Raw genomic sequence first — 71,575 nt, 5'->3', positions numbered from 1 at the left:
AACTTGTCTAACTATTTTATTATAATATTATATTTCAAAAAATCCATTCTGTGATTCCCCTATCCCCAGGTTCTCTCTCAGAAAATATAAGAATAATTTTAAGGGTTGGGGATTTAGCTCAGTGGTAGAGTGCCTGTCTAGAAAGCGCAAGGCCCTGGGTTTGGTCCTCAGCTCCTCGGAGGGTGAGGGGGGGAGTAATTTTAAATGCAAAACCAATAGCACAAAGCTTTCATTTATTTATTTTAGTTTCAGTTTGGGAAGGTACAAATCAGGGAGTTGGATGCCATAGGACCAAACATATCCAAGAAACGATCCCTAGTGAAGATTATTAACGAACTCAACAGAAAGCACGGGAAGTTGCTCTAGTGAGGATCATAATCTTTTTTTTTTTTTTTTAATACTCGTACTCACTAAGCATAGCTAGGCTTCATTTGGTCTCTGAGTAAAAGATTTCTAAACTGACTTAATATATTTTTTTTTATTAACTTGAGTATTTCTTTTTTTTTTTTTTTATTAACTTGAGTATTTCTTATATACATTTCGAGTGTTATTCCCTTTCCCGGTATCCGGGCAAACATCCCCCTCCCCCCTCCCCTTCCTTATGGGTGTTCCCCTCCCGACCCTCCCCCCATTGCCGCCCTCCCCCCACCAGTCTAGTTCACTGGGGGTTCAGACTTAGCAGGACCCAGGGCTTCTCCTTCCACTGGTGCTCTTACTAGGATATTCATTGCTACCTATGGGGTCAGAGTCCAGGGTCAGTCCATGTATAGTCTTTAGGTAGTGGCTTAGTCCCTGGAAGCTCTGGTTGCTTAGCATTGTTGTACATATGGGGTCTCGAGCCCCTTCAAGATCTTCCAGTTCTTTCTCTGATTCCTTCAACGGGGGTCCTATTCTCAGTTCAGTGGTTTGCTGCTGGCATTCGCCTCTGTATTTGCTGTATTCTGGCTGTGTCTCTCAGGAGCGATCTACATCCGGCTCCTGTCGGTCTGCACTTCTTTGCTTCATCCATCTTGTCTAATTGGGTGGCTGTATATGTATGGGCCACATGTGGGGCAGGCTCTGAATGGGTGTTCCTTCAGTCTCTGTTTTAATCTTTGCCTCTCTCTTCCCTGCCAAGGGTATTCTTGTTCCCCTTTTAAAGAAGGAGTGAAGCATTCACATTTTGCATATAGCATTCTGCCTGCATATGTGACTGCAGGCCAGAAGAGGGCACCAGATCTCATTACAGATGGTTGTGAGCCACCATGTGGTTGTTGGGAATTGAACTCATGACCTCTGGAAGAGCAGTCAGTGCTCTTAACCGCTGAGCCATCTCTCCAGCCCCTCACATTTTGATCATCCGTCTTGAGTTTCATTTGTTCTAGGCACCTAGGGTAATTCAAGCATTTGGGCTAATACCACTTATCAATGAGTGCATACCATGTATGTCTTTCTGTGATTGGGTTAGCTCACTCAGGATGATGTTTTCCAGTTCCAACCATTTGCCTACGAATTTCATAAAGTCGTTGTTTTTGATAGCTGAGTAATATTCCATTGTATAGATGTACCACATTTTCTGTATCCATTCCTCTGTTGAAGGGCATCTGGGTTCTTTCCAGCTTCTGGCTATTATAAATAAGGCTGCAATGAACATAGTGGAGCACGTGTCTTTTTTATATGTTGGGGCATCTTTTGGGTATATGCCCAAGAGAGGTATAGCTGTATCCTCAGGCAGTTCAATGTCCAATTTTCTGAGGATCCTCCAGACTGATTTCCAGAATGGTTGTACCAGTTTGCAATCCCACCAACAATGGAGGAGTGTTCCTCTTTCTCCACATCCTCGCCAGCATCTGTTGTCCCCTGAGTTTTTGATCTTAGCCATTCTCACTGGTGTGAGGTGAAATCTCAGGGTTGTTTTGATTTGCATTTCCCTTATGACTAAAGATGTTGAACATTTCTTTAGGTGTTTCTCAGCCATTCGGCATTCCTCAGCTGTGAATTGTTTGTTTAGCTCTGAACCCCATTTTTTAATAGGGTTATTTGTTTCCCTGAGGTCTAACTTCTTGAGTTCTTTGTATATTTTGGATATAAGGCCTCTATCTGTTGTAGGATTGGTAAAGATCTTTTCCCAATCTGTTGGTTGCCGTTTTGTCCTAACCACAGTGTCCTTTGCCTTACAGAAGCTTTGCAGTTTTATGAGATCCCATTTGTCGATTCTTGATCTTAGAGCATAAGCCATTGGGGTTTTCTTTAGGAAATTTTTTCCAGTGCCCATGTGTTCCAGATGCTTCCCTAGTTTTTCTTCTATTAGTTTGAGTGTGTCTGGTTTGATGTGGAGGTCCTTGATCCACTTGGACTTAAGCTTTGTACAGGGTGATAAGCATGGATCGATCTGCATTCTTCTACATGTTGACCTCCAGTTGAACCAGCACCATTTGCTGAAAATGCTATCTTTTTTCCATTTGATGGTTTTGGCTCCTTTGTCAAAAATCAAGTGACCATAGGTGTGTGGGTTCATTTCTGGGTCTTCAATTCTATTCCATTGGTCTATCTGTCTGTCTCTGTACCAATACCATGCAGTTTTTATCACTATTGCTCTGTAATACTGCTTGAGTTCAGGGATAGTGATTCCCCCTGACGTCCTTTTATTGTTGAGGATAGCTTTAGCTATCCTGGGTTTTTTTGTTATTCCAGATGAATTTGCAAATTGTTCTGTCTAACTCTTTGAAGAATTGGATTGGTATTTTGATGGGGATTGCATTGAATCTGTAGATTGCTTTTGGTAAAATGGCCATTTTTACTATATTAATCCTGCCAATCCATGAGCATGGGAGATCTTTCCATCTTCTGAGGTCTTCTTCAATTTCCTTCTTCAGTGTCTTGAAATTCTTATTGTACAGATCTTTTACTTGCTTGGTTAAAGTCACACCGAGGTACTTTATATTATTTGGGTCTATTATGAAGGGTGTCGTTTCCCTAATTTCTTTCTCGGCTCGTTTCTCTTTTGTACACAGGAAGGCAACTGATTTATTTGAGTTAATTTTATACCCAGCCACTTTGCTGAAGTTGTCTATCAGCTTTAGTAGTTCTCTGGTGGAACTTTTGGGATCACTTAAATACACTATCATATCATCTGCAAACAGTGATATTTTGACTTCTTCTTTTCCGATCTGTATCCCCTTGACCTCCTTTTGTTGTCTGATTGCTCTGGCTAGAACTTTAAGAACTATATTGAATAAGTAGGGAGAGAGTGGGCAGCCTTGTCTAGTCCCTGATTTTAGTGGGATTGCTTCGAGTTTCTCTCCATTTATTTTAATGTTAGCAACTGGTTTGCTGTATATGGCTTTTACTATGTTCAGGTATGGGCCTTGAATTCCTATTCTCTCCAGGACTTTTATCATGAAGGGGTGTTGAATTTTGTCAAATGCTTTCTCAGCGTCTAATGAAATGATCATGTGGTTTTGTTCTTTCAGTTTGTTTATATAATGGATCACGTTGATGGTTTTCCGTATATTAAACCATCCCTGCATGCCTGGGATGAAGCCTACTTGGTCATGGTGGATGATTGTTTTGATGTGCTCTTGGATTCGGTTTGCCAGAATTTTATTGAGTATTTTTGCGTCGATATTCATAAGGGAAATTGGTCTGACGTTCTCTTTCTTTGTTGTGTCTTTGTGTGGTTTAGGTATAAGAGTAATTGTGGCTTCATAGAAGGAATTCGGTAGTGCTCCATCTGTTTCAATTTTGTGGAATAGTTTGGATAATATTGGTATGAGGTCTTCTATGAAGGTCTGATAGAATTCTGCACTAAACCCGTCTGGACCTGGGCTCTTTTTGGTTGGGAGACCTTTAATGACTGCTTCTATTTCCTTAGGAGTTATGGGGTTGTTTAACTGGTTTATCTGTTCCTGATTTAACTTTGGTACCTGGTATCTGTCTAGGAAATTGTCCATTTCCTGAAGATTTTCAAGTTTTGTTGAATATAGGTTTTTATAGTAAGATCTGATGATTTTTTGAATCTCCTCTGAATCTGTTGTTATGTTTCCCTTTTCATTTCTGGTTTTGTTAATTTGGACGCACTCTCTGTGTCCTCTTGTTAGTCTGGCTAAGGGTTTATCTATCTTGTTGATTTTCTCAAAGAACCAACTTTTGTTTCTGTTGATTCTTTCTATGGTCCTTTTTGTTTCTACTTGGTTGATTTCCGCTCTGAGTTTGATTATTTCCTGCCTTCTACTCCTCCTGGGTGTATTTGCTTCTTTTTGTTCTAGAGCTTTTAGGTGTGCTGTCAAGCTGCTGACATATGCTCTTTCCTGTTTCTTTCTGCAGGCACTCAGCGCTATGAGTTTTCCTCTTAGCACAGCTTTCATTGTGTCCCATAAGTTTGGGTATGTTGTACCTTCATTTTCATTAAATTCTAAAAAGTTTTTAATTTCTTTCTTTATTTCTTCCTTGACCAGGTTATCATTGAGTAGAGCATTGTTCAATTTCCAAGTATATGTGGGCATTCTTCCTTGATTGTTATTGAAGACCAGTTTTAGGCCATGGTGGTCCGAGAGCACGCATGGGATTATTTCTATCCTTCTGTACCTGTTGAGGCCCGTTTTATGACCAATTATATGGTCAATTTTGGAGAAAGTACCATGAGGAGCTGAGAAGAAGGTATATCCTTTTGCTTTAGGATAGAATGTTCTATAAATATCTGTTAAGTCCATTTGGCTCATGACTTCTCTTAGTCTGTCTATGTCTCTCTTTAATTTCTGTTTCCATGATCTGTCCATTGATGAGAGTGGGGTGTTGAAATCTCCCACTATTATTGTGTGAGGTGTAATGTGTGTTTTGAGCTTTAGTAAGGTTTCTTTTACATATGTAGGTGCCCTTGTATTTGGGGCATAGATATTTAGGATTGAGAGTTCATCTTGGTGGATTTTTCCTTTGATGAATATGAAGTGTCCTTCCTTATCTTTTTTGATGACTTTTAATTGAAAATTGATTTTATTTGATATTAGAATGGCTACTTCAGCTTGCTTCTTCTGACCATTTGCTTGGAAAATTTTTTTTCCAGCCTTTCACTCTGAGGTAATGTCTGTCTTTGTCTCTGAGGTGTGTTTCCTGTAGGCAGCAGAATGCAGGGTCCTCGTTGTGTATCCAGTTTGTTAATCTATGTCTTTTTATTGGGGAGTTGAGGCCATTGATGTTGAGAGATATTAAGGAATAGTGATTATTGCTTCCCGTTGTATTCATATTTGGATGTGAGGTTATGTTTGTGGGCTTTCATTCTCTTTGTTTTGTTGCCAAGACGATTAGTTTCTTGCTTCTTCTAGGGTATAGCTTGCCTCCTTATGTTGGGCTTTACCATTTATTATCCTTTGTAGTGCTGGATTTGTAGAAAGATATTGTGTAAATTTGGTTTTGTCATGGAATATCTTGGTTTCTCCATCTATGTTAATTGAGAGTTTTGCAGGATACAGTAACCTGGGCTGGCATTTGTGTTCTCTTAGGGTCTGTATGACATCTGTCCAGGATCTTCTGGCCTTCATAGTTTCTGGCGAGAAGTCTGGTGTGATTCTAATAGGTCTGCCTTTATATGTTACTTGACCTTTTTCCCTTACTGCTTTTAATATTCTTTCTTTATTTTGTGCGTTTGGTGTTTTGACTATTATGTGATGGGAGGTGTTTCTTTTCTGGTCCAATCTATTTGGAGTTCTGTATGCTCCTTGTATGCCTATGGGTATCTCTTTTTTTAGGTTAGGGAAGTTTTCTTCTATGATTTTGTTGAAGATATTTACTGGTCCTTTGAGCTGGGAGTCTTCACTCTCTTCTATACCTATTATCCTTAGGTTTGATCTTCTCATTGAGTCCTGGATTTCCTGTATGTTTTGGACCAGTAGCTTTTTCTGCTTTACATTATCTTTGACAGTTGAGTCAATGATTTCTATGGAATCTTCTGCTCCTGAGATTCTCTCTTCCATCTCCTGTATTCTGTTGGTGAAGCTTGTATCTACAGCTACTTGTCTCTTCTTTTGGTTTTCTATATCCAGGGTTGTTTCCATGTGTTCTTTCTTGATTGCTTCTATTTCCATTTTTAATTCCTTCAACTGTTTGATTGTGTTTTCCTGGAATTCTTTCAGGGATTTTTGTGACTCCTCTCTATGGGCTTCTACTTGTTTATTTATGATTTCCTGGAATTCTTTCAGGGATTTTTGTGACTCCTCTCTATTGGCTTCTACTTGTTTAATTATGTTTTCCTGGAATTCTTTCAGGCATTTTTGTGATTCCTCTCTGTAGGCTTCTACTTGTTCTCTAAGGGAGTTCTTCACGTCTTTCTTGAAGTCCTCCAGCATCATGATCAAATATGATTTTGAAACTAGATCTTGCTTTTCTGGTGTGTTTGGATATTCCATGTTTGTTTTGGTGGGGGAATTGGGCTCCGATGATGCCATGTAGTCTTGGTTTCTGTTGCTTGGGTTCCTGCGCTTGCCTCTCGCCATCAGATTATCTCTAGTGTTACTTTGTTCTGCTATTTCTGACAGTGGCTAGACTGTCCTATAAGCCTGTGTGTCAGGAGTGCTGTAGACCTGTTTTCCTCTCTTTCAGTCAGTTATCGGGACAGAGTGTTCTGCTTTCGGGCATGTAGTTTTTCCTCTCTGCAGGTCTTCAGCTGTTCCTGTGGGCCTGTGTCTTGAGTTCACCAGGTGGGGTGCTGCCCAAGGTCTCTCTGTGGCGGCAGCAACCAGGAAGACCTGTGCCGCCCCTTCCAGGAGCTTCAGTGCACCAGGGTTCCAGATGGCCTTTGGTGTTTTCCTCTGGCGTCCGAGATGTATGTACAGAGAGCAGTCTCTTCTGGTTTCCCAGGCTTGTCTGCCTCTCTGAAGGTTCAGCTCTCCCTCCCACGGGATTTGGGTGCAGAGAACTGTTTATCCGGTCTGTTTCCTTCAGGTTCCGGCAGTGTCTCAGGCAGGGGTCCTGCTGCTCCTGGGCCCTCCCCCACGGGAGCCCAGTGGCCTTATACAGTTTCCTCTTGGGCCAGGGATGTGGGCAGGGGTGGGCAGTGTTGGTGGTCTCTTCCACTCTGCAGCCTCAGGAGTGCCCACCTGACCAGGCGGTGAGGTCTCTTTCCCTTGGGTTCTGGGAGCAGAGAGCTGCTGCAGGCCGGGATCCGGGGGCGTGGGACCTCCGGCAAACACAGGACGTGCCCGGTCCTAGATGAACTCTGCCTCTGTGTGTCCCGATCTCACCAGGCAGCTCTCTTGCAGCAGACAAGTTGGTCTTACCTGTGGTCCCGAGGCTCAAGTTTGCTCTCGGGGTGCTGCCCAAGGGCTCTCTGTGGCGGCAGCAACCAGGAAGACCTGTGCCGCCCCTTCCGGGAGCTTCAGTGACTGCTTCTATTCCTTTAGGAGTTTCGGGATTGTTTAAATGGTTTATCTGTTCCTGATTTAAGTTCGTTACCTGGAATCTGTCTAGGAAATTGTCCATTTCCTGCAGATTTTCAAGTTTTGTTGAATACAGGCTTTTGTAGTAGGATCTGATGATTTTTTGAATTTCTTCTGATTCTGTAGTTATGTCTCCCTTTTCATTTCTGATTTTGTTAATTTGGACACACTCTCTGCGTCCTCTCGTTAGTCTGGCCAAGGGTTTATTTATCTTGTTGATTTACTCAAAGAACCAACTTTTGGTTCTGTTGATTCTTTGCATGGCCCTTTTTGTTTCTACTTGGTTGATTTCAGCTCTGAGTTTGATTATTTCCTGTCTTCTACTCCTCTTGGGTGTATTTGCTTCTTTTTGTTCTAGAGCTCTGAGGTGTGCTGTCAAGCTGCTTATATATGCTCTCTCCTTTTTCTTTCTGCAGGCACTCAACGCTATGAGTTTTCCTCTTAGCACAGCTTTCATTGTGTCCCATAAATTTGGGTATGTTGTACCTTCATTTTCATTAAGTTCTAAGAAGTCTTTAATTTCTTTCTTTATTTCTTCCTTGACCAGGTTATCGTTGAGTAGAGCATTGTTCAATTTCCATGTATATGTGGCATTGTTCCCTTATTGTTATTGAAGACCAGCTTTAGTCCGCGGTGGTCTGATAGGACACATGGGATTATTTCTATCTTTCTGTATCTGTTGAGGCCTGTTTTATGACCAATTATATGGTCAATTTTGGAGAAAGTACCATGAGGTGGTGAGAAGAAGGTATATCCTTTTGCTTTAGGATAGAATGTTCTATAAATATCTGTTAAGTCCATTTGGTTCATGACTTCTCTTAGTCTGTCTATGTCTCTGTTTAATTTCTGTTTCCATGACCTGTCCATTGATGAGAGTGGGATGTTGAAATCTCCTACTGTTATTGTGTGAGGTGCAATGTGTCCTTTGAGCTTTAGTAATGTTTCTTTTATGTATGTAGGTGCCCTGGTATTTGGAGGATAGATATTTAGGATTGAGAGTTTGTCTCAATTGTGGATTTTTCCTTTGATGAATATAAGTGTCCTTCCTTATCTTTTTTGATGACTTTTAGTTGAAAATTGATTTTATTTGATATTAGAATGGCTACTCCAGCTTGCTTCTTCCAACCATTTGCTTGGAAAGTTGTATTCCAGCCTTTCACTCTGAGGTAGTGTATGTCTTTGCCTCTGAGGTGTGTTTTCTGTAAGCAGCAGAATGCAGGGTCCTCACTGCATATCCAGTTTGTTAATCTGTGTCTTTCTGTTGGCGATTTGAGGCCATTGATATTGTGAGATATTAAGGAATAGTGATTATTGCTTCCGGTTATATACAGCTAGCTGTGCAACCCTTGTGGGTCTCACAGCAAAGATTTGCTGATCTTCCCCTCCCTGAGAGAAGCATAGCCAAAAACTTCTGGTGTTCTGGTTGGTTCCTCCTGCTGACTTGATCTGAGGCTGAGGCCTGGCTGTCTCTGCTAGGTTGTATCATCAGTGTTGCTAATTCGACTCTACCAAACTGGACTTCTGGTATATCCATGAAGTATTTGCTAATGAAACGAGCTGCTGCTGCCAACCTGTGAACTGAACTGCCAATTTCTGGGACTTGCTCTAAAGAACCTTTCTAAACAGGTCCACCCTCTCATCCCCCAACCCCTGTACCTCTGGTGGATGGTGGACTATAAGGAGGTTAAAGCAGTTAAGAACCATCATTTGAGATTTGAAAAAGTTAAAGTTACAGGCAGATCCTCATTGAACTGCCTTTGCTGGTTCATGAATGCTCTTTGTGAGTGGATCGAGTTGCCGCTATTGATACATGTGAATTGAACTGCCAATATCCCGACAACACAGATTGGATTTGCTCCAAAAAACTCTTTCTAAATAGGTCCACATTCTCTTTTGCCCTATTAACCTTTCCATTCTGGTGGGTGGTGTCCTAGGAGGGAAGAAAAAGTGTTTATACTTATTAAAGTAAGGTTTTGAAAAATGCAAGCCAACTCACCTAGCACACTGTCGTCTAGGTTTGTTGGCTAGTATTTTGTGTTTGTGGTCTTGGGGAATTGAACCCATGATAGGATTCAATTATACCTGCTAGGAAAACCCCCTGCTGATATCTCTATCCCCTGCTCTCTTTAATTGAGACAAGTTCTCTGTCACTAAATTGCCCACACTGGTCTGGAATTCTCTCTGCAGACCATGTAGGAGTTGAACACTAACCCCACTCCCTCATTCTTTCTAGTACCTGGGATCACATACTTGCACGATGGCCCTGGATAAGGGAGGTTTTGTGAGGCTAGGTTAGTGGGGTGACAAGGAGAAGGCTCTGCAGAGGGAAGAGGGACACAAAGTTTCTTTACAGCCTTTCCCTTTCCAGGTTCCATCATCTTTTGTCTCCACCCCCTCTAGGTTCATGACCTCTCTGTAACTTCTTCCCATAAGCAGTGAGTCAGGAAGGGACGGACCTGAACAAAGAAAATCTGTAAGTAAAAGAGAACAGGAGAAAGAGCATCCCAGGACACAGGCAGCAAGAGCAAGCCTTAGAGAACGGAAGAGGGTGTGGGCTCAAAAGCTAAAAGACATTAGGGGGTGGAGGTAGGGTATGAAGACATGAGAGAGGGAGGGAGAGAAATGAAGCTGTCACAAATAATTGTTGAGGATATAGCTCAGTTGTCAGAGTGCTGGTCTAGCATGTACAACCTGAGTTCCATCCCCAGACCCACATACATGGGGCATAGTAGCAGCACCTCAAACTCTGGGTGGTAGAGGCAAGGAAATCAGAAGTTGAAGATCATTTGATAGCTGGAGAGTTCAAGGCTAGCCTAGTATGTACGTCAAAGGAAGGAAACAGGGAGGGAAGGAGGGAGACACAAAGCATAGAGAACACACAGAGATGAAACAAAAGGTAGAGACAGGAAGAGATACAGAGCTAAAGACAGAGAGACTTGGAGCCATGGAAAGACCCAATGAGGAAGACACAGAGATTCAATCATCTGAGGACTAGTATGTGAGCTACCGGCCAGGGAAAATGATGAAGACCCCAGAAAGGAGAAAGAATGCAATTGGGCAGAAGTAGGGTGGTGGCAGGGAGAGGGTATAGTCCATCCAGATTGGGGAGCCCTGTGCCAACCAGAGCTCTGAGTCCCATGCCAGCTTGGCTTAAGAAGCCTGGGGAGCGGCCAGCACCAGTCATTTCTCTGTTTAGTGCCAGGACGAGCAAATCAAAGTTCACTTAACCTCAGCAACAGGTTTCAACCCTAATGGGTACAGCCAGTTCTTCAGCTCACTGGCTGGATCCCAGAAACGTGCGAGCATTTGTACATAGCAAAGCCAATCCCACCAGCAGCTTTTCCACAGAGTAAGCACTGGTATCTTCACGGCCTTACAAATGCATGGGTAAGGCAGAGGTGGGGATAAACCACATCTCAAAGTCACCTAGTAGCTCAGATTTAACACTGAGATTTGAGTAGAACCCGCCATCATGGCTCCTGTGCTGAGGGAAAGCAGAGAAGGTTAGAGATGCTGTTTCTAATTCAGTAGACATGGGGCATAGCCTAGGATCCAAAGATCTTCCAGGGAGATCTATGAGCTTGTCCACCTGAAAATGTGATGCCCAAGTATACTCACATCCCTTGAACATCGGACTAATATTTACTTCTCGAATATGTATTGTGAACCCCACAGTGTGCTGGCTACATGTGAGGGGTCTTTATAAGCAAACGAGAGGAAGTGGGCAACAGAAAATTAGTGATTTGAGCCAGGCACACTGCTGTATATATATATGCATATATATGCACACATGCGCACATACACACAAACACATCTGTTTTTAGGCTTAGGGAGATAGTTCAGGCTGTAAAATATATGGCACAAAAATATAAGGATCTGAATTTAATTCTCAGAATAGACATTAGAAAAAAAGAAAAAAGGAAGGAAGGAAAAGAAAAAAAGAAAGAAAGAAAGAAAGGCAGGATGGAAGGAAGGAAGGAAGGAAGAAGGAAGGAAGAAGGAACAGTGTTTTAATCTCAGAGCTGGGGAAGCAGAGGCAGGTAGATTCCTGTGGTTTGCTGTCTATCTGCCCAGTCTAGTAAGCAGCCTCAGAGCTGAGTGAGGTATCCTATCTCAAAAGTCATAGTATGAAGACACTTGGGAGATGCTCAGAGACTGAGAGTGTTTGCTGGATAAATATGAGGACTTCAGTTCATATTCCAGAGACCACGTATAAAAGCTGAGCATGGCTCTGGGTTACCTGCAGTGTCTGCATTGCGTAATAAAGACAAATGGACCCCCGAGAGCTCACAGACCAGGTGGCCTAGACAGAAAAAGCAAGAGACCTTCTCAAGGCAGAGGGCAGAGAGGAGTAGAGAAAGACACTGTGTTGGCTCTGGCCTCTGCATACTTACACAAGAGTATGTGCACTCATGTTTCACATACATGCACTATGAACACACATGTGCATGCACACGCACATGCATAGAGGGGTAGGGAGAGGGTACTCTTCTCTTGTGAACCTTTTTTTCAGGTGACCCTGTCAGATACTATTTGATTGATCCTGGAAGTTGCCAAACCTGATCTCACCTCAAGGTCTTTGCCTTTGTGGCTCCCTATAAAAAGGAATGGGTTGTTTTTTTTCCCTCACACCCCTTCCAAAACCCTCCCACTATTCAGTCTTAAAAGACTATGACCAGACAATACACATCTGTCATTGTTCAATTTCCTTCATGGTTCATAACAACTGAGCTCTCCTTATGACCTGCTTGTCATTTTGTTTCAGCTGTTATTCAGATACAGAATGGGGTGGGGGATGGTTTTCTTATTCTTCCACCTCCCATTGAAGGACCCTAGTGGCTTTCACCCACCTTACACCCACCTGCCTCAGGTCAAGGCTAGGCCAGGTTCCAGCTTCCCACCTCAGGTCGAGGCTAGGCCAAGTTCCATTCCCACCCACAGTAACATTCTTGAGTAGAATATTTTCAGAATGTACTGACTGATGCTTGCTAGCCAATAGATTTAAGGGTCAATATGGTTAACCAATAAGTTTGAACTGTAGCCTTGCTGATGTAACCTGTGACCCTAAAAAGTATAAAAACTGCCTGTTATAGACATTCAGCATCACCTTCTAGTCATTCGCCTTGAGGGACTAATTGAAGGTCGACCCTGATGTGCTGCAAAATAAACCTCTTGCTTTCACATTGATCTGAGTCTTGGTGTCTCACTTGGGGGCTCTTGAAGTAAGTACCACTGGCTGAAGGTTGGAGTCTTACGCCATCATCATACCTAGGATGTTACATAGTATGGGCTTACTTACTGAACGTTGGCTGATAGTAACAAGCATAATATTCCTTACAAAGGATCAAGCCTCCCCCACTCTTTGCAGGGACTCAAGCCAGCCTGAGAGTGGCAAGCATGACTCTGGCAGGTTTTTCCTTCTTCCCCTACTCTCTGCCTTACTAAAAACCATTCTATTACATTCCAATAGCTAGTCACCAAGTCTATTCTCTTATTTGGTCACTTCCTTCTCCAGAGACTATCAAGATTCAGCTATCAAAGTATTGAAGTTTAGCAATTAAAAGTCCCCTTTGGCTGTCCTAATTAACCTGCCCAACTAGAATTAACCCCTCATCTTAACAGGTGGCTCCCCTTTTTACCATTATAGTTTGTCATTTGCCTATGGGTCACCTCTGTCTCCTCTGTACCCACTGGCACTCTTTTGTTTCTCTGGGACAAACACCCCTCCTCCCTCTCCCTCATTCCCTTTCCCTTCTCTCATTCTTAATCTCCTGTCTTTGTCTCCTTATCCCTCCTCTGCCTCCCCCCCTTTGTATATCTCCTTTGTGCTGAGAACTTGGTCTTGAATTGACCAGAGCAGATACTGAGCTTTTCACACTTCCCACGTGTAATATCCAATAATATCTTGTTAAGGAAAAATCTAAGGTGAGCTAAACAAAATGCTTTTGTATGGAAGTTTAAGAATTTTTTTCAATTTCATGAATAATTTATTGAAAAATTGACAGCAATTTTATTAAATCTGTAAATTGCTTTTGATACAATTGCTATTTTAACAATACTAATTCAAAGACTGTGAGAATCTGAACTGGTAGATGACTAGAAGGAGGTGAAATTTTCCAGACACAACAGGGCAGTTACACATGTGAACTTGCAGAGACTGTGACAGCATGCCCTGGAGCTGCACAGTCTGTACATGCCCAGGCGCAGGACCTGTACAAGCTCAAACTAGACCCAACCTGCAGGGAGGGCGGGAGTGGGCACAAAGCCCCATCCACTCTAAACAGCTCTTCACAAGAGAACCTGATGGCAGAGGGTAAAATAGAATGTTTTCTTTAAGGGAGTGACACTGGGTTGATCAATCGCACTCTAGCATGGTTCCCATGCTCAGGAGAAGTTGGCCAACTCAAATCAAACTCCATGGTTTTTAGTGACATTTTTAGTGGAGAGAAAGAAAATGAAGTTAGCCAGGAAGGGAAGAGGATTTGTGAGAGGTTGAGGGGACAGGAAAGAATATGATTTTAAAAGTAGTCTACAACATTCTCAAATTATATATATATATATTTTTTTCCGGAAACAGATTCATTAGCTGTAGTTTGTCCCCTGTGGAAATGGTCTAGTCAATTGTGAGCTTATGATTGGCTGAAGCCCAAATGCTGTGAGTGGCTGAGACTCAGTTGCTTGGTTACCCCAGAGTATGTTCTTAGGTTACTTTTTGTTTGCCCACAAAGCAGGGTAAGGTTCACTGTATACAGAGACCATTTTGAATCAGTATTTATCACCTTGGTATATATGGACATAGGCCCAATTTATCTATCTAGCCCTCTCACCAACTATTGATGGTAGAGAATAATTATAGGTTTGGAAGGTAGAGGTACTGGTTTTTAAACTTGCTCAAATTGAACGCAATAGAAAATGTCAAATTTGAATTCTTGGCTTCCAAGATGCCTCTTCTTTGCCCCTCTGTTGGATATGCAAAACCATGTTTCTATCCTAGTTCTAGCTTGGCATGATGGGGTCACACAACACTGTAACAAGATCTGACTCACAAGTCTCTAAAGCTGTGTGTGGATATTTTAATGTACAGACAGGATGACAGAAAGAGGTGACCAGTGGGCTAGAAGGATGGCTCAGTAGCTAAGGGCATTTGTTGTTCTTGCAGAGGACCATGGTTTGATCACCAGTATCCACATGATAGCTCACAAATACCTATACCCCAGTTCCAGGGCAATCAATATACACACATGTGGGGCACATGCATGCATGTATGCAGGCAAAAATTCATATACATAAAGTAAGATAAATAAATCTAAAATGATATTTTATGATGAGTACCATCGAAGTATAGATTCTCCTAGAAGTTACAATGTGGCATGCAGCACATGAAAGACCATTGAAGATAATATAAATGAGCAAAGATTTTCAAGGATGGGAATGGAGTCATTAGCAGGGCACTTGCCTAGAATCCACTAGTGAGGGGCTGGGTCCATATTTCATTTGCAGAGTGCTTAACATTCTCATGGCCCTGGGTTCATTCCACACACAGTTCCACAAATGAAAAAGAGATGTATTTATTGGGGTTTCCACAGAAAAGCAAGGCAGGACAGCACCAACAGGCTAGGGTAACAATTGTGTGTGTGTGTGTGTGTGTGTGTGTGTGTGTGTCCGTGCCCATGCACAGAAGTTGTGAGTTGTCATCTTTCATTCTCCACCTTATTCACTTCAAACTTGTTCTCTCATAGAGTCTGAAGTGCATTAATTTGTTCAGCAGCCAAGAAGCCCAAGCAATACTCATTTCTCTGCTGCCCCTGCCAGTGATATTGGTACAGCCATACATGGCCATGCCCCTAGTTTTACATGAATGAAGGCGATTTGAACTAGGGTTCTCATGCTTGCACAGCAGGCACATGTAACCTAGAGAGAGACACCTTTCCAGTCCAGTTTTGACTTTCGTTAGTTTCCAATGCCTTCCCCAAAGCTGACTGAGGGAAGGAGAAATAGAATCTCAGTGTGTGAGTGTTAGGTTTTGTAAGTTGGGGGAAGATGTATGTCCCCCGTAGGTCTATATGGTCATTCGATCCTCAGGATGGCCCTATTAGGATATGGTGAAACTTTTCAGAGGTAAGAACTTGTGAGATGTCCTTAGTCTTGGAGGTATGACTAAAGAGGCTTAGGGGGACCCCTACCTCTTCTTTTTTCCCCCTTTCCTTCCCCTTTCCTTTCCTCCTTTTTCCTTTTCTTCCTTTCCTTTCCTTTCCTTTCCTTTTCTCTCTCTCTTTCTTTCTCTCTTTCTTCTTTCTTTCTTTCTTTCTTTCTTTCTTTCTTTCTTTCTTTCTTTCTTTCTTCCTTTCTTTCCTCTGTTCTTGAAGTAAGAGTAACTTGTTGCACCAAACGTTTCCTAACACTGCTATACAACATGCCCACCAGATGGCCCACAGCAACAGGACCTCCTGCTTACAGTGGACCCTTCAAAACTTTGTGCCAAAAGGAACTTTTTCTCTGTGAAATTAGTTGCCATTGCTGTCATTAGAGCAATGAAAAACAGGGAATGGTGGTCTGATCTCCTGGGACTGGTGCTCCCCCTGTAGGGCAAATACTGGAACAAGAGTGACATGGCAGTAAAGGATTCTGGAGATTTCAACATAGGTTCTTAGGCTGAGAGAATGTGACCTGCAGTGCCAGTGTCTTACCTATTCTGTAAAGTCCAAGGTTGCACCAAGCCCAGGTCACGCTAGCACACAGTGGGTTGACGCAATAGCATCTGAGGACAACAGCCTAGGTTACACAGTATAACCCTGACTCTACATTTTCATTCTCAAAATGTCAGAGACCAAGGGATGTGGTATGCTTGTTTGTTTGTTTGAATTTTGTTTCATGACAGGGTCTTACTAGGTAGAATCACTTGGGAAGAAAGTCTCAGTGAGGCATAGTCTACATTGGGTTGTTCCGTGGGCATGTCTGTGGGTGTTTGTGTTGATTGTTAATTGACCCAACCAACTGTGGGTGGCACCATTCCCTGCTTTGGGGACCTGAATATAGTAGAGTAGAGAAAATTAGCTAAGTAAATGCAAGGGTGCATTCGTTCTTTCTGCTACTGACTGTGGATGTGATGTGAACCTGTTTTAAGTTCCTGCCTTGACTTCCCCCTCTACTGATGGACTAAAACCTGGAATTATAAGCAGAATAAACCTTTCCTCCCCTGTGCTGCTGTTCGTCAGGGTGTTTTATCGTGCCAAGAGAAGTGGAACCAAAACAACAGGTGTGTTTGTCTTTGGTTTAATTGCCAAATCCCAAGCTTAGCATCTTGCCTGCCCCCTAGTGGACATCTAGGAAACACTTGTTATATCAATGTTGGAAAACTGAAAAAGCCTCCCTCCCTTCAAGGGCATTGAAAAATTCAAGTTATCATCAAGTGGTTTTCCGCTTAATGAGCTTTGTAGGCAAAATAAAGACTTATCCCTGGAAGCTTCTTTGTGAACATTATAAAAAATTAACAAAATATTTACGTTGTGAAATAGAAAATGCATGCTGCCAAAGGAATTTTGCAAATAAAACGTCTTTGCATGTTGTAAAATACTTTATAAGCCACAAGGTATTTATTAGAGTTCAGTCCTGTGTACAGTCTACAATCGTACGTACGAGCAATTTTAAACGGTTTTGTAAATGTCCAAGCTCTTAAAAAAAACCCACAAAATATTGTATAAATGTCAGATTTTTTTTATACTGTAGAGTGTTTAATAAACATCAAGGCAGGTGCAGAAAGACAACAGCTTTTTTTTTTTAAAAATTGAAATAGATTTTCTACATTAAATTCCTTTTTAATTATATAGCACACTCTAAATTTTTGTTGAATTTACATTTGCATATATATATAAATGCATGTGTATGTGTGTGTGGGGTGTGAAATATGTGTGTGTATGTATATTTAGTGTTCATGTTATATGTGTATGTGTGTATATGTATGTGTGTGATGTATGTTGTATGTGTGTGTATGTGTTATGTGCTGTATGTATTATGTGTGTGCACAGCAACTGGTTGTTTTATGTGGATACTGGAGGTTCAAATTCACATCCTTGTGCATGCCCTGCTCGCACCCCTACGACCATCATTGTCTCAGCCTCCACAAGTCTTTCTTCCCTCTTCTTTTCTTTTTTCTCTTTCTGTCTGGCTTTGTTGAGGGCCCTGGATCCCCGCAGCTGTTGTTACAGACAGTCATGAATGACCTTGCATTTGTACAGGTAACCAATTCCGGTCCCCTGAATGAGTAGCTTGTGCTCTTCTCTGCTGAGCTGCCTATCTGGCCTCTGATTGCTAATGGTAGTGCTAACATTAAGTCTATTAAATTATTTCTCAACCCTGAAACTCTAAACATTCTTCCTAGATCAACCATGAAGTCTGTCCTGAGTGATGTGGGGCTACAGTAGGTTGGATGGCCAGAGAGACTTTATGCCGTCAAGTGCAAGAGTCAAAGAACTTCAGAGTCCCCACAGTTCCCTTCCCTCCCATTTCTTTAAAAATAAGTCTCTGTCAAGGCTCTAAACCTTCCCCTGTAACTCTTCCCTGCTCACCCACAAGCCCCATCGCCTGACTCCTGAGGGCATTAAAGAGCAGCACAACACACACACACACACACACACACACACACACACACACACACACTGCATCTCTGCCTACCTACAGACCTTACTTCCTGACCAGTTGTCAATCGGAGCATCTTATTATGTAGTACTGCCATCTACTGACTGGAAACAACCACTTAAGGACTCCTGCAGGTAGTACAGCTTCTGGGCATGGGAGGATAGAATTCTGGCAGCAGAGGTGGGATGGGAGTAATGGCACAAGATGGATTAAGTGGTATTAGGAAGGTGAGGGCAGGGTAAGGGAGGGGGTATGGAGAGGGATAGTTAATCCTAAAACCTCAGGGAAAGCCAAGTGTGAACCAACCACTGTAGAAGAAGCTTGTAGAAGTGGATACACTTTTCTGAGGCATTTAAATGGAGGCAGTACATCTAGTAGACACCACAGGTCTTTTCATGATATAAAAAAGCCACATGTGGTGGCTGCAATACGAAAGTCTCCATAAGCTCACATACTTGACTCAAAGGAATCCTACTGTATGAAAGGATTAGGAGTTGTGGCCTTATTGGAGCAGTTGTGACTTTGTTGGAAGAAGTGTGTCCCTGGGGTGAACTTTGAGGTTTCCATTGCTCATGTCAGGCCCAGTGTCTGTCTCTTCCTGCTGTCTGCAGAGCTGGAGCCGGATGTGGGGCTCTCATCTACCATGTCTGCCTGTGTGCCACCATGCTCCCTGCCATGAGGATAATGGATTAAACTTCTGAAAGTGTAAGATGGCCCCAAGTAACTGTTTGCCTTTATAAGAGTTGTCTTGGTCATGGTGTCCTGTGATAGCAATAAAACCCTAGGACAGATATCCTCCAGAATTTGATGGATAGTAAAGCCCTATTGCTGAAGATAATACATACTTGAATTATAGAACATGGAGAAATCAATCAGGTAGTGACTGGCCAGGAAGCTTCACCCCTATTGGCCAGCACTCATAGTGTTAGAAGGTGCCTGTGAGCAACAGTGGGGACCAGCCTACAGAGACATGCCTATAGAACAATGGAAAAACTAATATTATGGGACAGTTAGCTTACAACTCTTTCTGATTGGATTTTAAGGTCCACTTCATAAGATACAGCCCATGCCTAACACTAGTAGGGAGGCCAAGAACACATGGCCAGGTAGATCATAGGCCATAGAGGAGAACATGCTATTGTTCTGCTAATTGGATATCATGCCAAACTCATGCCTAAAGATTTATTTGTATAGTCATTGATTTGCACATCTCTCATCTACCATCAGAGAAATTTCTTAGCGGTGGCAGTGCACCCTTTCAATCCCAGCACTTGTGAGGAGGCAGAGGTAGGTGGATCTCTATGAGTTGGAGGCCAATCTAGTCTATAGAGTGAGTTCCAGTGCAGTCAGGGCTATATGGAAAGACTCCATTTCAACAAGCAACAACAGCAAAAAGAAAAACGAATGAATAAAAACAGAAATACTTAATTTTTGCAGTAGATGGCAATTGACATAGACCCACAGCTTCCCACAGTGTTGAGAAGAAGAGACTGTGGAATGCATGTGTGTGTGTGTGTGTGTGTGTGTGTGTGTGTGTGTGTGTGTTTGTGTGTGTCTGTCTGTGTGTGTGTGTGTGTGTGTGTGTGTGTGTAAGTAACAGCAATGAATGAAAAATTGAAGAAGGTGGAGTATGTGCGATCATTTGGATGGACAAGAGGGAAATGATGTAAATATATTTTAATCTCAAAAAAGAGGCAATTTCAAAAAGGAGAAGCCAGAGCTTTAAAGCCCTCTCTCTTACTTTCCCCTGCTTTTCTTGAAGAGCCGGTTTCTCTGCTGTTATATTTTTTTGTGATTGGAGGAGGAGGGCATGTCAGGAATCTGCCTTGGCTAAGCTCCTGGTAACTCATGCAGGCAAAATTTAGTAGCTCAGATTTGAGGTCCAAAGCCTCAGTTACTGGTTGGAAATATCATCACATTAGTGGATGTTATGTAAACAGCACTCCCCCTAAGGGAAGCTGCAGGTCCCAACAGTGTGGTGTGTGGAGGCAGAGAGGTTCAGGTGACCCCAATAAAAGTGTGGCTCCAGGCCACCTCTGTCAGAAAGTGTCAAGGCAACAATAGGAATCAAGATCAGATAGATATCAGAACAGGAACAAAGGTAAACCCTTTGGGGACAGGGATTATTTCTAGGCACCATAAGAAGGTTAAATAGGTTTGGACACACAGTGTGTGAGTTGAAATAGTGGCTGGTTTCCTCACATTATTTATGTATTTACTTATTCCTTCTTTGGCAGATGTTTTGACTACGTGGCATCAGCCACCTGTTGTCCCAAGTGCTCACAGTACAGCAGTGAGCAGGACAGTAGGTTGTTCCTTCCTTCACCCAGTGTGGATGCGGTGGAAACGTTCTCAGCAAAAGAACTTTTGGAGATTTTTCAGTGATTAAGAGCACTGGCTGCTCTTCCAGAAGACCTCGGTTTGATGCCCAGCACTGACATGCAGAAGTCACAACCATTAATAACTCCATCCCAAGGCATCAGATGCCATCTTCTGTCCTCCGCGGACACCGGACACTCACATGATGCAGGGATATAGACAGACAAAACACCACAATACACCCACATGCACCCCCCCACACAACACAGACAACACACACAAACACACTAGAAGAAACAAACACAGAAAATAAACCAACCCCACAGTGTTTAACCAAGATGTGGCAGCACAAACCTTTAATCTCAGAACTCAGGAGGCTGAGGCAGACAGAATTCAGTGAGCTCAAGACCACCCAGGGGTAGATAGTGAGATCCTGTCTCTACAAACAAGCAAGCAAACCACGCTCAAAAAAAATCATACCAGGGATCCTTTTTTGATTGGTGAGGAAGGTTGGTGTATTTATGAGATCCATGGAGGACTTACAGGGGGATGTTCGAGAATCTAAGTAGAGTCACACAGCTCAGGGGTGGAGGGCTGAGGAGATCCTTGTCTAGAGAGAAGATTCAGGGTAAAGAATCTAAGAGAGCGAATGGGGAAGGTCTGTGAAGGTGTGTGACTGTGGCCTGCACAGTACAGGGGCCTGAGAAGTTGGGTGTGGCATAAAAGGCAGCCAGCATGCAAGGTCACATCCTTGCCTTTTCTACAAGACACACAGGTCAGGCCAGTCCATTGACACAAAGGTCAAACAAAAGTGGCACTGTGGGTGTCCAGTGCAGGGGAGGTTATGGAGAGAACGAATGAGGGACTGATCTTTGAATAGGTTGGGGCTTGGAGTGGTGTTGGTTAAATGGGACAAGATACCTGGAATTAGATAGTGAAGTTGTACGTATTGTGAATAAATTAAAGGAGATTAAAATATAAACATTAAGATATAGTCATGTTAAAATCTGGGTGTAGGTCCATGTGCCTGTGATGGCAGCACTGGTCAGGAGATCGAGATTTCAAGACATCTTTGAATATATATAGGATTTTGAGGTCAGTGTGAACTACATGAGCCTCTGGCACTGAATACAAAACTAAAAAATTTTGTCAGCTTCGTTATATGGATTTCATCTGCATGTAAACACAAGCAGGAGAGGGGTCGCACTTCTAAACTCACAGCGTGATCTTGTCCCCACCACTCACTAGCACTGTGATACATTCATGGGGTCTCTTACTCATCTATCAATGAGGTCCTCACACATGACCCTCCAACACAACACACGGGAGTAGGGTGGAGCCAACTCAAGAGAAACCATCTGTAGTCTATTCACACAGATCCTGGAATATAGACTGGCAAGTAGGGACTATGGCTGTTAACAAGCATGAGAGAGGTGACTCAGAACAAGCTGTGGCCTCCAGAAGTCTCTCTGTCTTTACATCAAGAAAGGCCCTTCATTAGCTTTTCCTATTCCATTCACAGGGTATGGAGTTGGGGAAAAGTGAGACCGTTGACACTCCTCTCTCAACCCACACAGCGGGACAGGAAGTGAATCTGGTATGGTGAGGGTATTTTGCTTATACCACTGTTAATGGGACTGAGGTCAATGTCCTCAGGAGCCACAGGGCTTGCCAAAGAGAAGTTCTGGAGGATGGCGGTGAAGAAAATGAACAATTCATTTTGGGCAATGCCTTCTCCAAGACAAATGCGCTTTCCTGTGGGCACAAAGGACAAGTCATGTGAGCCTCAGGGCCGTATATAGCCTTTGTATTGTTTCATCCCTAAACCCAGACAACCATGACCATTGCGATGAAATGTGTGAGTTTGTCCCTTAACCTACAATGCTAAGAAAGTATAAAGAAACCCTCCAAACCTCAAAAAGGCCATGCAAAATATTTGGTGGCTGACTGGCATTCACTTGTGAGAGTTGGATTTTCAAAGCATCTATTGCCCCAGAGGAAGTTGGGACCACCTAAGAGTTGAGGGTACACAGGTGGGTGGGTGTGACCATTTTATAACATGATACCTTTAGGATTTTTCATTTCTCTCATGAAGGTGATGGTTGACATCTTGCAAAGTTATCATGAGCACAAAGTTAATGTGTGTAATGACTCTTTAACTGACATCTGGCTGGTATTAATAATTCTATATGAACCAGACCCGGTGGTGGATGCCTGTAATTCTAACATGTAGGAAAGTTGGCGGAGATGGATCATAGCTTCAAAACTGTCTGGGCTGTGTAGCAAGGACTCCCTCTCTGAAATCTTAAAAAGAAAACCAAGGAAGAGAAGGAAGGGGAGGAAGAGGAAGAGGAGGAAAGAAGAGAGGGTGAGAGGAAAGTGGGAGGAAGAAAAAGGGGGAAGAATACAGGAGAGTGAGGAGAAAGAAAAGAAGAAAAGCTATTCGTGTAAGATGTTTATGTGGGTGTGCAGAAGTTGTTTCTTAATCTCCCTCATCCCCTTTCTGCTATCAACCCTAGATTGATGAGTTTCAACAAGTTCCTACCCAAACAGTTCAGATGATTGAGAGAGAGCAAGTACATGGGATAAGGGGTCTGTGGCACCCACCACGTTCTCAGAGGCATAAGGAGCTCTTGCTTGCTGGAAACTCAGGCATGGAGCACCATAGAGCAAAGGGAGCCTGAAAGCTCATATGTAGGCACCACAGCTTGCCCTGAACCTCAGTGATGTACACCCCCTCCCCTAGGACATCCAGGTGCAGGAGGGATTTCTCAACAATTCCTGTGCCTGTTGTTGGGAAATTGTGCCCTGGGTGGGAGTAATTGGGAAAAGCACCCCATCACTTTGGACATGTTCTTTCCATAATTTAGGTGACACAAGCTTAGTCATTTATGGAGTATCTCTCTGAGATGGTTCTCTTACAACCGGTTTTGTGACCCAGAGTTTTCCAGAACAGCTTAATGACTTACCTCCCTCTCTCTCAATAGGATGTCCCCAGGCCTGGAGCTGGCGATTTGGACATCTTCCATGGTTCTTTGGCTCAAATGCTTTTGGGTTTCATTTATTTTTCTTGTGGGCCAGGGCAGTCAACATTTATCTTCTTACCTACCAGATATTATTTTTCTTTCACTTTTTTCCTTTTCTCTACTTATTTTTTGTCTAAACTCCCTATTATTTCTCTCTCTCCCTGTCCCTCCTCTCTTTCTCCTCCCCTATGCATCCTCTCTCTTCCTGCTCCTCCCCTTCCTTTCTCCCTCTCCTTCCCCTTTTCTCCCATGTCTCTCTCTCCCTCTTCTTCTCTTCCCTTCTCTTTATCTACCTTTTCACCTCACTCCTTTCTCTCCCCCTTCCTATCTTCTCTTTTTTCCTTCTTACTCCCTCTCCTCCTCTCCCCTCTCTCTCCATCTCTCCCCATCTTCCCTCCCTCTCTTCCCTCCTATTCTTTCCTTGTCATGTGTTTGTGCAGCAGCCCCCTCTTTATGTCTCATTGATCTCATTCTTACTTTTTCCTCTCTTCACTTTCCATTATCTTCCTCTGTTCTTATACCCTCACCTCCTTATTAGACCTTTCCATCCTTCTTCTTCTACTGTCTCACTCCACTGTGTATCCTAAAATACCTCTTTCTGCCATGGTCGTCTTGTGTCCTGCTTTCATTTCTGTTGTCATGACACATACCCCAATAAAATCAACATGGATGAGGAATGGGCACCTCTCTGACTTACAATTCCAGATGACTGACTGTCATGCCAGAGAAGTCAAAAAGCAAGAGCTGGGAATAGCTGGTCATGCCCACATCTACAGTCCAGAGCATGCTGCCTACTTCCTTGGACCTCAGCTTAGATCTCACCTCTCTTTCAGGGCCTCAAACAAAAATTAATGCCACCCACAATGGGCTGGGTCTTCCCATATCAGTTAACAGTCAAGGAACAGACCATGCTAATGTAGGCAATTCCTCAACTGAAACTCTCTTCTCAGCTAATTCTATGTTCTCACATTGACACTTAACATTGACTAGTACAGCATGTCCCATCTTCCCGTGCCTCCTGTTGCAATTCTGTTCTTTATCTATCATCTACTCTCTGTCTCTAGCCTTATTTATCTCCATTCTTGTCTCCCTCTAAACTTACAACTATGGAATGGAGACATTCACTTTTATCCAACTACTGGTCTCCACACTGAATATAGATTAAGTAAGAGAGAAAGCCAGTACATTTGATAGTTCAGGGGAGAGCTGAGTCCTGAGTCACTGAACTCTCTAAGACACTCAACTCTAGACAGGGTCTTTGGGTGGCTCAGTGGTAGATACCCTGCCAAGAATCCTTCAGTGAGGGAATGTGTGTGTGTGTCAGTGATAGAGGCCCTGCCTAGTATTCCCCAGTGAGGGGCTGGGGGTGTCATCAGTGTTAGAGTCCCTGCCTAACATTTGCAAATCTCAGGTTCAATCATTACCACAGAATAAAGAGGTCTGAGGAGTACTATCTTGGACTTACTTTTATCTCCGAAACCTCTGTCTAGATAGAGTTTCTCATGGCTAGAGCTTGTTAAAATGAATTCAATTTGGCACAAGGCTGACCATATACATAATAAAAAATAACCTAACTTTATTAGTGGTGAACTGCAAACTGTATTGAGGTTATATTGCACCAGCATGTAACTCTTCTGCTTGCAAATAAATAAATTACAACCAAGCATAGCTGCGAACCAATCCCTGGATGCCAACTACTACTGCATGGCCAAGTAAGAGAAGAGTGGAAGTGGCATGAGTCAGGTTATAGCCACATCCTCAACTACAAATGGCTCGCCTCTGACCAACTTTACTATCTGTTGAAACTTCGAAATTTTTCTGGCTAAGGATATTAAGCATTATGAATGGGTTCTTTGCTCAAATAGATGGTCATGATTTCTCTTGCAATTGGAAAAGCTATGGAATATTTAATGCAGTCAGGGGCAAGTGTGTCAAGACATGTACCATAACCCAAGTTCTCACTGATAAAGTCAATACCTCCTCAACTGTCAAGGCCCAACCAAGCTCATGGCCGTGTGCATAAATGACGTTGGTTGTTTTTGCTTTTGTTTCTTAAGCAAATTAATTTTCTCAGGTTTAGAGGCTTTTAAATACTACTCCAAAGTCCTCCTGACCAGGATTCTTTAGTTCAAGAAACCCCTCATGGTGCTTCATCCCCAGGGTAGATAGGATGGTTCAGTCAAGGGCTGGGACAGACTCAGTAGATTGGGACTTTACTGGTTTTTATCCCTGAGGGTGGGCCTGCCTCTAGTGTCTAGAAAAGGAATTACAGGTCTGTCTCACCTGTGGAGAAGGGCAGAAAAGCTTCACTCTTCTTCAGTGTCCCATTGACATCCAGGAAGTGCTCAGGATTGAAGGTGTCTGGGTGGTCAAAGTACCGTGGGTCATGGAGAGCTGAACTCAGGATGGGGTAAACCTCAGTGTTCTAGGAGAAGTTATGAAACATGAAGAGGTCAACATATCCTGACTCCCATATGTAAAACAGTCAGTCCCTAAGAAACACAGTCCTGGAAAACCACAGACAGGATGAGGTTGGTGATTAGGAGAGTGGAGGATGCTCATGGAGTAGTGATGAGGAATCACAACTGGCCTCACCTTGGGGAGCAGGTACCCTAGGAACATGGTGTCATTGGTGACTCTGTGTGGTAGACCAATCGGGATCAGATCTGCAAATCTCTGAATCTCATGGATGACTGCATCAGTGTATGGCATTTTGGTACGATCATCAAGGGTTGGTAGCCGGTGTGAGCCGATCACCTGATCAATCTCCTTTTGGACTTTCTCTGCATAGAAAGGGGAGACAATAGACAGTGCCTCTTTTCAGAGGCAATGCATACCAACCTGTTTTCTGGGGTCCAATAACCCAGGAATAGTTAAGAGTTTCTGCTGAGAAAAACATAGTGCTCCTTGGATGCACACACCTGTGCTTCTCTCAAGGACCTGTCTCTCCATCCGTGTGTAGAGCATGCTAGAGTCTCTTCTTAATAAGCTCCAGCTTTGCTTGTAAAAGAGATAAAAGGAAAATCTTCAGCAAAGGGCCATTTCAACTGTCAATCCAGAGTGAGGCTGGAGGAAAAATGGCAAGAATATAATGAATGAATGAATGTTATCAATTGTATTCCTGCACACAGGTTTATTCTCTCTGTCTCTGTCTCTGTCTCTGTCTCTGTCTCTGTCTCTGTCTCTGTCTCTCTCTCTCTCTCTCTCTCTCTCTCCCCTTTGCAGGAAATTCATAATTAAAATCCAGGGGTCTGAAGAGATGACTCAATTATTTAAGAGTACTGTCTGTTCATTGAGGGGACACCCAGATTCAATTCCCATCATCCATTTCAGCTCACACTCTCTGTACTTCCAAGTCCCTGTGATTTGACACCCTCACACAGACATATGTAGCCAAAACAACAATGCACATTAAATTAAAATAAATTTTAACATCTAGGCTAATAATCTAATTTTATAACCTCAGAAATAAAAGGGAAGTAAATTACTGTATGCATAACAACATATAAAATATGAACATGTTAGCTGAGGAAATAGTTCAACTAATAAATGCACTTGACTTGCAAGCCTGACATCCTGACTTTGACACCCAGAGCCCATGTGCAGGTGGAAGAAGAGAACAGAATACACAAAGTTCTCTCATGTCTACACATGAGCTTTGCAAGGCATACTCAAAATAACTTCAAATCTTTTTTAAAAATTTAAAATGCGTGCATGCTAGTCAACCAAGAAATGGATGAGCCAGCTCATAAAAGGAAAGATTGATGAGTAACAGAAATAAGATGTGTATCTTCCACTTACTACTCATTATAGTAATTGATTAAAATAAGTAATTGTTTCATAAACACAAATATTAATCAACACTACTAATCAATGATCAATTGAATGTTAAATTTAATGAAGATTAATGTAGGAATTAATAGTTGTATTGAATGATACATAAATAATAGCTAAATGAGTGAGTTATTAAATGGATACATGAGGGAATGGGTGGACACATGAATGGTGAGTTCAAAGGTCAGTTGGAAGCATTAGAGAATGAAAAGGTTCATATTTCAATGGACCAATGATTCAATAACAATAGCCCACTCAAGTATTCCTAATCAAAGAAAAAACTCATGAGTTGATTAATCCAAATGAATGAATGAATGATATGCCCTTGTGTGAATCAGAGACGAACAAATCAAGGATTAACAATCTATGGGTATACAGATGAGCAGGTGACTATATGAGTGGGTGAATAGGCTTATAGATGGATGAGTGGGAAAATGGATGAGTACACATGGAGAATAGATGTATGGTTTAGTGAACAGAGTGGGTGAATGGATGAAGAGGTAGATGAATAGAAAGATGTGTGCATGGATGGATGTAAGACAGAAGGAAAGAAGGAAGGACAGGATAGATAGATGGCTGGCTGGGTGGATAGATGGATGGATATATGGATGTAAAGACAGAAAGAAGGGACGGATGGTTGGATTGATGTATGGATGCAAGTACAAAAAGGGAAGGAGGGAAGGAAGTTTGGATTGATGGATGGAGGGATGGATGTAAAGACAGAAAGACAGAAAGAGGGAAGGAAGTTTGAATCAACCTTTAAGTGATAGGAGGAAACAGCAGAATACAGTCAGCCAGTTGCTCATTCACACACCACCACAGCACTGCCTTTGATTAAAGGAAACCAAACAAAGCCTTCAGAGCTCCAGATGTAAGAAGCCCATGTCTCTGTTATTCACACAAACCCCTGCAGCCAAAAGGAAGTTGAAGATCCCCAACTGTTCACCCATGGCACACCTGCGACGTGGGGGTACTTGAGCATGATCAGGAAGCTGTAACGGAGTGTGGTGCTGGTCGTCTCGGTGCCAGTAAAGAAGAGAGAGAGCACAGAGATCACAAGGTTCTGGTGATGGAACTCTGTGTGATGGTTGGACTTCTCCTGGTTCCAGATGGGAGAGAGAAGGAAGGGTCAGGGATGACTGGATCCTTGCAGTGATTCATGTGCCTTTCTAGTCACTGTCTGTGTGTCCCACACTATCTGGACCACTGGGCACGTGTCCCCTCACCAGTTCATACCACTTCTGGTTCAATTGGCATGGGTCCCCTCAGCAGTTCACACCACTTGTCTCATTGTCTCTTAGCCTCTTTTTATTCAGTCTTCCCTGGACTCCTCTGGTCTTTAGAATCTCACTCTTCTGTCTCTTTGGTCATTTACAGCTCTTTTTTAGAACATAGTTATTTTATGTATATTTATGTGTGTATGACTGTGGGTTGTGTGTGTGTGTGTGTGTGTGTGTGTGTGTGTGTGTGTGTGTGTGTGTGTGTCTGTATTTGCGAGAGAGCTAGGAACAGCGTTGGAGTTTATCGAGCTGGAGTTACATACGATTATGAGAAGCCTAACATAGGTTTTGCAAAAGGAACTCCAGTCATCTACCATATTGGACAGTGTTTCTAAACCATGAGCTGTCTCTCTAGACTCTGTGGTCTTCTCTGCTTTTCGTTCTTTGCCCCGTTTCTTCCCCAGTCACACCCCTTCTCTTTCCCTGTCATTTTCTCCTCCCTTTTGCTTTTCCTCCAGACAGTCTACATCTCCTCCCCTCTTTTTCCATCTCTTCTCATCATCCTCTTTCCCCTCTTTTTCTAAGACACATCCCCATCCTTCACTCTCACCCACCCCCTCTCTCATCCATGCAGGACTCACCTTTTCCATGCGCAGAAGGTAGGTATTGATGAAGTCTCGTGGAGTGTTGGGGTCCAAGGTGGCCCTGTGCTTCTCCACACTGTGGTCAATGTAGTTGAGGATTTCTTGTAGGTTTTTGGAGATTTGTTTGTGGACACCAGGGAAGTATTTCAGGAAGCCAGAGAAAAGCTCAAACACCTGTAAGAAAGAGACTCAGGGGCTCACCTGGAGCTGTCAGGTCACGGGAAGTGGGCAGTGCTCCTAGGTACTCAGATTTCATGAACAATGCCCCCTCACACTACACTACACTACACTACACTACACTACACTACACTACACTACACTACACTACACTACACACACACACACACACACACACACACACAGAGCATACATATACATGCTTTTGAACTGTAGTCTCTAACCTTTGTCTTGCACTCTCTGTATCTCTTTTGTCTTTCCTCTGTGCTCCTTCCTAAGCCTCTTTGCTCAATTGTGTTTGTTTCAATTTGTGGGTTGTGGGTGTGTATGTCATTTAAGCAAGATTGGCCTTAAACTCAATATGTAGCCATGGATCATCCTGAATTGTTGATCCCCCAGATGTCACCACCCAAATGCTGGAATTTCAAGTTTTGTATATCACCAAGCCCAGAATATACAGTGTTGGGGAGGAACCCAGGGGATCCTGCATGGAAACATAGCATTCAGTCTTCTGAGCTACATCTTCATAATAAACCATTTTTTCTTCATGTATGGATGGCTCTGTACATTCAGGTCTCTCTAACCTGTTATACATGCTCCCTCCCTGCCTCCAGGTCTCAGCCTCCTTATTTCTCTGTGCTGTCTTTGTCTTTCTTCTAGCCCTAACAAACTCCCTCTTTCACCCACAATGCAATCTCTTGTTTTCTCTGCCCTGGATGCTCCTCTCTTCCCACCCACTGACCTGGCTGGACAAGGAGCCCATAAGGGAAAATGTCTGATAGATCAGATCCAGCAGACGCAGGAACTGGTGGTCTTTGTAGTCAAAGCGCTCTCCAAAGACAATGGAGCATATGATGTTTGCTGCGATGGACTGGAAGATGGAGGTGGGGTTCAGGAGGGCTCCTGGAGAACGAGGAGGCAAGACAGGAGACAGGAAATATAGAACCAGGGGAATATCTGAATTTATTTCCATCTCATGAGGCTGTCCCCATCACTCAGTACTCAAAAAATAGCAAAGGCAGGTAACCTCGATAGCACATATGATGGACCAAGCCCTATTCTAAGCACTGAATAAATAATTTTATTTGACTTCCCAGGATATTGGACATAAGATGCAGTGTTGTTAGCATACAGAGAGGGTAGTTAAGATCACTAAGAGAACATTCATGACAGGGGGCAGGATTCAGATTGCCAAGGGCTGAGAAGGACAGCATGTATAGTTAGTCTTCACAATGCACCTCCTCCCTGGTCACCATTTTGACTCTGAGCTGATAGTTAATTCTCAGTGACAGAAAGAGCCAAGAAAGGTTCAAGGATTTCCTGTGTGGATTAAGTTCTGAGCACCCCACTCCCATCCGTCCATCTTCCTCCATCCCTTCTGAGACTTCTAGGCTCTGTGGTGTTTAAGAAGCTATCAGGACCTGCTGCCTGCTTTCTTTGTATGCCAGTTTCTTTCATGGCGCTGGGTGGTTGGAGTGCTGTTTTCTGTCCAACAGTATTAAACCCTTGTTGCCCTCTCCCCAAAGCTGGCTTGTCTATAGTCTCTGGTTCCCTGTAGAACCTTCCCTGAGCTAGTCAATTTTACTCTCAGCCTTCCAGCTTGTTTTCCTTTGGATCCTCCATCTCCACGACTTCTCTCTCCCACCCCTCTTCCCAATTTCTGCATCTTTCTTCCTCTTCTGCTTCTGCAGCTCAGCTCACCACCTCAGCTCTCATTAGGAACATGAATAAGAGAAAGGCAAATGCCTGCTGTAAAGAAATAGAGCTGCAAATGAAGTCTCCAAGACGCCCTTGTTATACGGAATCATGAAGGACCCAGAATTGCCTTAGAAATCTACCAAACGACAACTCCCATCAACCTCTGTGCTCACTGATTCTCATCTACCCAAGCACAGGAACCAGAGTTTCTGTTTAGAACATGATGGAAAATTTTCCTGCTTCCTTCACTTCATCTAAGTTCTGTATTTTCCTTTCACTAAGACCAGCAGTTGTCAACCTGTGGGTCATGATCCCTTGGACATCAAACAACACAGCAGTTGCTTGAGTCCATCAGAAAACACAGATATTTGCACTATGATTCCTAATATCAGAAAATTACAGTTATGAAGTAGGAACAATAATAATTTTATGGATGGGGGGGTCACTACAACATGAAGAACTGTATTAAAGTGGTATAGAATTAGGAAAGATGAGAACCATGGAACTAAGAACATTGTGGGGTGAGGAGGGCATGAAAAAGGTTAAATGAAGGTGGTCTTGAACTCTATGTGTGGTAGAAGATGACCTTGAAAATCTCAGCATTCTCCCTCCACCTCTGGACTGCTGGGATAACAACCACACCCCACCATGGAACTAAAAGCACTCTCCAACTCACCCTCAGCCACAGTGTAAGACTGGACCTCACAGTGTGGATAGTACTGGCCTTGAACTCATGACCATCTTGTCTCAGTCTTCTGAGTTCTGAGATGACAAGTGTACACCAGTCATATCCACTGACAGATAAAATTAATTCAAAGATTGATTTTTTTTGTATACAAGTGACCAGCATAGTTTATCTGTCTCCAAGATAGTTGTGGATAATTTAAACCTCCCTTTTCTTTTACTATCTCTGTATTTCTCTCTCCCCACCTTTGTCCATTCCTACCTTTCACCACCTCATCTCTTTTCTGTCTCTATCATCTTTCTCTACCCTTTTGTGTCTTTCTCTGGTTGGGCCCTCATATCTTCTTAATGCCCATTCTCCAAGTCTCACCCTTGTATTTCTTCAGTTCCTCCACCAAAAACTGGGCCTCTTCCTTTATCCTCTCCTCTACACTGCGCTTTCCCATCCCGAAGTTTCTCATGGTGACCAGAGAGAATCGCCGAAGGATCTTCCAACGTTCCCCATTGGCAAAGATCACACCTAAGAAAGCAGGGCAAATGTGGGTAGGTGGGTTACATTGGAAGTTCAGAGAATCCGGAGTCCTTCTCCACAGCTTGGGTTTCAGGTCTCAGACTCACCTACCTGGGCCACATCCTCCTCTCCCTACTGTCCCATATCTTACCATATCCCTGTACAACTGGATGGAGCACAGCAACTGTTCCCCGACCAGAGAACGCTTCAGCTTGGTCCACCAGAGCCTCTCTTATGGTGTCTGTCCCACACAATATGACCACGGGCCTTGGTCCCAGGTGTACTGTGAACACATCTCCATATTTTTCTTGAAGCTGGCAAATCACAAGAACACCAGGATTGTGGCCCGTCAGCACAGACATTGTTAAAGTTTTAAAACACTTAGATACAGACGGATAAATAGGCTACCCTTCCCCTTCTGATGACCAAACAGTGAAGCAGGTCTACTCTGTTGGCTGTATGTTTTAATCAGTGCACCAGAAATGTAGAGTTTGGATAGGAAGTAGAGGCCAGAGAGCAAGTAGTTATGTGGGTATGTATCCACTTGGAGGCCTGCCTGGCCTACATAAGGTCTTATGTCAAAACAAAATAAATAGATATGGATCTATTTATAGATATGGATATGTATATATACAATGTAGATATAGACCCATGATCATGCTTTTCAGTTTGGTCAGCAATACCTGGCATCTCATCTAGAAACCATTCTTCTAGTGACCCAGCTTCAATCTGATAAATATCTCCTGACAACAGTCAGAAGAATGGTCCTGACCCACCCACTGATTATTCAGAGGAGAAAGGGGTGACCCCTGGTTGTAGTCATGAGTGTCAATCAGGTCTACAGTACAGACTGTCCGGAAACTACATGTCAGTTCAACTATCTCTGGGCATCTCCAGGGAATTGGTCCCAGGAATATCAAAACCTTCCAGTGCTGAAAGCCTTTGAATAGAATGGTGCATGTTTGAAAACAGCTTACCCTCATCCTTTTGTTAACTTTATCTCAGTCTAGAGGTCCATGAAGCTAACAGAAATGAGGAAATGGAAATGGTCAGGTCTCATGTTGTTTAGGAAATAATTCTATGAAAATGCTCTATATATTTTATGCGTTTATAATTTTAGGTGGGGTCACAACACCATACCTTATGGAACAGTGAAATAACAATCTACAGATCAGATAATCAATATCATATTAAACTTGAAGGAGGATCATGAGTTTGTGATTAGCCTGGGGAAAGTTGGGCAACCTTGTCTCAAAAGCTAAATAAATATGAATGGCTATGCCACTGAATCCAGGTGGCTGTTCTGTTACACACCAAAGGAGGGCAGGAAGTTGGGATCACTGCCACCATATCATCTCTCTCAATGGGACATGGTGTCATGGATTTTCATTGATTATTAATGAACAAGTGATAATTTAACATGAAATACCATTTGTGAAGCACCAATTCTGAGACTGGTAAAGATGGTGCCAGTGCCCCAGGCTTGGGTACTGCATGGTCTTTATAACTGATTAGCCCTATCTACCTACTCAGCTCACTTCCTGCCCCTCCTATCCTCCTCTTTCTCCTGGAACACCTCAGGCTAATCTCTTTTGTTGGCAGGAGCAAAATGTACAGTTGATGCCTCTGATATTTTTCTTTCTCTTCTAGAAAAGAGAAGCCCCAAGAAGTGAAACTACACGCTTATACCTCAATACCTTCATACCTCTTGCACTACAAGCACAGTGCTCCAAACAGTTCCAACACAGGAAGACTTGCCTGTCTATCTGAGCACCGTCATCGCAAGACTGCATGCTACCTTTCACTCAGTGACTTTCACAATTGAACCTAAAGTCTGCAAGGAGTCCCTTGCTCTTCCTGCTGAGTGAACTCCAAGAGTCAACACAGGCTAAGCCCACAGGGCTCAAGTCCTGTGCATGTCTCACCTGCATGAAAGAACGCAGAAGGCCTCTTCTGTTCATCTGTAAGAGGTTCCCCAAGAAGGGCAGGGGACGAGGTCCTGGTGGTAAGTGGCCATGGGTCTTTGGCCGATTTTGGCTGGCTAATAATAGCAAGAAGCCCACAGTGAAAGTGAGGAGGAGGAAGACACCGAGTTCCATGTTCCTGGTCTAACCACTGTTGACATCAGGGAACACTCCAGCAGGATCTTTTATCATGAGCCCGCCTCCCTACTCACTTAAGCAACTCCAGCTGTTCCCACCTCCCGGTCTCATCACTGTCCAGGTATGTGAGCACCCATACTTCCTGTTTGGGCTCCTGGTGACCTGTTCACTCCCCATTCCTTTATCCCAACCTTAGATGTTGGCAAAGACATCATGAAATAGATACACAGGAGAGAAGGCATTGGAAGTAACACATTTCGATTTCTGCACTTGTCAGTTTAGTTTCATCTGCTCATTTACTTAGGCATGGAGCTGTGTGTGCTGCATATATGAAGGAACATTACATTTTTCATTTATTTATTTATTTAATCATTTTATATCCCAATTAATGCCTCCTCCTCAAGATCCCCCCTACAACCACTGCATAGTCCCTCTACCCATCCTTCCCTCTCCTTCTCCTCTCAGAGGGCGGAGGCTCCCACTGGGTATCTATCTGCCTACCCTGGAACATCAAGTCTCTGCAGGGATAGGCACATCCTCTCCTGCTGAGGCCAGACAAGTTAGCCTAGGTAGGGGAACAGATCAACAGCAACAGTCTTAGGATAGCTCCAATTCCAGTTGTTGAACAGCCGACAGGAAGATAGACCTGCACATCTCTGAGCAGGTGTGTGTGTGTGTGTGTGTGTGTGTGTGTGTGTGTGTGTGTGTGTGTGTGTGTGTGAGAATCAGGTCCAGCCCATGTGTGGTTGGTGTTTCATATTCTGAGATCCCACAAGTTCCAAGTTAGTTGACTCTGTTGGTCTTCCTGTGGTGTTCCTAGCCCCTCCATGTTCTTTGGTCCTTCCCCAAACTCTTCTATAAGAGTCCCTGAGTTCTGTCTAATATTTGGCTTTGGATATCTGTTCTGTTTCAGACAGTTGCTGGGTGGAGCCTCTCAGAGGACAGTTATGCTAGACTCCTGTCTGCATAATAGAGTGTCATTAATAGTGTCAGGGATTGGTGCTTGTCCATGGGATGGATCTCAAGTTGGGTTAGTTATTGGTTGACTATTCCCTCAGTCTCAACTCCATCTTGCTCCCTGCATTTCTTGTAGAAAGAATAAATTTTGGGTCCTCCAGGTTCAGCTGGGATTTTGCAGCAACCTCTGTACCCTCCAGGTTGTTGGAAAATTATGCCTGTGTGGGTGTATTTAAAAGGCACTCTATCTCTTTGAGCATCTCCTTTGCAGAATTTAGATGACATGAGCTTAGTAATTTATGGAGTATCTCTCTGAGATGATTCTCCTAGAACTGGTTTTGTGACCTAGATTTTTCCAGAACAGCTCAATGACTCTCTCTCTCTCTCTCTCTCTCTCTCTCTCTCTCTCTCTCTCTCTCTCTCTCTTCCTCTCTCTCACTCTGTCTGTCTGTTTCTCTCTCCATCATATTCTCTCTGATCCTGTGTCTGTACCTATCACCATGAGTCTTTTGATCTATTTTGTTTGTGTCTTTCTCAATTCCTTAGATACCATTCGAACCAACCCCTTTCTCTAAGGACAGCTTGTCATGTGTTCCTTCTCTGTTCTCTCATGATTCCTTGTCTATATCTAGTTGTCTTCTCCAACTTCCTTTTCTGTCAACTTGCTCACTTCCTGTCTGATTCAGCACCTTTCTTTTGTCTCATGTTCATTCCCCCATTCTCACAAAACTTCTCTTGTTGGAGCTGCCCTGTTTCTCTCTGTGTGCCTCTCTTTGTTGGTAACTGTTTCAATGTCTTTGTCTCTCTATTGCTAATTTATCTCTGTTTTTTCTTCACATGCTTGCCTTTCTAATCTTGGAACTGTTCTATGAGCAATTCATTTTTTATCTCACTGTCCTATGTATCTTCAACTCCAAAGATGAAATATGAAAGAGGTTATCCTAGCAGACAGAGCCAGGAGCAGGGCTGAGCCCAGGGTCACTGAAGTCATTTATACTCACAGTCAGCTACACAGTTCTTAACAGCGACATAGCTTAGAAAGAGAGTTCATGACTAAAACCCCTCAGTGAGGGATGAGGGTAAAGAGGCTCACCAGGAAAGGATATTCTAGAATGCACTAGGGAGGGGCTGGAGGTGTGGACTGTTTGCAAGAAAACCTGCTTAAAACCACACACCTCTGGATTCCATCCCTAACATGAGGGTCGTGGCAATGGGAGGGGTTGGTGACCAAAGTCTATAGAATTGTTTCTAGAACATTCCTTTCTCTCAAACGTAAGAAGCCTGAACACAATGTTTCCATTTTTATGTCTTATAGAGTCAATTAAACTGACTGAGTTTGACTAAAGGCAGCTTCTGTATGTAACAAACTAATCAAACACAAACTGATAGTCAAGTGGACTATACAGTAACTTGAGATTATATTCATCCACTTACGATCAAGTCTCAGTCACTCAAAGCAGTTAACTAATCCTGGATGCCAACCTCTCCTGCATGCCAAGTAAGGCAAAAGTGAAGCTTGCACTAATCAAGCTGTGTGCACATGCCCAGCTCCTCTTTTGTCTATAAACACTGCCTGCTGACCCGGAAGGGTGCTGTAACTCTGAACTTTCTATGGTTCAGGATATTATCCATCAGGAATGGTTTCTTTGCTCAAATATATGCTCAAGTATATATCAGGTATGTACTTTTTGTAACTGTCTTACCTCACTCAGGATGATATTTTCTTGTTCCATCTATTTGCCTATGAGTTTCATGAAGTCATTGGTTTTGTTTTTCCTTGTTTTTTTTAATCTTTATTAATTTGGGTATTTCTTTTTTTTTGTTTAATATCTTGAGTATTTCTTATTTACATTTCGATTGTTCTTCCCTTTCCCGGTTTCCGGGACAACATCCCCTAGCCCCTCCCCCTCCCCACCTATATTGGTGGTCCCCTCTGCATCCTCCCCCCATCACCGCCCTCCCTCCAACAATCACGTTCACTGGGGGTTCAGTCTTGCCAGGACCAAGGGCTTCCCCTTCCACTGGTGCTCTTATTAGGCTATTCATTGCAACCTATGAGATTGGAGCCCAGGGTCAGTCCATGTATAGTCTTTAGGTAGTGGCTTACTCTCTGGAAGTTCTGGTTGGTTGACATTGTTGTACACATGGGGTCTCAAGCCCCTTCAAGCTCTTCCAGTCCTTTCTCTGATTCCTTCAACGGGGGTCCCGTTCTCAGTTCAGTGGTTTGCTGCTGGCATTCGCCTATGTATTTGCTGTATTCTGGCTGTGTCCCTCAGGTGAGATCTACATCCGGTTACTGTCGGCCTACACTTCTTTGCTTCGTCCATCTTATTTAATTGGGTGGCTGTATAAGTAGGGGCCACATGTGGGGCGGGCTCTCAATGAGTCTTCCTTCTGCCTCTATTTTAAACTTTGCCTCTCTATTCCCTGCCAAGGGTATTCTTGTTCTCCTTTTAAAGAAGGAGTGAAGCATTCACATTTTGGTCATCCTTCTGAGTTTCATTTGTTCTAGGCATCTAGGGTAATTCAAGCATTTGAGCTAATAGCCACTTATCAATGAGTGCATACCATGTGTGATTAGGTTACCTCACTCAGGATGATGTTTTCCAGTTCCGTCCATTTGCCTATGAATTTCAGAAAGTCATTGTTTTTGATAGTTGAGTAATATTCCATTGTGTAGATGTACCACATTTTCTGTATCCATTCCTCTGTTGAAGGGCATCTGGGTTCTTTCCAGCTTCTGGCTATTATAAATAAGGCTGCTATGAACATAGTGGAGCATGTGTCTTTGTTATATGTTGGGGCATCTTTTGGGTATATGCCCAAGAGAGGTATAGCTGGGTCCTCAGGTAGTTCAATGTTCAATTTTCTGAGGAACCTCCAGACTGATTTCCAGAATGGTTGTACCAGTCTGCAATCCCACCAACAATGGAGGAGTGTTCCTCCTTTCCCACATCCTCGCCAGCATTTGCTGTCTCCTGAGTTTTTGATCTTAGCCATTCTCACTGGTGTGAGTTGAAATCTCATGCTTGTTTTGATTTGCATTTCCCTTATGACTAAAGATGCTGAACATTTTTTAGGTGTTTCTCAGCCATTTGACATTCCTCAGCTGTGAATTCTTTGTTTAGCTCTGAACTCCATTTTTTTTATTGTGTCAAGCCAGGAGAGGAAGAGAGGAAGAGAGAGAGAGAGAGAGAGAGAGAGAGAGAGAGAGAGAGAGAGAGGAAGTGCAGAAGAGAGAGTGAGAGTGAGGAAGAATAGTGAGAGTCTCCTGTAGCTTTATCAAGCCAGGCGAGGAAGAGAGGAAGAGAGAGAGAGAGAGAGAGAGAGAGAGAGAGAGAGAGAGAGAGAGAGCAGAAGAAGAGTGAGAGTCTCCTGTAGCTTTATCAAGCCAGGAGAGGAAGAGAGGAAGAGAGAGAGAGAGAGAGGAGAGAGAGAGAGACAGAGAGAGAGAGACAGAGAGAGAGAAGAAGAGCAGAAGAGAGAGTGAGAGTGAGGAAGAAGAGTGAGAGTCTCCTGTAGCTTTATCAAGCCAGGAGAGGAAGAGAGGAAGAGAGGAAGAGCGAGAGAGAGAGAGAGAGAGAGAGAGAGAGAGAGAGAGAGAAAGGGAGGAAGAGCGGAAGAGAGAGTGAGAGTGAGGAAGAAGAGTGAGCTGAACTCCATTTTTAATAGGGCTATTTGTCTCCCCGTGGTCTAACTTCTTGAGTTCTTTGTACATTTTGGATATAAGTCCTCTATCTGTTGTAGGATTGGTAAAGATCTTTTCCCAAATCTATGGTTGTCGTTTTTTCCTAACCACAGTTTCCTTTGCCTTACAGAAGCTTTGCAGTTTTATGAGATCCCATTTGTCGATTGTTGATCTTAGAGCCTAAGCCATTGGTGTTTTTTTCAGGAAATTTTCTCCAGTGCCCATGTGTTCGAGATGCTTCCCCACTTTTTCTTCTATTAGTTTGAGTGTATCTGGTTTGATGTGGAGGTCCTTGATCCACTTGGACTTAAGCTTCGTACAGGGTGATAAGCATGGTTCGATCTGCATTCTTCTACATGTTGTCCTCCAGTTGAATCAGCACCATTTGCTGAAAATGCTATCTTTTTTCCATTGGATGGTTTTGGCTCCTTTGTCAAAAATCAAGTGACCATACACCTATGTGTATGTGGGTTCATTTCTGGGTCCTCAATTCTATTCCACTGGTCTATCTGTCTGTCTCTGTACAAATACCATGCAGTTTTTATCACTATTGCTCTGTAATACTGCTTGAGTTCAGGGATACTGATTCCCTCCGAAGTCCTTTTACTTTTGAGGATAGTTTTAACTATCCTTGGTATTTTTTTATTCCAGATGAATTTGCAAATTGTTCTGTCTAACTCTCTGAAGAATTGGATTGGTATTTTGATGGGGATTGCATGGAATCTGTAGATCGCTTTTGGTAAAATGGCCATTTTTACTAGATAAATCCTGCCAATCCATGAGCATGGGAGATCTTTCCATCTTCTGAGGTCTTCTTCAATTTCTTTCTACAGAGGCTTGAAGTTCTTATTATACAGATCTTTTCGTGTTTGGTTAAAGTCAGACCGAGGTATTTTATTTTATTTGGGACTATTATGAAGGGTGTCGTTTCCCTAATTTCTTTCTCAGCTTGTTTCTCTTTTGTGTAGAGGAAGGCTACTGATTTATTTGAGTTAATTTTATACCCAGCCACTTTGCTGAAGTTGTTTATCAGCTTCAGTAGTTCTCTGGTGGAACTTTTGGGATCACTTAAATATACTATCTTATCATCTGCAAGTAATGATATTTTGACTTCTTCTTTTCCAATCTGTATCCCCTTGATCTCCTTTTGTTGTGTGATTGCTCTGACTAGGACTTCGAGAAGTATATTGAATAAGTAGGGACAGAGTGGGCAGCTTTGTCTAGTCCCTGATTTTAGTGGGATTGATTCAAGTTTCTCTCTTTTTCGTTTAATGTTAGCAACTGGTTTGCTGTATATGATTTTTACTATGTTTCGATATGGGCCTTGAATTCTTGTTCTCTCCAGGACTTTTATCATGAAGGGGTGTTGAATTTTGTCAAATGCCTTCTCAACATCTAATGAAATTATCATGTGGTTTTTATCTTTCAGTTTGTTTATATAGTGGATTACGTTGTTGGTTTTCTGTATATTAAACCATCCCTATATACCTGGGCTACTAAATCATGATGGATGATTGTTTTGATGTGTTCTTGGATTCAGTTTGCAAGAATTTTATTGAGTATTTTTGCATCAGTATTCATAGGGGAAATTGGTCTGAAGTTCTCCTTCTTTGTTGGGTTTAGGGATAAAAGTAATTGTGACTTCATAGAAGGAATTCCGTAGCACTCTATCTGTTTCAATTTCAAGGAATTGGATAGTATTGGTATGAGGTTTTCTGTGAAGATCTGGTAGAATTCTGCACTGAACACATCTGGACCTGGGCTCTTTTTGGTTGAAAGACTTTTAGTGACTTCTTCTATTTCTTTAGGAGTTATGGGGTTGTTTAAATGATTTATTTGTTCCTGATTTCACTTTGGTACCTGGTATCTGTCTAGAAAATTGTCCATTTCCTCCAGATTTTCAAGTTTTGTTGAATATAGACTTTTGTAGTAGGATGATTTTTGAATTTCCTCTGATTCTGTAGTTATGCCTCCCCTTTCATTTCTGATTTTGTTAATTTGGACACAGTCTCCGTGTCCTCTCGTTAGTCTGGCTAAGGGTTTATCTATCTTGTTGATTTTCTCAAAGAACCAGCTTTTGGTTCTGTTGATTCTTTGTGTAGGCCTTTTTGTTTATACTTGGTTGATTTCAGCTCTGAATTTGATTATTTCCTGCCTTCTACTCCTCCTGTTCTAGAGCTAGTAGGTTTGCTGTCAAGCTGCGGATATATGCTCTCTCTTCTTTCTTTCTGCAGGCACTCAGAGCTATGAGTTTTCCTTTTAGCACAGCTTTCATTTTGTCCCATAAGTTTGGGTATGTTGTACCTTCATTTTCATTAAATTCTTAGAAGCCTTTCATTTCTTTCTTTATTTCTCCCTTGACCAGGTTATCATTGAGTAGAGCATTGTTCAACTTCCACGTATATGTGGGCATTCTTCCCTTATTGTTATTGAAGACCAGCTTTAGCCCATGGTGGTCTGATAGGACTCATGGGATTATTTCTATCTTTCTGTATCTGTTGAGTCCTGTTTTATAACCCATTATATGGTCAATTTTGGAGAAAGTACCATGAGGTGGTGAGAAGAAGGTACATCCTTTTGTTTTAGGATAGAATGTTCTATAAATATCTGTTAAGTCCATTTGGTTCATGACTTCTCTTAGTCTGTCTATGTCTCTGTTTAATTTCTGTTTCCATGATCTGTCCATTGATGAGAGTCACGTGTTGAAATCTCCTACTATTATTGTGCCAGGTGCAATGTGTGGTGTGAGCTTTACTAAGGTTTCTTTTATGTATGTAGGTGCCCTTGCATTTGGAGCGTAGATAGTTAGGATTGAGAGTTCATTTTAGTGGATTTTTACTTTGTTGATATGAAGTGTACTTCCTTGTCTTTTTTGATGACTTTCAGTTAAAAATTGATTTCATTCAATATTTGAATGGCTACTCCAGCTTGCTTCTTCAGAATATTTGCTTGGAAAGTGGTATTCCAGCCTTTCACTCTGAGGTAGTGTCTGTCTTTGTCTCTGAGGTGTGTTTCCTGTAGGCAGCAAAATGCTGGGTCCTCATTGCACATCCAGTTTGTTAATCTGTGTCATTTTATTGGGGAATTGAGTCCATTGATGTTGAGAGATATTAAGGAATAGTGATTGTTCCTTCCTGTTATATTCGTATTTGGATGTGAGATTATGTTTGTGTGCTTTTCTTCTCTTTGTTTTGTTGCAAAACTATTAGTTTGTTGCTTTTTCTAGGGTGTAGATTGCCTCCTTATGTTGGGCTTTACCATTTATTATCCTTTGTAGGGCTGTATTTGTAGAAAGGTATTGTGTAAATTTGATTTTTTTCATGGAATATCTTGGTTTCTCCATCTATGTTAATTGAGAGTTTTGCTGTATACAGTAACCTGGGTTGGCATTTGTGTTCTCTTAGGGTCTGTATGACATCTGTCCAGGATCTTCTGGCTTCCATTGTCTCTGGTGAGAAGTTTGGTGTAATTTGGTAGGTCTGCCTTTACAAGTTACTTGGCCATTTCCCCTTACTGCTTTTAGTATTTTTTCTTTGTTTTGTGCACTTAGTGTTTTGACTATTATTTGACATGTTGGGTTTTTTTCTGGTCCAATTTATTTGTTCTAGTTCTGTAGGCTTCTTGTTTTTTTATTGGCATCTCTTTCTTTAGGTTAGGGAAGTTTTCTTCTAAGATTTTGTTGAAGATATTTACTGATCCTTTGAGCTGGGAGTCTTCACTCTCGTCTATACTTATTATCCTTAGGTTTTATCTTCACATTGAGTCCTGGATTTCCTGTATGTTTTGGACCAGTAGCTTTTTCTGTTTAACATTGTCTTTGACAGTTGTGTCAATGATTTCTATGGAATCTTCTGCTCCAGAGGTTCTCTCTTGTATCTCTTGTATTCTGTTGCTGATGCTTGTATCTTTGGCTCCTTGTCTCTTCCTTTGGTTTTCTATATCCAGGGTTGTCCCTCTTTGTGTTTTCTTTATTGCCTCTATTTCCATTTTTAAATCCTTCACCTGTTTGATTGTGTTTTCGTGGAATTCTTTCAGGGATTTTTGTGATTCCTCTTTATAGGCTTTTACTTGTTTATTTATGTTTTCCTGCATTTCTCTAAGGGAGTTCTTCATGTCTTTCTTGAAGTCCTCCAGCATCATGATCAAATGTGGTTTTAAATCTAGATCTTACTTTTCTGGTGTGTTTGGATATTCAGTATTTGCTTTGGTGGGAGAATTGGGCTCCAATGATACCATGTAGTCTTGGTTTCTGTTGCTTGGGTTCCTGGGCTTGCCTCTCGCCATCAGGTTGTCTCTGGTGTTACCTTGTTCTGCCATTTCTGACAGTGGCTAGACCGTCCTATAGGCCTGTGTGTCAGGAGTGCTGTAGACCTGTTTTTCTGTTTTCTTTTAGCCAGTCATGGGAAGAGATTTTCTGCTTTCACGAGTGTAGTCTTTCCTGTCTACTGGTCTTCAGGTGTTCCTGTGGGCGTGTGTCCTGAGTCCATCAGGCAGGTGACTTGGAGCAGAAAAGGTGGTCTTACCTCTGGTCTCGGGCCTGACGTTGCTCTTTGGGCTGGGTTTCAGTTCTCTGTGAGGGAAACAACAAGAAGGGCCTGCCCTGCCTTCTCTCAGGTCCCTGTGCACAGGGGGCCCAGATGGCACTTGGCGTTTTCCTCTAGAATCAGAGAGTAGTCTATTCTGGCTTCCCAGGCAATTCTGCGCCTGTGAAGGTCTAGCTCTCCCTTTCTTGGGATTTGGGTGCAAGGACCTGTTTGACCGGGTCACTTCAGATTCAGGCACAGTCTGTACTGCAGGTTTCCTAAAGCTTGAGTGCCCCTATCTTCCTGTTCCCAGAAGCCCTATACAGTTTCCTCTTGGGCCAGGGATGTGGGTAAGTGTGAGCAGTACTGGAGGTCTCTCCTGCCCTGCGGTCTCAGGAGTGCCCAGCTGTTTGGGCAATGAGCTCTTTCTCCCACGTGGTTTGGGAGCAAGGAGCTGCGGGTCAGGATCAGCGAGGGAAGGGAGGTTTTATAAGGCTAGGTTAGTGGGGTGAGATGAAAAGAGAAGGGTCTACAGAGGGAAGAGGGACATAAAGTTTCTTTACAGCCTCTCCCTCCCCAGGCTCCATCATCTTCTGTCTTTACCACTTCTAGATTCATGACCTCTATGTAACTTCTTCCCATAAGCATTGAGTCAGGAAGAAAGAAAATCTGTAAGTAAAAAGAGATCAGGAGAAAGAGCATCCGAGGACACAGGCAGTAAGAGAAAGTCTGAGAGAAAAAAAGAGGGTGTGGGTTCAAAAACTAAAAGACATTAGGGGGTGGAGTTAGGGCATGAAGAAATGAGAGAGGGAGTGAGAGAATTGATGTTATCACATATAGGGGTTGTGGATATAGCTCACTTGGTCAAGTGTTGGTCTAGCATGCACAACTTTGGTTCCATCCCCAATACCACATACACAGGGTATAGTAGCTGTACCTCAAATTCTAGGTGTTGGGGGTAAGGAGGTCAGAAGTTGAAGATCATCACCTGGTACCTGGAGAGTTCAAAGCTAGCCTGGTATAGATGTCAAAGGAAGGAAGGAGGGAGGGAAGGAGGGAGACACAAAGCACAGAGAACACACAGAGATGGAACAAAGGATAAAGACAGGAAGATGTACACAGCTAAAGACAGAGAGACTTGGAGCCATGGAAAGACCCAATGAGGAAGACACAGAGATTCAATCGTCCGAGGACTAGAGTGTGAGCTACAGGTCAGGGAAAAAGATGAAGCCTGTGGAAATCAGAAAGAATGCAATTGGGCAGAAGTAGGGTGGTGGCAGAGAGAGGGTATAGTCCAAACATATTGCGGAGTCCTGTGCCAACCAGAGCTCTGAGCCCCATGCCAGCCTGGCTTAAGAAGTCTTGGGAACAACCAGCACCAGTCATTTCTCTGTTTAGTGCCAGGACGAGCAAATCAAACTTCACTTAACCTTAGCAACAGGCTTCAACCTTAAGGAGTACAGCCAGTTCTTCAGTGCACTGGCTGGATCCCAGACACATGGGAGCTTTTGTACATAGCAAAGCCAATCCCACCAGCAGCTCTTCCACAGAGTAAACACTGGTATTCACGACCTTACAATTGCACAGGTAATGCCTATGTGGGGGGTAAACCATATCTCAAAGTCACCTGGTAGCTCAGAGTCAACACAGATTTAAGTAGAACCCACCATTTTGACTCCTGTGCTGAGGGAAAGTGGAGAAGGTTAGAGATGCTGTTTCTAATTCGGTAGACATGAGGCTCAGCCTAGGACCTAGGGATCTTCCAGGGAGCTCTATAAGCTTGTCCACTTGGAAATGTGATGCCCAAGTATACTCACATCCCTTGAGCATCGGACTAATATTTACTTCTCGATTATGTATTGTGAGCCCCACAATGTGCTGGCTACATGTGAGGGGTATTATAAACAAGAAGTGAGCAACAAAAAATTATTGAGTTGATATATATGTAAATATGTACACACATAAATATGTATATATTTATTCACACACATATATGTATACAAACAACACATATATGTACACACACACACACACACACACACACACACACACACACACACACACTCTTGTTTTGGCCTAGGGAGATAGTTCAGGCTGTAAAATACATGACACAAAAATATAAGGATCTGAATTCAATCTCCAGAATCCAAGTTAGAAAGAAAGTAAGAAACAAAGAAAAAAGGAACAATTTTTTAATCTCAGAGCTGGGGAAGTAGAGGCAGGTAGATTCCTGTGGTTCACTGTCTATCAGCCCAGTCTAGTAAGCAGCCTCAGAGCCGAGTGAGGTATCCTATCTCAAAAGTCATAGTATGAAGACACTTGGGAGATGCTCAGAGACTGAGAGTGTTTGCTGGATAAATATGCGAATTTTAATTCATATTCCAGAGACCACATAAAAATGCTGAGCATGGCTCTTGGTTACCTGCAACATCTGCATTGGGTAATGAAGACAAATGGACCCCTGAGAGCTCACAGACCAGGTGGCCTAGACAGAAAAGGCAAGAGACCTTCTGAAGACAGAAAGCAGTAGAGAAAGACACTGTGTTGGCTCTGGCCTCTGCATACTTACACAAGAGTATGTGCACTAATGCATGACAGACATGCATTATGAGCACACATGCACACTCACACAAAGAGAGGTATAAAGAGAGGTGTAGGGAGATGGGACTCAGCCCTTGTGAACTTTTTTTTTTTTTCAGGCGACCCTGTCAGATACTGTTTTGTTGATCCTGGAAGTTGTCAAACCTGATCTCACCTCAAGCCCTTGGCCCTTGTGGCTTCCTATACGAAAGGAATGGGTTGGTTTTTTCTAACACCATCTTAAAGCCCTCCCACTATTCATTCTTAAAAGACGATGACCAGACGGTACACTTCTTTCATTGTTCAATTTCCTTCTTGGTTCATAACAACTGAGCTCTCCTTATGACCTGCTTTTCCTTTTGTATCTGCTGTTATTCAGATACAGAATGGGGTGGGGGATGGTTTTCTTATTCTTCCATCTCCCATTGAAGGGTCCTTGCAGCTTTCACCAACCTTACACCCACCTGCCTCAGGTGGAGGCTAGGCCAAGTTCCATTCCCACCCACAGGAACATCCTTGAGCAGGAAATTCTCAGAATGTCCTGACTGATGCTTGCTAGCCAAGAGATTTAAGGGTCAATATGCTTAGCCAGTAAGTTTGAACTGTAACCTTGCTGATGTAACCTGTGACCCTAAAAAGTATAAAAACTGCTTGTTATAGAAATTCGGGGTCACCTTTTAGACACTCACTTTGAGGGACTAATTGAAGGTCGACCCTGATGTGCTGCAAAATAAACCTCTTGCTTTCACATCAATCTGAGTCTTGGTGTCTCACTTGGGGGCTCTTGAAGTAAGTACCACTGGCTGAAGGTTGGAGTCTTACGCCATCGTCATACCTAGGATGTTAGGTAGTATGGGCTTACTTACTGAACATTGGCCGATAGTAACAAGCATAATATTCCTTACAAAGAATCAAGCCTCCCCCACTCTTTGCAGAGACTCAAGCCAGCCTGAGAGTGGCAAGCATGACTCTGGCAGGTTTTTCCTTCTTCCCCTACTCTCTGCCTTATTAAAAACCATTCTATTACATTCCCATAGCTAGTCACCAAGTCTATTCCCTAATTTGGTCACTTCCTTCTCCAGAGACTATCAAGATTCAGCTATCAAAGTTTGTGTGTGAGTTGAATGAGTGGCTGGTTTCCTCACATTATTTATGTATTTACTTATTCCTTCCTTGGCAGATGTTTTGACTCCGTGGCATCAGCCACCTGCTGTTCCAAGTGCTCACAGTACAGCAGTGAGCAGGACAGTAGGTTGTTCCTTCTGGATGCAGTGGAAACATTCTCAGCAAAAGAACTTTTGGAGATTTTTCAGTGATTAAGAGCACTGGCTGCTCTTCCAGAAGACCTCCGTTCGATGCCCAGCACCCACATGCAGAAGTCACAACCATTAATAACTCCATCCCAAGGCATCAGATGCCATCTTCTGTCCTCCACAGGTACTGGACACTCACATGATGCAGGGATATAGATACAGACAAAACACCAAAACACACCCACATGCACCACACACACACACACACACACACACACACACACACACACACACACACACTAGAAGAAACAAACACAGAAAATAAACCAACCCCACAGTGTTTAACCAAGATGTGGCAGCAGAAACCTTTAATCTCAGAACTCAGGAGGCTGAGGCAGATAGAATTCAGTGAGCTCAAGACCAGCCAGAGGTAGATAGTGAGATCCTGTCTCTACAAACAAGCAAGCAAGCCACACTCAAACAAAATCATACCAGGGATCCTTTTTTGATTGGTGAGGAAGGTTTGTGTATTTATGAGATTCATGGAGGACTTACAGGGGTATGTTCGAGAATCTAAGTAGAGTCACACAGCTCAGGGGTGGAGGGCTGAGGAGATCCTTGTCTCGAGAGAAGATTCAGGGTAAAGAATCTAAGAGAGCGAATGGGGAAGGTCTGTGAAGGTGTGTGACTGTGGCCTGCACAGTACAGGGGCCTGAGAAGTTGGGTGTGGCATAAAAGGCAGCCAGCATGCAAGGTCACATCCTTGCCTTTTCTACAAGACACACAGGTCAGGCCAGTCCATTGACACAAAGGTCAAACAAAAGTGGCACTGTGGGTGTTCAGTGCAGGGGAGGTTATGGAGAGAACGAATGAGGGACTGATCTTTGAATAGGTTGGGGCTTGGAGTGGTGTTGGTTAAATGGGACAAGATACCTGGAATTAGATAGTGAAGTTGTATGTATTGTGAATAAATTAAAAGAGACTAAAATATAAACATTAAGATATAGTCACATTAAAATCTGGGTGTAGGTCCATGTGCCTGTGATGCCAGTACTGAGCAGGAGATCGAGATTTCAAGACATCTTTGAATATATATAGGATTTTGAGGTCAGTGTGAACTACATGAGCCTTTGGCACTGAATACAAAACTAAAAAATTTTGTCAGCTTCGTTATATGGATTTCATCTGAATCTAAACACAAGCAGGTGAGGGATCGCTCTTCTAGACTCACAGCATGATCTTGTTTCCCACTACTCACTAGCACTGTGATACATTCATGGGGTCTCTTACTCATCTATCAATGGGGTCTTCACACATGACCCTCCAACAAAATACACGGGAGTAGGGTGGAGCCAACTCAAGAGAAACCATCTGTAGTCTATTCACACAGATCCTGGAATATAGACTGCTGGCCAAGTAGGGACTATGGCTGTGAACAAGAATGAGAGAGGTGACTCAGAATAAGCTGTGGCCTCCAGAAGTCTCTCTGTCCGTACATCAAGAAAGGCACTTCAGTAGGTTTTCCTATTCCATTCACAGGGTATGGAGTTGGGGACACGAGAGTGCATTGACTCTTCTCTCTCAACCCACACAGCGGGACAAGAAGTTTATCTGGTATGGTGAGGGTATTTTGCCTGCACCACTGTTAATGGGAGTGAGGTCAATGTCCTCAGGAGCCACAGGGCTTGCCAAAGAGAAGTTCTGGAGGAGGGCGGTGAAGAAAATGAACAATTCATTTCGGGCAATGCCTTCTCCAAGGCAAGTGCGCTTTCCTGTGGGCACAAAGGACAAGTAATGTGAGCCTCAGAGCCGTATATAGCCTTTGTGTTGTTTCATCCCTAAACCCAGACAACCATGACCATTGCGATGAAAAGTGTGAGTTTGTCCCTTAACCCACAATGCTAAGAAATTATAAAGAAACCCTCCAAACCTCAAAAAAGCCATGCAAAATATTTGGTGGCTGACTGGCATTCACTTGTGAGAGTTGGATTTTCAAAGCATCTTTTGGCTCAGAGGAAGTTGGGACCACCTTGGAGTTGAGGGTGGACAGGTGGGTGGGTGTGACCATTTTATAACATGATACCTTTAGGATTTTCCATTTCTCTCATGCGGACGATGGTAGGCATCTTACAAAATTATCATGAGCACAAAGTTAATGTTTGTAATGACTCTTTAACTGACATCTGGCAGGTATTAATAATTCTATATGAACCAGACCCGGTGGTGGATGCCTGTAATTCTAACATGTAGGAAAGTTGGCGGAGATGGATCATAGCTTCAAAACTGTCTGGGCTGTGTAGCAAGGACTCCCTCTCTGAAATCTTAAAAAAAACCAAGGAAGAGAAGGAAGTGGAGGAAGAGGAAGAGGAGGAAAGAAGAGAGGGTGAGAGGAAAGTGGGAGGAAGAAAAAGGGGGAAGAATACAGGAGAGTGAGGAGAAAGAAAAGAAGGAAGAAAAGCTATTCATGCAGGGTGTTTATGTGGGTGTGCAGAAGTTGTTTCTATTTTTTTTTTTTAGGATTTTTTCTTTATTAACTTGAGTATTTCTTATTTACATTTCGATTGTTATTCCCTTTCCTGGTTTCCGGACCAACATCCCCCTAAACCCAGATTGATGAGTTTCAACAAGTTCCTATCTGAACAGTTCAGATGATTGAGAGAGAGCAGGTACATGGGATAAGGGGTCTGTGGCACCCACCACGTTCTCAGAGGCATAAGGAGCTCTTGCTTGCTGGAAACTCAGGCATGGAGCACCATAGAGCAAAGGGAGCCTGAAAGCTCATATGTAGGCACCACAGCCTGCCCTGAACCTCAGTGATGTACACCCCCTCCCCCAGGACATCCAGGTGCAGGAGGGATTTCTCAACAATTCCTGTGCCTGTTGTTGGGAAATTGTGCCCTGGGTGGGAGTAATTAGGAAAAGCACCCCATCACTTTGGACATGTTCTTTCAATAATTTAGTTGACATAAGCTTAGTCATTTATGGAGTATCTCTCTGAGATGGTTCTCTTGCAACCGGTTTTGTGACCCAGAGTTTTCCAGAACAGCTTAATGACTTACCTCCCTCTCTCTCAATAGGATGTCCCCAGGCCTGGAGCTGGCGATTTGGACATCTTCCATGATTCTTTGGCTGTAATGCTTTTGGGCATCATTTATTTTTCTTGTGAGCCAGGGCAGTCAACATTTAACTTCTTACCCACCAGACATTATTTTTCTTTCACTTTCTTCCTTTTCTCTACTTATTTTTTTTGTCTAAACTCCCTATTATTTCTCTCTCTCCCTGCCCCTCCTCTCTTCCCCCTCCCCTATGCATCCTCTCTCTTCCTGCTCCTCAACTTCCTTTCTCCCTCTCCTTCCCTTTTTCTCCCACCTCTCTCTCTCTCTCTCTCTCTCTCTCTCACTCTTCTTCTGTTCCCTTCTCTTTCTTTACCTTTTCACCTCACTCCTTTCTCTCCCTCTGCCTATCCTCTCTTTTTTTCCTTCTTACTCCCTCTCCTCCTCTCCCCTCTCTCTCCATCTCTCCCCATCTTTCCTCCCTCTCTTCCCTCCTATTCTTTCCTTGTCATGTGTTTGTGCAGCAGCCCCCTCTTTATGTCTCATTGATCTCATTTCTTACTTTTTCCTCTCTTCATTTTCCATTATCTTCCTCTGTTCTTTCACCCTTACCTCCTTATTAGACCCTTCCATCCTTCTTCTTCTACTGTCTCACTCCACTGTGTATCCTAATATGTCTCTTTCTGCCATGGTTGTTTTGTGTCCTACTTTCATTTCTGTTGTCGTGACACATACCCCAATAAAATCTACATGGATGAGGAATGGGCTCCTCTCTGACTTACAATTCCAGATGACTGACTGTCATGCCAGAGAAGTCAAAAAAGCAAGAGCTGGGAAGAGCTGGTCATGACCACATCCACAGTCCAGAGTATGCTGCCTACTTCCTTGGATCTCAGCTTAGATCTCACCTCTCTTTCAGGGCCTCAAACAAAAATTAATGCCACCCACAATGGGCTGGGTCTTCCCATATCAGTTAACAGTCAAGGAACAGACCATGCTAATGTAGGCAATTCCTCAACTGAAACTCTCTTCTCAGCTAATTCTATGTTCTCACATTGACACTTAACATTGACTAGTACAGCATGTCCCATCTTCCCGTGCCTCCTGTTGCAATTCTGTTCTTTCTCTATCATCTACTCTCTGTCTCTAGCCTTATTTATCTCCATTCCTGTCTCCCTCTAAACTCACAACTATGGAATGGAGACATTCACTTTTATCCAACTACTGGTCTCCACACTGAGTACAGATTAAGTAAGAGAGAAAGCCAATACATTTGATATTTCAGGGGAGAGCTGAGCCCTGAGTTACTGAACTCCCTGACACTCAACTTTAGACAGGGTCTTTGGATGTGGCTCAGTGGTAGATACCCTGCCAGGAATTCTCCAGTGAGGAAATGAGTGTGTGGCTCAGTGATAGAGGCCCTGCCTAGTATTCCCCAGTGAGGGACTGGGGGTGTCATCAATCTTAGAGTCCTTGCCTAACATTTGCAAATCTCAGGTTCAATCAATACCACAGAATAAAGAGGTCTGAGGAGTACTTTCTTGGACTTTATTTTATCTCCAAAACCTCTGTCTAGATAGAGTTTTTCATGGCTAGACCTTGTTAAAATGAATTCAATTTGGCACAAGGCTGACCATATACATAACAAAAAATAACCTAACTTTATTAGTGGTGAACTGCAAACTGTATTGAGGTTATATTGCACCAGCATGTAACTCTTCTGCTTGCAAATAACTGAATCACAGCCAAGCATAGCTGCGAACCAATCCCTGGATGCCAACTACTACTGCATGGCCAAGTAAGAGAAGAGTGGAAGTGGCATGAGTCAGGTTATAGCCACATCCTCAACTACAAATGGCTCGCCTCTGACCAACTTTACTACCTGTTGAAACTTCGAAATTTTTCTGGCTAAGGATATTAAGCATTATGAGTGGGTTCTTTGCTCAAATAGATGGTCATGATTTCTCTTGCAATTGAATAAGCTATGGAATATTTAATGCAGTCAGGGGCAAGTGTGTCAAGACATACACCATAACCCCAGTTCTCATTGATAAAGTCAATACTTCCTCAGCTGTTTAAGTCTCAACCAAGCTCATGGCCGTGTACATAAATGATGTTGGTTGTTTTTGCTGTTGTTTCTTAAGCAAATTAATTTTCTCAGGTTTAGAGGCTTTTAAATACTACTCCAAAGTCCTCCTGACCAGGATTCTTTAGTTCAAGAAACCCTTCATGGTGCTTCATTCCCAGGGTAGATAGGATAGTTCAGGCAAGGGCTGGGACAGACTCAGTAGATTGGGACTTTATTGGTTTGTATCCCCGAGTGTGGGCCTACCTCTTGTGTCTAGAAAAGGAATTACAGGTCTGTCTCACCTGTGGAGAAGGGCAGAAAAGCTTCACTCTTCTTCAGTGTCCCATTGGCATCCAGGAAGTGCTCAGGATTGAAGGTGTCTGGGTGGTCAAAGTACCGTGGGTCATGGAGAGCGGAACTCAGGATGGGGTAAACCTCAGTGTTCTAGGAGAAGTTATGAAATATGAAGGAGTTAACATATCCTGACTCCCATATGTAAAACAGTCAGTCCCTAAGAAACACAGTCCTGGAAAACCACAGACAGGATGAGGTTGGTGATTAGGAGAGTGGAGGATGCTCATGAATGGAGTAACAATGAGGAATCACAGGTGGCCTCACCTTGGGGAGCAGGTACCCTCGGAACATGGTGTCTTTGGTGACTCTGTGTGGTAAACCAATTGGGGCAAGATCTGCAAATCTCTGAATCTCGTGGATGACTGCATCAGTGTATGGCATTTTGATACGATCATCAAGGGTTGGTAGCCGGTGTGAGCTGATCACCTGATCAATCTCCTTTTGGACTTTCTCTGCATAGAAAGGGGAGACAATAGACAGTGCCCCTTTCTCAGAGGCAATGCATAGCAACCTGTTTTCTGGGGTCCAATAACCCAGGAATAGTTAAGAGTTTCTGCTGAGAAACACACAGTGCTCCTTGGATGCACACACCTGTGCTTCTCTCAAGGACCTGTCTCTCCATCCGTGTGTAGAGCATGCTAGAGTCTCTTCTTAATAAGCTCCAGCTTTGCTTGTAAAAGAGATAAAAGGAAAATCTTCAGCAAAGGGCCATTTCAACTGTCAATCCAGAGTGAGGCTGGAGGAAAAAATGGCAAGAATGTAATGAATGAATGAATGAATGTTATCAATTGTATCCTGCACACACAGGTCTCTCTCTCTCTCTCTCTCTCTCTCTCTCTCTCTCTCTCTCTCTCTCTCTCTCTCTCTCTCTCTCTCTCCCCCTGTCTTCTTTGCAGGAAATTCATAATTAAAATCCACGGGCCTGAAGAGATGACTCAATTTTTTAAGAGCACTTGCTGTTCATTGAGGGGACACCCAGATTCAATTCCCATCATCCATTTCAGCTCACACTCTCTGTACTTCCAAGTCCCTGTGATTTGACACCCTCACACAGACATATGTAGCCAAAACAACAATGCACATTAAATTAAAATAAATTTTAACATCTATAAAATAAATTTTAACATTTTATAACCTCAGAAATAAAAGGGAAGTAAATTACTGTATGCATAACAACATATAAAATATGAACATGTTAGCTGAGGAAATAGTTCAACTAATAAATGCACTTGACTTGCAAGCCTGACATCCTGACTTTGACACCCAGAGCCCATGTTCAGGTGGAAGAAGAGAACAGAATACACAAAGTTCTCTCATGTCTATACATGAGCTTTGCAAGGCATACTCAAAATAACTTCAAATCCTTTTTAAAAATTTAAATTGCGTGCATGCTAGTCAACCAAGAAATGGATGAGCCAGCTTATAAAAGGAAAGATTGATGAGTGACAGAAATAAGATGTGTATCTTCCACTTATTACTCATTATAGTAATCGATTAAGATAAATAATTGTTTCATAAACACAAATGTTCATCAACACTACTAATCAATGATCAATTGGATGTTAAATTTAATGAAGATTAATATAGGAATTAAAAGTTGTATTCAATGATACATAAATCATAGCTAAATGAGTGAGTTGTTAAAAGGAGACATGGAGGAGTGGGTGGACACATGAATGGTGAGTTCAAAGGTTGTTGGAAGCATTAGAGAACAAAAAGGTTCATATTTCAATGGACCAATGAATCAATAATAATAGCCCACACAAATATTCCCAATCAAAGAATAAAACTCATGAGTTGGTTAATCCAAATGAATGAATGAATGATATGCCCTTGTGTGAATCAGAGACGAACAAATCAAGGATTAACAATCTATGGGTATACAGATGAGCAGGTGACTATGTGAATGGGTGAATAGGCTTATAGATGGATGAGTGGGAAAATGGATGAGTACAGATGGAGAATAGATGTATGGTTTAGTGAACAGAGTGGGTGAATGGATGAAGAGGCAGATGGATAGAAAGATGAGTGAATGGATGGATGTAAGACAGAAGGAAAGAAGGAAGGACAGGATAGATGGCTGGCTGGGTGGATAGATGGATTGATGAATGGATGTAAAGACAGAAAGATAGAAGAAGGGAAGGATGGTTGGATTTATGGATGGATGCAAGTACAAAAGGAGAAGGAGGGAAGGAAGTTTGGATTGATGGATGGAGGGATGGATGTAAAGACAGAAAGACAGAAAGAGAGAAGGATGTTTGAATCAACCTTTAAGTGATAGGAGGAAACAACACAAGATGATCAGCCAGTTGCTCATTCACACACCACCACAGCACTGCCTTTGATTAAAGGAAACCAAACAAAGCCTTCAGAGCTCCAGATGTAAGAAGCCCATGTCTCTGTTATTCACACAAACCCCTGCAGCCAAAAGGAAGTTGAAGATCCCCAACTGTTCACCCATGGCGTACCTGCGACGTGGGGGTACTTGAGCATGATCAGGAAGCTGTAACGGAGCGTGGTGCTGGTCGTCTCGGTGCCAGCAAAGAAGAGAGAGAGCACAGAGATCACAAGGTTCTGGTGATGGAACTCTGTGTGATGGTTGGACTTCTCCTGGTTCCAGATGGGAGAGAGAAGGAAGGGTCAGGGATGACTGGATCCTTGCAGTGATTCATGTGCCTTTCTAGTCACTGTCCGTGTGTCCCATACTATCTGGACCACTGGGCACGTGTCCCCTCACCAGTTCATACCACTTCTGAACCAATTGGCATGGGTCCCCTCAGCAGTTCACACCACTTGTCTCATTGTCTCTTACCCTCTTTTCATTCAGTCTTCCCTGGACTCCTCTGGTCTTTAGAATCTCACTCTTCCGTCTCTTTGGTAATTTCCAGCTCTTGTTTAGAAAATATTTATTATATGTATATTTATGTGTGTATGACTGTGGGTGTCTGCCGTGTGTGTGTGTGTGTGTGTGTGTGTGTGTGTGTGTGTGTGTGTGTGTATTTGCCAGAAAAGCTAGGAAACAGCGTTGGAGTTTATCGAGCTGGAGTTACATACGATTATGAGAAGCCTAACATAGGTTTTGCGAAAGGAACTCCAGTCATCTACCATATTGGACAGTTTCTTCTAAACCATGAGCCATCTCTCCAGACTCTGTGGTCTTCTCTGCTTTTCATTCTTTGACCCGTTTCTTCCCCAGGCACACCCCTTCTCTTTCCCTGTCTTTTTATCCTTCCTTTCTCTTTTCCTCCAGATGGTCTACATCTCCTCCACTCTTTTTTACCTCTTCTCAGCATCCTCTCTCCCCTTTTTTTCTATGACACCATTCCCATCCTTCACTCTCACCCACCCCCTCTCTCATCCATGCAGGACTCACCTTCTCCATGTGCAGAAGGTAGGTATCGATGAAGTCTCGTGGAGTGTTGGGGTCCAAGGTGGCCCTGTGCTTCTCCACACTGTGGTCAATGTAGTTGAGGATTTCTTGTAGGTTTTTGGAGATTTGTTTGTGGACACCGGGAAAGTATTTCAGGAAGCCAGAGAAAAGCTCAAACACCTGTAAGAAAGAGAGACTCAGGGGCTCACCTGGAGCTGTCAGGTCACAGGAAGTGGGCAGTGCTCCTAGGTACTCAGATTTCATGAACAATGCCCCCTCACACTACACTACACTACACTACACTACACTACACTACACTACACTACACTACACACACACACACACACACACACACACACAGAGAGAGCATACATATACATGCTTTTGAACTGTAGTCTCTAACCTTTGTCTTGCACTCTCTGTATCTCTTTTGTCTTTCCTCTGTGCTCCTTCCTAAGCCTCTTTGCTCAATTGTGTTTGTTTCAATTTGTGGGTTGTGGGTGTGTATGTCATTTAAGCAAGATTGGCCTTAAACTCAATATGTAGCCATGGATCATCCTGAATTGTTGATCCCCCAGATGTCACCACCCAAATGCTGGAATTTCAAGTTTTGTATATCACCAAGCCCAGAATATACAGTGTTGGGGAGGAACCCAGGGGATCCTGCATGGAAACATAGCATTCAGTCTTCTGAGCTACATCTTCATAATAAACCATTTTTTCTTCATGTATGGATGGCTCTGTACATTCAGGTCTCTCTAACCTGTTATACATGCTCCCTCCCTGCCTCCAGGTCTCAGCCTCCTTATTTCTCTGTGCTGTCTTTGTCTTTCTTCTAGCCCTAACAAACTCCCTCTTTCACCCACAATGCAATCTCTTGTTTTCTCTGCCCTGGATGCTCCTCTCTTCCCACCCACTGACCTGGCTGGACAAGGAGCCCATAAGGGAAAATGTCTGATAGATCAGATCCAGCAGACGCAGGAACTGGTGGTCTTTGTAGTCAAAGCGCTCTCCAAAGACAATGGAGCATATGATGTTTGCTGCGATGGACTGGAAGATGGAGGTGGGGTTCAGGAGGGCTCCTGGAGAACGAGGAGGCAAGACAGGAGACAGGAAATATAGAACCAGGGGAATATCTGAATTTATTTCCATCTCATGAGGCTGTCCCCATCACTCAGTACTCAAAAAATAGCAAAGGCAGGTAACCTCGATAGCACATATGATGGACCAAGCCCTATTCTAAGCACTGAATAAATAATTTTATTTGACTTCCCAGGATATTGGACATAAGATGCAGTGTTGTTAGCATACAGAGAGGGTAGTTAAGATCACTAAGAGAACATTCATGACAGGGGGCAGGATTCAGATTGCCAAGGGCTGAGAAGGACAGCATGTATAGTTAGTCTTCACAATGCACCTCCTCCCTGGTCACCATTTTGACTCTGAGCTGATAGTTAATTCTCAGTGACAGAAAGAGCCAAGAAAGGTTCAAGGATTTCCTGTGTGGATTAAGTTCTGAGCACCCCACTCCCATCCGTCCATCTTCCTCCATCCCTTCTGAGACTTCTAGGCTCTGTGGTGCTTAAGAAGCTATCAGGACCTGCTGCCTGCTTTCTTTGTATGCCAGTTTCTTTCATGGCGCTGGGTGGTTGGAGTGCTGTTTTCTGTCCAACAGTATTAAACCCTTGTTGCCCTCTCCCCAAAGCTGGCTTGTCTATAGTCTCTGGTTCCCTGTAGAACCTTCCCTGAGCTAGTCAATTTTACTCTCAGCCTTCCAGCTTGTTTTCCTTTGGATCCTCCATCTCCACGACTTCTCTCTCCCACCCCTCTTCCCAATTTCTGCATCTTTCTTCCTCTTCTGCTTCTGCAGCTCAGCTCACCACCTCAGCTCTCATTAGGAACATGAATAAGAGAAAGGCAAATGCCTGCTGTAAAGAAATAGAGCTGCAAATGAAGTCTCCAAGACGCCCTTGTTATACGGAATCATGAAGGACCCAGAATTGCCTTAGAAATCTACCAAACGACAACTCCCATCAACCTCTGTGCTCACTGATTCTCATCTACCCAAGCACAGGAACCAGAGTTTCTGTTTAGAACATGATGGAAAATTTTCCTGCTTCCTTCACTTCATCTAAGTTCTGTATTTTCCTTTCACTAAGACCAGCAGTTGTCAACCTGTGGGTCATGATCCCTTGGACATCAAACAACACAGCAGTTGCTTGAGTCCATCAGAAAACACAGATATTTGCACTATGATTCCTAATATCAGAAAATTACAGTTATGAAGTAGGAACAATAATAATTTTATGGATGGGGGGGTCACTACAACATGAAGAACTGTATTAAAGTGGTATAGAATTAGGAAAGATGAGAACCATGGAACTAAGAACATTGTGGGGTGAGGAGGGCATGAAAAAGGTTAAATGAAGGTGGTCTTGAACTCTATGTGTGGTAGAAGATGACCTTGAAAATCTCAGCATTCTCCCTCCACCTCTGGACTGCTGGGATAACAACCACACCCCACCATGGAACTAAAAGCACTCTCCAACTCACCCTCAGCCACAGTGTAAGACTGGACCTCACAATGTGGATAGTACTGGCCTTGAACTCATGACCATCTTGTCTCAGTCTTCTGAGTTCTGAGATGACAAGTGTACACCAGTCATATCCACTGACAGATAAAATTAATTCAAATATTGATTTTTTTGTACACAAGTGACCAGCATAGTTTATCTGTCTCCAAGATAGTTGTGGATAATTTAAACCTCCCTTTTCTTTTACTATCTCTGTATTTCTCTCTCCCCACCTTTGTCCATTCCTACCTTTCACCACCTCATCTCTTTTCTGTCTCTATCATCTTTCTCTACCCTTTTGTGTCTTTCTCTGGTTGGGCCCTCATATCTTCTTAATGCCCATTCTCCAAGTCTCACCCTTGTATTTCTTCAGTTCCTCCACCAAACACTGGGCCTCTTCCTTTATCCTCTCCTCTACACTGCGCTTTCCCATCCCGAAGTTTCTCATGGTGACCAGAGAGAATCGCCGAAGGATCTTCCAACGTTCCCCATTGGCAAAGATCACACCTAAGAAAGCAGGGCAAATGTGGGTAGGTGGGTTACATTGGAAGTTCAGAGAATCCGGAGTCCTTCTCCACAGCTTGGGTTTCAGGTCTCAGACTCACCTACCTGGGCCACATCCTCCTCTCCCTACTGTCCCATATCTTACCATATCCCTGTACAACTGGATGGAGCACAGCAACTGTTCCCCGACCAGAGAACGCTTCAGCTTGGTCCACCAGAGCCTCTCTTATGGTGTCTGTCCCACACAATATGACCACGGGCCTTGGTCCCAGGTGTACTGTGAACACATCTCCATATTTTTCTTGAAGCTGGCAAATCACAAGAACACCAGGATTGTGGCCCGTCAGCACAGACATTGTTAAAGTTTTAAAACACTTAGATACAGACGGATAAATAGGCTACCCTTCCCCTTCTGATGACCAAACAGTGAAGCAGGTCTACTCTGTTGGCTGTATGTTTTAATCAGTGCACCAGAAATGTAGAGTTTGGATAGGAAGTAGAGGCCAGAGAGCAAGTAGTTATGTGGGTATGTATCCACTTGGAGGCCTGCCTGGCCTACATAAGGTCTTATGTCAAAACAAAATAAATAGATATGGATCTATTTATAGATATGGATATGTATATATACAATGTAGATATAGACCCATGATCATGCTTTTCAGTTTGGTCAGCAATACCTGGCATCTCATCTAGAAACCATTCTTCTAGTGACCCAGCTTCAATCTGATAAATATCTCCTGACAACAGTCAGAAGAATGGTCCTGACCCACCCACTGATTATTCAGAGGAGAAAGGGGTGACCCCTGGTTGTAGTCATGAGTGTCAATCAGGTCTACAGTACAGACTGTCCGGAAACTACATGTCAGTTCAACTATCTCTGGGCATCTCCAGGGAATTGGTCCCAGGAATATCAAAACCTTCCAGTGCTGAAAGCCTTTGAATAGAATGGTGCATGTTTGAAAACAGCTTACCCTCATCCTTTTGTTAACTTTATCTCAGTCTAGAGGTCCATGAAGCTAACAGAAATGAGGAAATGGAAATGGTCAGGTCTCATGTTGTTTAGGAAATAATTCTATGAAAATGCTCTATATATTTTATGCGTTTATAATTTTAGGTGGGGTCACAACACCATACCTTATGGAACAGTGAAATAACAATCTACAGATCAGATAATCAATATCATATTAAACTTGAAGGAGGATCATGAGTTTGTGATTAGCCTGGGGAAAGTTGGGCAACCTTGTCTCAAAAGCTAAATAAATATGAATGGCTATGCCACTGAATCCAGGTGGCTGTTCTGTTACACACCAAAGGAGGGCAGGAAGTTGGGATCACTGCCACCATATCATCTCTCTCAATGGGACATGGTGTCATGGATTTTCATTGATTATTAATGAACAAGTGATAATTTAACATGAAATACCATTTGTGAAGCACCAATTCTGAGACTGGTAAAGATGGTGCCAGTGCCCCAGGCTTGGGTACTGCATGGTCTTTATAACTGATTAGCCCTATCTACCTACTCAGCTCACTTCCTGCCCCTCCTATCCTCCTCTTTCTCCTGGAACACCTCAGGCTAATCTCTTTTGTTGGCAGGAGCAAAATGTACAGTTGATGCCTCTGATATTTTTCTTTCTCTTCTAGAAAAGAGAAGCCCCAAGAAGTGAAACTACACGCTTATACCTCAATACCTTCATACCTCTTGCACTACAAGCACAGTGCTCCAAACAGTTCCAACACAGGAAGACTTGCCTGTCTATCTGAGCACCATCATCGCAAGACTGCATGCTACCTTTCACTCAGTGACTTTCACAATTGAACCTAAAGTCTGCAAGGAGTCCCTTGCTCTTCCTGCTGAGTGAACTCCAAGAGTCAACACAGGCTAAGCCCACAGGGCTCAAGTCCTGTGCATGTCTCACCTGCATGAAAGAACGCAGAAGGCCTCTTCTGTTCATCTGTAAGAGGTTCCCCAAGAAGGGCAGGGGACGAGGTCCTGGTGGTAAGTGGCCATGGGTCTTTGGCCGATTTTGGCTGGCTAATAATAGCAAGAAGCCCACAGTGAAAGTGAGGAGGAGGAAGACACCGAGTTCCATGTTCCTGGTCTAACCACTGTTGACATCAGGGAACACTCCAGCAGGATCTTTTATCATGAGCCCGCCTCCCTACTCACTTAAGCAACTCCAGCTGTTCCCACCTCCCGGTCTCATCACTGTCCAGGTATGTGAGCACCCATACTTCCTGTTTGGGCTCCTGGTGACCTGTTCACTCCCCATTCCTTTATCCCAACCTTAGATGTTGGCAAAGACATCATGAAATAGATACACAGGAGAGAAGGCATTGGAAGTAACACATTTCGATTTCTGCACTTGTCAGTTTAGTTTCATCTGCTCATTTACTTAGGCATGGAGCTGTGTGTGCTGCATATATGAAGGAACATTACATTTTTCATTTATTTATTTATTTAATCATTTTATATCCCAATTAATGCCTCCTCCTCAAGATCCCCCCTACAACCACTGCATAGTCCCTCTACCCATCCTTCCCTCTCCTTCTCCTCTCAGAGGGCGGAGGCTCCCACTGGGTATCTATCTGCCTACCCTGGAACATCAAGTCTCTGCAGGGATAGGCACATCCTCTCCTGCTGAGGCCAGACAAGTTAGCCTAGGTAGGGGAACAGATCAACAGCAACAGTCTTAGGATAGCTCCAATTCCAGTTGTTGAACAGCCGACAGGAAGATAGACCTGCACATCTCTGAGCAGGTGTGTGTGTGTGTGTGTGTGTGTGTGTGTGTGTGTGTGTGTGTGTGTGTGTGTGTGTGTGTGAGAATCAGGTCCAGCCCATGTGTGGTTGGTGTTTCATATTCTGAGATCCCACAAGTTCCAAGTTAGTTGACTCTGTTGGTCTTTCTGTGGTGTTCCTAGCCCCTCCATGTTCTTTGGTCCTTCCCCAAACTCTTCTATAAGAGTCCCTGAGTTCTGTCTAATATTTGGCTTTGGATATCTGTTCTGTTTCAGACAGTTGCTGGGTGGAGCCTCTCAGAGGACAGCTTTGCTAGGCTCCTATCTGCATAATAGAGTGTCATTAATAGTGTCAGGGATTGGTGCTTGTCCATGGGATGGATCTCAAGTTGGGTTAGTTATTGGTTGACTATTCCCTCAGTCTCAACTCCATCTTGCTCCCTGCATTTCTTGTAGAAAGAATAAATTTTGGGTCTTCCAGGTTCAGCTGGGATTTTGCAGCAACCTCTGTACCCTCCAGGTTGTTGGAAAATTATGCCTGTGTGGGTGTATTTAAAAGGCACTCTATCTCTTTGAGCATCTCCTTTGCAGAATTTAGATGACATGAGCTTAGTAATTTATGGAGTATCTCTCTGAGATGATTCTCCTAGAACTGGTTTTGTGACCTAGATTTTTCCAGAACAGCTCAATGACTGCTCTCTCTCTCTCTCTCTCTCTCTCTCTCTCTCTCTCTCTCTCTCTCTCCTTCCATCATATTCTCTCTGATCCTGTGTCTGTACCTATCACCATGAGTCTTTTGATCTATTTTGTTTGTGTCTTTCTTAATTCCTTAGATACCATTCTAACCAACCTCATTTTTCTTTTTTTTTAAAGGTTTTATTTTTTATTTATTTTTTTTGCTTTGAGAAAATACAGAATATAATATTCAGAGTTCAAAATTACTCCTGACTTTTGTATACAATTATGTTCTCTTTCCTTTTAGACATTCTTTTTTTTTCTTTTTTTCTTTTTATTTATTTATTTATTTATTTTTATTAACTTGAGTATTTCTTATATACATTTCAAGTGTTATTCCCTTTCCCGGTTTCCGGACAAACATCACCCTCCCCCCTCCCCTTCCTTATGGGTGTTCCCCTCCCAAACCTCCCCCCATTGCCACCCTCCCCCCATAGTCTAGTTCACTGGGGGTTCAGTCGTAGCAGGACCCAGGGCTTCCCCTTCCACTGGTGCACTTACTAGGATATTCATTGCTACCTATGGGGTCAGAGTCCAGGGTCAGTCCATGTATAGTCTTTAGGTAGTGGCTTAGTCCCTGGAAGCTCTGGTTGCTTGACATTGTTGTACTTTTGGGGTCTCGAGCACCTTCAAGCTCTTCCAGTTCTTTCTCTGATTCCTTCAACAGGGGACCTATTCTCACTCAGTTCAGTGGTTTGCTGCTGGCATTCGCCTCTGTATTTGCTGTATTCTGGCTGTGTCTCTCAGGAGCGATCTACATCCGGCTCCTGTCGGTCTGCACTTCTTTGCTTCATCCATCTTGTCTAATTGGGTGGCTGTATATGTATGGGCCACATGTGGGGCAGGCTCTGAATGGGTGTTCCTTCAGTCTCTGTTTTAATCTTTGCCTCTCCCTTCCATGCCAAGGGTATTCTTGTTCCCCTTTTAAAGAAGGAGTGAAGCATTCACATTTTGATCATCCATCTTGAGTTTCATTTGTTCTAGGCATCTAGGGTAATTCAAGCATTTGGGCTAATAGCCACTTATCAATGAGTGCATACCATGTATGTCTTTCTGTGATTGGGTTAGCTCACTCAGGATGATATTTTCCAGTTCCAACCATTTGCCTACGAATTTCATAAACTCGTTGTTTTTGATAGCTGAGTAATATTCCATTGTGTAGATGTACCACATATTCTGTATCCATTCCTCTGTTGAAGGGCATCTGGGTTCTTTCCAGTTTCTGGCTGTTATAAATAAGGCTGCGATGAACATAGTGGAGCACGTGTCTCTTTTATATGTTGAGGCATCTTTTGGGTATATGCCCAAGAGTGGTATGGCTGGATCTTCAGGCAGTTCAATGTCCAATTTTCTGAGGAACCTCCAGACTGATTTCCAGAATGGTTTTACCAGTCTGCAATCCCACCAACAATGGAGGAGCGTTCCTCTTTCTCCACATCCTCGCCAGCATCTGCTGTCACCTGAGTTTTTGATCTTAGCCATTCTCACTGGTGTGAGGTGAAATCTCAGGGTTGTTTTGATTCGCATTTCCCTTATGACTAAAGATGTTGAACATTTCTTTAGGTGTTTCTCAGCCATTCGGCATTCCTCAGCTGTGAATTCTTTGTTTAGCTCTCAACCCCATTTTTTAATAGGGTTATTTGTTTCCCTGCGGTCTAACTTCTTGAGTTCTTTGTATATTTTGGATATAAGGCCTCTATCTGTTATAGGATTGGTAAAGATCTTTTCCCAATCTGTTGGTTGCCGTTTTGTCCTAACCACAGTGTCCTTTGCCTTACAGAAGCTTTGCAGTTTTATGAGATCCCATTTGTCGATTCTTGATCTTAGAGCATAAGCCATTGGTGTTTTGTTCAGGAAATTTTTTCCAGTGCCCATGTGTTCTAGATCTTTTAGGTGTGCTGTCAAGCTGCTGACATGTGCTCTTTCCTGTTTCTTTCTGCAGGCACTCAGTGCTATGAGTTTTCCTCTTAGCACAGCTTTCATTGTGTCCCATAAGTTTGGGTATGTTGTACCTTCATTTTCATTAAATTCTAAAAAGTTTTTAATTTCTTTCTTTATTTCTTCCTTGACCAGGTTATCATTGAGTAGAGCATTGTTCAATTTCCACGTATATGTGGGCATTCTTCCCTTATTGTTATTGAAGACCAGTTTTAGGCCGTGGTGGTCCGATAGCATGCATGGGATTATTTCTATCTTTCTGTACCTGTTGAGGCCCGTTTTTTGACCAATTATATGGTCAATTTTGGAGAAAGTACCATGAGGAGCTGAGAAGAAGGTATATCCTTTTGCTTTAGGATAGAATGTTCTATAAATATCCGTTAAGTCCATTTGGCTCATGACTTCTCTTAGTCTGTCTACATCTCTGTTTAATTTCTGTTTCCATGATCTGTCCATTGATGAGAGTGGGGTGTTGAAATCTCCCACTATTATTGTGTGAGGTGCAATGTGTGTTTTGAGCTTTAGTAAGGTTTCTTTTACATATGTAGGTGCCCTTGTATTTGGGGCATAGATATTTAGGATTGAGAGTTCATCTTGATGGATTTTTCCTTTGATGAATATGAAGTGTCCTTCCTTATCTTTTTTGATGACTTTTAGTTGAAAATTGATTTTATTTGATATTAGAATGGCTACTCCAGCTTGCTTCTTCTGACCATTTGCTTGGAAAATTGTTTTCCAGCCTTTCACTCTGAGGTAATGTCTGTCTTTGTCTCTGAGGTGTGTTTCCTGTAGGCAGCAGAATGCAGGGTCCTCGTTGTGTATCCAGTTTGTTAATCTATGTCTTTTTATTGGGGAGTTAAGGCCATTGATATTGAGAGATATTAAGGAATAGTGATTATTGCTTCCCGTTATATTCATATTTGGAAGTGAGGTTATGTTTGTGTGCTTTCATTCTCTTTGTTTTGTTGCCAAGATGATTAGTTTCTTGCTTCTTCTAGGGTGTAGCTTGCCTCCTTATGTTGGGCTTTACCCTTTATTATCCTTTGTAGTGCTGGACTTGTAGAAAGATATTGTGTAAATTTGGTTTTGTCATGGAATATCTTGGTTTCTCCATCTATGTTAATTGAGAGTTTTGCAGGATACAGTAACCTGGGCTGGCACTTGTGTTCTCTTAGGGTCTGTATGACATCTGTCCAGGATCTTCTGGCCTTCATAGTTTCTGGCGAAAAGTCTGGTGTGATTCTGATAGGTCTGCCTTTATATGTTACTTGACCTTTTTTCCTTACTGCTTTTAATATTCTTTCTTTATTTTGTGTGTTTGGTGTTTTGACAATTATGTGACGGGAGGTGTTTCTTTTCTGGTCCAATCTATTTGGAGTTCTGTAGGCTTCTTGTATGCCTATGGGTATCTCTTTTTTTAGGTTAGGGAAGTTTTCTTCTATGATTTTGTTGAAGATATTTACTGGTCCTTTGAGCTGGGAGTCTTCACTCTCTTCTATACCTATTATCCTTAGGTTTGATCTTCTCATTGAGTCCTGGATTTCCTGTATGTTTTGGACCAGTAGCTTTTTCCGCTTTACATTATCTTTGACAGTTGAGTCAATGATTTCTATGGAATCTTCTGCTCCCGAGATTCTCTCTTCCATCTCTTGTATTCTGTTGGTGAAGCTTGTATCTACAGCTCCTTGTCTTTTCTTTTGATTTTCTATGTCCAGGGTTGTTTCCATGTGTTCTTTCTTGATTGCTTCTATTTCCTTTTTTAATTCCTTCAACTGTTTGATTGTGTTTTCCTGGAATTCTTTCAGGGATTTTTGCGGTTCCTCTCTGTAGGCTTCTACTTGTTCTCTAAGGGAGTTCTTTATGTCTTTCTTGAAGTCCTCCAGCATCATGATCAAATATGATTTTGAAACTAGGTCTTGCTTTTCTGGTGTGTTTGGATATTCTGTGTTTGCTTTGGTGGGAGAATTGGGCTCCGATGATGCCATGTAGTCTTGGTTTCTGTTGCTTGGATTCCTGCGCTTGCCTCTCGCCATCAGATTATCTCTAGTGTTACTTTGTTCTGCTATTTCTGACAGTGGCTAGACTGTCCTATAACCTGTGTGTCAGGAGTGCTGTAGACCTGTTTTCCTGTTTTCTTTCAGCCAGTTATGGGGACAGAGTGTTCTGCTTTCGGGCGTGTAGTTTTTCCTCTCTACAGGTCTTCAGCTGTTCCTGTGGGCCTGTGTCTTGAGTTCACCAGGCAGGTTTCTTGCAGGGGAAAAGTTGGTCCTACCTGTGGTTCCAAGGCTCAAGTGTGCTCGTGGGGTACTGCCTAAGTCCTCTCCGCTGTGGCAGCAACCGGGAAAATCTGTGCCGCTCCTTCCGGGAGCCTCCGTGCACCAGGGTTCCAGATGACGTTTGGTGTTTTCCTCTGGCGCCTGGATGTGCACAGAGTGCAGTCTCTTCTGGTTTTCCAGGCGTGTCTGCCTCTCTGAAGGTTCAGCTCTCCCTCCCACGGGATTTGGGTGCAGAGAACTGTTTATCCGGTCTGTTTCCTTCAGGTTCTGGCAGTGTCTCAGGCGCAGGGGTCCTGCCGCTCCCGGGCCCTCCCCTACGGGAACCCAGAGGCGTTATACAGTTGCCTCTTGGGCCAGGGATGTGGGCAGGGGTGGGCAGTGTTGGTGGTCTCCTCTGCTCTGCAGCCTCAGGAGTGCCCACCTGATCAGGCGGTGAGGTCTCTCTCCCACAGGGTTTGGGAGCAGAGAGCTGCTGCGGGCCGGGATCCGCCAGTGTGGGACTTCCCCCAACCTCATTTTTCTAAGGACAGCTTGTCATGTGTTCCTTCTCTGTTCTCTCATGATTCCTTGTCTATATCTAGTTGTCTTCTGCAACTTCCTTTTCTGTCAACTTGCTCACTTCCTGTCTGATTCAGCACCTTTCTTTTGTCTCTTGTTCATTCCCCCATTCTCACAAAACTTCTCTTGTTGGAGCTGCCCTGTTTCTTTCTGTGTGCCTCTCTATGTTGGTAACTGTTTCAATGTTTTTGCCTCTCTATTGCTAATTTATCTCTGTTTTTTTCTTCACATGCTTGCCTTTCTAATCTTGGAACTGTTCTATGAACAATTCATTTTTTATCTCACTGTCCTATGTATCTTCAACTCCAAAGATGAAATATGAAAGAGGTTATCCTAGTAGACAGAGCCAGGAGCAGGGCTGAGCCCAGGGTCACTGAAGTCATTTACACTCACAGTCAACTACACAGTTCTTAACAGCGACATAGCTTAGAAAGAGAGTTCATGACTAAAACCCCTCAGTGAGGGATGAGGGTAAAGAGGCTCACCAGGAAAGGATCTTCTAGAATGCACTAGGGAGGGGCTGGAGGTGTGGACTGTTTGCAAGAAAACCTGCTTAAAACCACACACCTCTGGATTCCATCCCTAACATGAGGGTCGTGGCAATGGGAGGGGTTGGTGACCAAAGTCTATAGAATTGTTTCTAGAACATTCCTTTCTCTCAAAGGTAAGAAGCCTGACCACAATGTTTCCATGTTTATGTCTTATAGAGTCAATTAAACTGACTGAGTTTGACTAAAGGCAGCTTCTGTATGTAACAAACTAATCAAACACAAACTGATAGTCAAGTGGACTATACAGTAACTTGAGATTATATTCGTCCAATGATGATCCAGTCTCAGTCACTCAAAGCAGTTAACTAATCCTGGATGCCAATCTCTCCTGCATGTCCAAGTAAGGCAAAAGTGAAGCTTGCACTAATCAAGCTGTGTGCACATGCCCAGCTCCTCTTTTGTCTATAAACACTGCCTGCTGACACGGAAGGGTGTTGTAACGCTGAACTTTCCATGGTTCAGGATATTATCCATAAGGAATGGTTTCTTTACTCAAATATATGCTCATAATGTTGATTTCTCTTATAGTACAACAAGCCAAAGAATATTTAATGCAAACAGAGATGAGTGTGTTAAGACATGCTCTGTTACCCCACTGATCAGAATTAAAGTCAACACCTCCCCAGTAGTGAAGACCCTTACCAGCTCGTGGTGGTGTTCATAGATTTTGTCAGTTCTTCTTGCATTGTTTCATATGAAAATGATTTTTTACTGTTTGCTAACCCAGAGGCAACTCCTGCCTGGGAACTGAGTAGTCTGCCTGAGTATCTTCACCTTTCCCTCTGTCTCTCTGGTCCTGGATGAGAAACACTTAAAGAAATTTTCAACATCCTTAGATAACAAGGAAATGCAAATCAAAACCACTTTGAGATGATTTTTCTCTAATTACATTCATTTGCTTGCAAATTTAATATTACTTTTAACACCTGAATAATACTTCTTTGTATAAATGTAACACATATATTTTTTATCTATTCTACTGGTGAGGAACATGTCTGTTGTTTAAGATTCTCATTATTGTATATAGAGCAGCAATGAACATAGTTGAGATTGTGACTTTGTGGTAGGATGAAGCGTCTTTTGTGCATATGTCCAAGAGTGGTATAGCTGGATCTTAAGATAAATTAACTCCTCTGAGGAACTGCCAGACTGACTTCCATAGTGGCTGAACAAGTTTGTACTCCCACCAGCAATGAAGGAGTGTAGACGTTTTTGCTACTTTGTGGATTCTTCTTTCTTCCAGCCTTCTCCACCCAATTTCTACCCTTTCAACCTCCCTATTACTAGATAGCAAAGAAAGAAGTTCCTGAGGTTATTCAGGAATTTAAAGAGTTTAGAGGGGGTAACATTGTCCTTAGACTACTTCTTGCTGATTAGGAAAATCAAGGCCCTTGGGGCAAGTTTGATCCTCTGGGTCAGGATATCTATGTTCCTCTCCCCCCTCTTTCTTCTCTCCCACCAAAAACCCCGTCTTCTTTTTTCTTTTCTTTTCTTTTCCTTTTTTAATAGTTAAGTCCTTTTTAAAAAGATTTATTTATTTATTTTTTTATATGAGCACACTGTAGCTGTCTTCAGACACACCAGTAGAGGGCATCAGATCTCATTACAGATGGTCGTGAGTCACCATGTGGTTGCTAAGAATTGAACTCAGGACTTCTGGAAGAGCAGTCAACGCTTTTAACCATTGAGCCTTCTCTCCAGCCCTTCATTTTTTCTTTAATTGGATAGTTTATGTATTTACCTTTCAAATGTTAACGCCTTTTCCTGCTGCCCCCTCTTCCATTCCCTGCTTCTATGAGGATGCTCCCCCTCCCTCTCACCCACTCTCACCTCTACACCCAGGCATTCCCCTCGATTGGGGAAAAGAGGGTTCACAGGACTAAGGGCTTTTCTTCCTATTAATGCCAGACAATGCCATCCTCTGCTATATTTGCAGCTGGAGCCATGGGTCACACCATTTACACATTTTGGTTGGTGGTTTAGTCTCTGGGAGCTCTGGTGGTGTATTTTCTTCCTATGGGGTTAAAAACCCCTTTAGCTCCTTCAGTCCTTCCTCTAACTCCTCCATTGGCGTCCCTGTGCTCAGTACGATTGTTAGTTGCAAGCATCTTAATCTGTGTCAGTAAGGCTCTGACAGAGCCTCTCAAGAGAAATCCACATTAGACTCCTGTCAGCAAGCACTTCGTGGCATCAACAATAGTGATTGGGTTTGTTGGCTGCATATGGGATGGATCCCCAGGTGGGACAGTCTCTGGGCAGTCTTTCCTATAGTCTCTGTTCCACACTTTTTCTCCGTATTTCTTCCTGTATTTTGTTTCCCTTTCTAAGAAGTACTGAAACATGCACACTTTTGTCTTTCTTCTTGAGCTTCATGTGATCCGTAATTGTATCCCTTTATCAGTTAGTATATATCAAGTATGTTCTTTTTCTAACTGTCTTACCTCACTCAGGATGATATTTTCCAGTTCCATCCATTTCCTATAAGTTACATGAAGTCATTGTTTTTCCTTGTTTTTTTTTTTTTATCATTATTAACTTGAGTATTTCTTATTTACATTTCGATTGTTGTTCCCCTTCCCGGTTTCCCGGACAACATCCCCTTAACCTCTCCTCCTCCCCTTTTCTATGGGTGTTCCCCTCCCCATCATTCCCCCATTACGGCCCTCCCCCCAACAATCATGTTCACTGGGGGTTCAGTCTTGGTAGGACCAAGGGCTTCCCCTTCCACTGGTGCTCTTACTGGGCTATTCATTGCTACCTATGAGGTTGGAGCCCAGGGTCAGTCCATGTGTGGTCTTTGGTAGTGGCTTAGTCACTGGAAGCTCTGGTTGGTTGGAATTGTTGTTAACATGGTGTCTCAAGCCCTTTTAAGCTCTTTCTGTCCTTTCTAAGATTGCTTCAATGAGGGTCCCGTTCTCAGTTCAGTGGTTTAATGATGGCATTCGCCTATGTATTTGCTGTATTCTGGGTGTGTCTCTCAGGAGAGATCTACATCCGGTTCCTGTAGGCCTGCACTTTTTTGCTTCATCCATCTTATCTAATTTGGTGGCTGTATATGTATGGGCCACATGTAGGGCAGTCTCTGAATGTGTGTTCCTTTTTCCTCTGTTCTAAACTTTGCCTCCCTATTCCCTGCCAATGGTATTCTTGTTCCCCTTTTAAAGAAGGAGTGAAGTATTTGCATTTTGGTCATCCTTCTTGAGTTTCATGTGTTCTATGCATCTAGGGTAATTCAAGCATTTGGGCTAATAGCCACATATCAGTGAGTGCATACCATGTGTGTTTTTCTGTGATTGGGTTACCTCACTCAGGATGATATTTTCCTGTTCCATCCATTTCTCTATGAATTTCATAAAGTCATTGTTTTTGATAGTTGAGTAATATTCCATTGTGTAGATGTACCACATTTTCTGTATCCATTCCTCTGTTGAAGGGCATCTGGGTTCTTTCCAGATTCTGGCTATTATAAATAAGGCTGCTATGAGCATAGTGGAGCATGTGTCTTTGTTATTTGTTGGGGCATCTTTTGGGTATATGCCCAAGAGAGGTCTAGCTGGGTCCTCAGGTAGTTCAATGTCCAATTTTCTGAGGAACTT

General features: G+C 43.0%; 2 protein-coding genes and 1 long non-coding RNA gene across 4 annotated transcripts; 1 reads left to right on the top strand and 2 right to left on the bottom strand.

Moving 5' to 3' along the window:
• Positions 1–20,694: 20,694 nt before the first annotated feature.
• On the bottom strand, positions 20,695–34,280 carry Cyp2b15 (cytochrome P450, family 2, subfamily b, polypeptide 15). 2 transcript variants are annotated; one of them, XR_015640738.1, is made up of 10 exons: positions 34,083–34,280; positions 32,309–32,471; positions 32,017–32,166; positions 30,007–30,167; positions 29,085–29,261; positions 28,181–28,322; positions 25,985–26,172; positions 25,673–25,814; positions 23,333–23,468; positions 20,695–22,118 (listed from the first exon to the last, which is right to left on the bottom strand). XR_015640738.1 is itself a non-coding variant. In NM_001135668.1 (9 exon segments), coding segments are annotated over 9 exon segments (1,488 nt in total).
• Positions 34,281–36,807: 2,527 nt separating this feature from the next.
• On the top strand, positions 36,808–51,848 carry LOC148007288 (uncharacterized). Its single transcript, XR_015650173.1, has 3 exons — positions 36,808–36,893; positions 47,188–47,444; positions 50,338–51,848. It is a non-coding gene; the product is annotated as an uncharacterized LOC148007288 (long non-coding RNA).
• On the bottom strand, positions 47,615–61,309 carry Cyp2b14 (cytochrome P450, family 2, subfamily b, polypeptide 14). Its single transcript, XM_087606882.1, has 9 exons — positions 61,102–61,309; positions 59,328–59,490; positions 59,036–59,185; positions 57,027–57,187; positions 56,109–56,285; positions 55,204–55,345; positions 53,000–53,187; positions 52,684–52,825; positions 47,615–49,032 (listed from the first exon to the last, which is right to left on the bottom strand). Exons 1-9 carry the CDS (start codon positions 61,273–61,275, stop codon positions 48,842–48,844), a joined length of 1,488 nt encoding a protein of 495 aa, XP_087463008.1. The 5' UTR covers positions 61,276–61,309; the 3' UTR covers positions 47,615–48,841.
• Between the last annotated feature and the right edge of the window lie 10,266 nt (positions 61,310–71,575).

This window comes from Rattus norvegicus, chromosome 1 (genome assembly GCF_021556685.1).
Source record: "Rattus norvegicus strain SHRSP/BbbUtx chromosome 1, alternate assembly SHRSP_T2T, whole genome shotgun sequence".
NCBI classification, from domain to species: Eukaryota; Metazoa; Chordata; class Mammalia; order Rodentia; family Muridae; genus Rattus; species Rattus norvegicus.
This window is presented reverse-complemented; position numbering and strand designations above follow the sequence as displayed.

Bases quoted from the DNA above. Each gene is read 5' to 3' on its own strand.
- Cyp2b14 (XM_087606882.1), bottom strand. From the start codon at position 61,275: ATGGAACTCGGTGTCTTCCTCCTCCTCACTTTCACTGTGGGCTTCTTG. The intron at 52,826-52,999 runs GTGAGGCCACCT...AACTTCTCCTAG, and splicing joins GAGGGTACCTGCTCCCCAAG to AACACTGAGGTTTACCCCAT. The intron at 49,033-52,683 runs GTGAGACAGACC...TTGTGCCCACAG, and splicing joins TTTTCTGCCCTTCTCCACAG to GAAAGCGCACTTGCCTTGGA.